The following is a 72,089-nucleotide window of genomic DNA, read 5'->3' as shown; positions in this document are numbered from 1 at the left end:
AAGGTAGAGAACATTTGAAATCCATTTGATATAGATGTCAACGTTTTGGCTAGATTTTAATACATTTAAAATGTTTTTGATGTAAATGTAGAGCAATTTACTAGAATTTAATACATTTGTCAGTCCTCTCATTTTCTTTTTTGATCATTCAACCAAAAATTAGAGAGGGGAGAGGCAAAGGCAAAATATGGTTTTGGTTCTAATTAAAAGTAAATTTTCAAAATATTTGATTAAATCTACAAAATATGTAACATTAAATCTAAGTAATGTTACATCACTCAATATTTTTTTATTAGATGTGAATTTTGAAAAATCCACTGTTGAATTACATTATATTCATATATTTTTCAAGCTTGCAAAATTTCAAGGTGATCAAAGATCAACAGTTATGTCATCAATTAATTGTTTAAATTAAAGTTTTTGTAGTTTAAAATAATGCATAAAAAATGAGTTTATAGGTTGAATAGTAAATAACATTTGACTACTACGAAAATTGACATGCACGTTAAGAACGTATAAAACATATAATTCAACGATATGATTTTTAAAATATAAATTTAATAACAAGTTATTGGAAAGTATAATGTTGCTTAAAGTTACTCTTTTTTATTTTATAATATTATTAAAACTATCATTGGGTATGGTTTTTCGTTTAAAAAATAATAATAAATCAAATTGTAAAGAAAAAACCCATGCCATCTAGCATGCAAGTGGTGTCTTCCCCTTGTGATGTTACGGTGATATCTTTCAATGAAGAACTAATAATAATAAAAATATCCCATCCAATTTCTAAAAGCAAGTGCGTTCCTCCGAAACGAAGTCCGAAAAAATTAGCAGAGAAAGTGAAGCCACAAAGTTGAGAATGGCTATTGTGCGCGTGCCTTGGGGTTTTTAGGGATTCTCAATTCCATAGCTATTAAGCAGGTGATAATGTGATCGAAGAACAAAGTTTCTTTCCAAATTAATTTAGAGATTTTTTATATATTTTTATATTGGGTATGAATTTTGAAAATCTAACCATTAGATCATATGTTCTTATTATATCTTTTATGTTTGCAAAATTTTAAGAAGATCAAAAATCAATTGCTATGTCTTCAATTAAGTGTAAAAATTTCAAATTTTTGTGATATAAAACTGTGTATAAAAAATAAGTTTATTGATCAAATAGCAAATAACATCCGATTTGAACGAAACTTGATATGTATGTTAAGAACATAAGGAACATGAACTTCAATAGTTAGATTTTCAAAATTCACACCTAATATATATATATATATAAAGTTTGGAGAGTTTCTCTTCAAACTAGTTTAAGAAAAACTTTGTTCATGATAGAATATTTATTATGGCCATTTTAGAGAATAACTTACATAATAAAAACATAGCCAAACAATTGAATTATTACATTATAGAGTCTATTAATGTATTATCAAACCTTGAGCTTTTAAAATCATATTAATTTAAATTGATACAATAAGACACTCACATTTGATTTGAAACTAGTGAAACCATAAAATATATAGATTCAAAACAAATAAAAAAACCTATAAAACTTATTGTAAATTAACAGTTTTAAATTTCATAATTTAATTTGAAAAAATTGTTAAGACTATAAAATTGTCATTTGCAACCAACCCTAAAATACAAGGTTCAAAAGATAATTTAGCAAATACAATATGGGTAAATAGTGGTTATGATTGTCGAATGCAACAAACAAAGGTGCAGACAAACAGAGACGTTAATGTCACACCTTTGAAGCCATTATTTGCAATATAAAGTGGAGTTTGTGATAGATTTTGTCAATCTCTAGGATGTATCTATGCACATCACAGCTAAATCCCACACTCTAAAAAAGGATCGAATTCCTGTCATTGTAGAAACTACAGAATAGAGACATACATAATAATGTCATAAACTGAGTGGGTCATATTTGACCTGGCATTTTTGGAACATCAGAGTTGGGAACACCATATATTTTACTAAAATAGAAAAGATGGTTGCACATCAAAAGCATAATTTAAGTTGGTATGAACTTTAACACTAGACTTCCAACAGTTCAACGTAAGATTCAACTATAAAAGAAAAGATAACTTAGTTAAAAGCAAATCCAATTATTAAACTTTTCTACACAATGATAACATTTTCCATTTTTCTTTTTTTCATTTTTTTGCCTTAGTTACTGACACTTGATATAACTTTCCTTCAAAGCATCGTTATTTCAAATTTATGGCTAACAATGTAACACAAATAAACAATAAATTATTTCAGAGTTAGAATTTAAGGGGAAATAAAAATAAAAATAAAACAACAACCGGTGTTCATTGACTAAAGCAGTCCTGACTCCTGAATTAGAAGACTCCCTTTTTTTTTTTCGGTTCTTTTCCGCAATGTCAATAAAACATAGGTGAGCCTAGGCCATCATGTTATGACCATAGTGATGTATGAAGAATTAGGGAAAGAGTTGGAGATTCACATCTTAACCAAAATTTAAGCACTGTCAAGCTACGATTTGATACAAGAATCACCCGCTCTTGCCCCAACCTGCCCCCCGTCTCCAGCCAACCAACAAACTAATATTCTCGTCCTTTGTACTGCATTTCCTGTAAAAATGAATTAATTAGCTTTCTAATATCAATCCTATTTTACAAGGCAAAGAAGTGTCCCAGATGTTTATAGAACAAAAAAGCTGCTCCAACACTTGTGTTACTCATGTATGGAAACATTAGACAAAATACTAAATGAATTTAAAATTTTAAAAAACCTGAATAATTCTAGTAGTATCACTCCAAAAGTAAATCGGCATCAGTTTTTCTGCTTTTTAATTTTTTAGTTGACTGTTTCATTCTACACTAGTTTGTAAGAGTTACAAATCACTAGGTGGCAAGGTTTTATAGTCCACATGTTCCTGTTAATGTTTTTTTTTTTTAATAATTAAATAAGCATTTAAAAAAAAAATTTATTTCATGTTTATTAGAAGTAAGTGATTAAATGATTATATTTACTATATCTCAATACCTTAAGCTTTTGGGATAATCGGTAATTTAACATAATATCAGAGCAAGAGGTCCTAAGTTTAATTCATGTCCTCCTCCACTCTACCTCCCATTTAAGTTCCCATAATTTCTCACCTATTAAAAGTGCTCATAGGTGAGGGGGGAGTGTTAGAAGTATGTGGTTAAACGATTAAATTTACCATATTACAATAGTTTAAGTTTTTAGGAAAATCAGTAATTTAATAGCATAAATGAAAGTGAACACACAGAATTACAAAAGATTATGTACAGAAAGATACAACTCTAAAAACTCAGGAATGGAATTACAATCAGCAAAACCCCTTGTCAGACACCAATCAAACAATCTAGCAAACAGCTCTATCAATTGTATCCATGAAATTACCAAATCCTCAAATGTACCACAAATTACGTTCCTGCCATAAAGTCCACATCAAAAATAATGAGACCAAGTTCTAGATATCCAAAGACTGCTTGCCTACCCAATTCTGCCAACCAAACAACGTGAACACAACACTACTACAGTTTAACAGAAGATGCTCCATTATCTCCCTACTATAGCAACACATACAACACTACCCTACCAGCGTGTATCTTCTCTAAATGAGATTATCTCTTAGGTTGTGTTTGGAAACAGATTTGGATTTGGATTTTAAATTAAAATATTTTAAATGCCTTGATTTCAAATCCAATGATTTTAGGAGTTATTTCAAATCCAAGCATTTTAAAGGTTTAAAATCCTTGGTAGATTTGTTAAATCCAAATCCTTGACATTTTTTAAACTGTCCAAACAAGATATTTGGATTTCCATCACCCAAATCCAAAACCAAATACCCAAATCATGTCATCCAAACACACCATTAATTAGATCATCACAAGCGAGGATCTTCCCCCATGCCCCCTGTTCAATTGGAGACAGTCATTTTAAAACTCAATATCTATTTAATGTTATTCTGAGATTATTTCTAAGGTGTTAGCCAATCGTCTTAGAAGGGTGGCTCATGGGCTTATTTCAGATTCTCAGAATGCATTTGTGAAAGGTAGACAGATATTGGACTCTTTTTTAATTGCCTCAGAATGTATTGATGGTAGGTTGAAGTCAGGTGTTCCAGGAGTGTTGTGTAAGTTGGATGTGGAGAAGGCTTATGATCATGTGAGTTGGGTTTTTTTAATGTATATGCTTCAGCGATGTGGGTTTTCAGAGAAATGGAGAAAATGGATAATGTGTTGCATCTCTACTGTTAAATTTTCCATCCTGATCAATGGTAGTCCTTTTGATTTCTTTGGTAATTCTAGGGAGATTCGGCAAGGGGACCCCCTGTCTCCGTTGCTTTTTGATATTGTTATGGAGGGTTTGAGTCATATGTTGGATGTGGCTGCTACCTCTAGTCAATTCTCAGGCTTCTCTGTTGGTAATACGGCTGGTAACTCGGTGATGGTGTCTCATCTTTTATTTGCTGATGACACTCTTATTTTTTGTGATGCTGATCCTACGCAAATAGCTAGTTTGAGAGCAATTCTGGCTAGATTTGAGGAGGTTTCAGGTTTAAGGATTAATTTGGGGAAATCTGAGTTGGTTCCTATAGGGGTGGTGCATAATATGGATGTTTTGGTGGGGATGTTGGGTTGTCGGCAATCCTCTCTTCCATTGAGATATTTGGGGCTACCGTTAGGAGCTAAATTTAAGGAGTTGTCAATTTGGAATCCTGTTTTGGAGAAGATGGAAAGGAGATTAGCAGGTTGGAAGAGGTTGTATCTTTCTAAGGGGGGTAAGGTAACTCTTATTAAAAGTACTCTTTCCTCCTTACCTACATACTTCCTTTCCCTTTTGCCTTTACCTGGGAAGGTGGCTAATCGTATGGAGAAGCTACAACGAGATTTTCTATGGAGTGGCATTAATGGTGAACCTAAATTACACTTAGTCAGTTGGGCTCAGGTTTGTAAGCCACTGCAGGTTGGGGGGTTGGGTATTAGACGATTGAGGAGTTTTAATTTTGCCTTGTTAGGAAAATGGTTATGGAGGTATGGCATGGAGACCGAAGCTCTATGGAGGAGGGTTATTGAGGTGAAATATGGGAATGATTGGGGTGGTTGGTGCACGAAAAAGGTGACCAGTGCTTATGGTGTTAGTTTGTGGAGACATATTAGGAGTGGTTGGATGAGTTTTTCTAAACTCCTTTATGATGTGGGGGATGGTACTAGAGTGAAGTTTTGGAAGCATGTGTGGGGTGGTGATCGTACTCTCCAGGAGGCTTTTCCGGAACTTTATTGTATTAGTAGAACAAAGGATTCTTCAGTAGCGGAGGTTATGTGTTGGTCTGGTGGGAGAATTCATTGAGATGCTAAATTTCGTCGTCCTCCACAGGATTGGGAACAAGAATCCTTTGATTTGTTTATGGATATGGTCTACTCTACGACGGTACGGGGTTTGGGTCCAGATCGGGTTTGTTGGAAACCAGCAAGGAGTAGAGGGTTTGAGGTTCGAGGATTCTATCTTTCTTTCTACCCTCCTACCATCTTATCTTTTCCTTGGAAAATAATTTGGAAATCGAAGGTTCCTCCAAGGGTTGCTTTCTTTTCATGGTCTGCTTCCTTAGGTAAGATTTTAACAACAGATAACCTCCGCAAACGACGTGTGCTAGTTCTTGATTGGTGCTATATGTGTAAGAAGTGTGGGGAGTCAGTTGATCATCTTCTTCTTCATTGCCCCATTGCTTGTGAGATGTGGTCGTTGGTGTTTTGTTTGTTTGGAATTCATTGGGTTATGCCTCAGAAGGTTATTGAGTTGTTTGAATCTTGGCAGGGTAAGTTTGGACGGCATAGAAATATAGAGTTGTGGAGAATTGTGCCTCATTGCCTGTTATGGTGTATTTGGTGCGAAAGGAATGCTAGAAGTTTTGAGGGATGTGAACGCTCTATGTTAGAGTTTAAGTCTTTTTTTTTACACTCTCCTGGATTGGAGTGTGGTATTTTGTCATTTTTCTTGTTCTTCCCTTCCTGTTTTATTTGATCGTTGTAACCTTGGTTATTGATTTATGCCCCCATAGTACATCCCCAATGTACTCGGGTTGGCTGTTTTCTTTTGTTTAATAAAATTTTCGTTACTTATCAAAAAAAAAAAAAAAATGTTATTCTGATCTGATGACCAATTCATGATGCCCCACTTACAACACTAGCACCCTACTCCCTTTGCTTATCTTTGCAACTCAATCGCTATATTGTCCATAGTTCTTTTTCCTTTTCTGGAGAAAAAAAGTCCACAAAAAACTCGACCAAATTTACAACAAAGCCATAGTCCCAAAATTTTGGGGTTGGTTATGGATATTCAACATATTATTTTCTTTTATATTATTCAACATATTATATTCAACTTAACCAAACTTAACCACGTGTATTATTTTCTTTTAATCTGTTTTGTTCTATTTGAAGTTATATTCTTTGTTACTTTCTTAATTGATGTCCTTTAATATTACTTCTACTAATGCTATTTTTTTTCTTCCTCTACCATTTTTTGTTCTCTCAACTTAAATTTTTTTTTTTTTTTTTAATAAGAAATCAAAGATTTATTTCATAAAAATGACATCATGTTCACAATGGTGAACACTCTGAACTTAAAACAAATACAAGTACCTCAAGAAGAGATACAAACAAAAAGAAGAAATTAAAAAATGGAAATACATTGTGTAAAACCCCAAGTTCTACCCCACTGAAATAAGGTCCCAACTAGTATAGGCTTCAAAAGATCAATTGATCTCACAATATCTTCAAAAGTATGATTATTACACTCCCACCAAATTAACTACGTCAAACAAGTTGGAACCATATTCCAAATATTAGAGGAATGCTTCCCCAGCCAATTCCACCAGCCAAAAAGAAGGGAGGTTACTATCTTCGGCATTACCCACTGGATCCCAAATATCAAAAAAACTTCACCCCACAAGACATAAACAAACTTACAATGGAGTAGAAGATGATCTACAGTTTCCTCATCACACTGGCACATGCAACACCAATTAACCAGTGGTAAACGCCTAAGAACCAGATTATCAATGGTAAGAATACTGCCCCTAGCTGCTGTCCATAAAAAGAAAGACACCCTTTAGGTACCTTTGTACTCCAAATACACTTCTAGGGTAAAGAGATAGAAGGAGAGCCATCCGGAACAACTAACAAATTATAATAAAATTGAACATCAAAGACACCAGAACGATTCAACTTCCAAGTCAAAGTATCATCTCCCTCGCCCCTTGGCATATTGGAGTAAGATGCTTAAGCAGAAAACATGCTCTCTCTACCTCCCTTTCATGAAAAGCTCGACAGAATATAAATTCCAGCTTCTATCATCCCCTTCTAAATTAGAAACAACCAAATCAAAAATCCAAGCTTCTTTGGAAACAACACGAGCAAAAGATCTGGATAAAGATCCTTTAGAGGAATAGGCCCACACCAAGGTTTGTACCAAAAACGAACTCAATGGCCTTCGCCCACAGCATACTCCACCTATCTAAAGAAACTCTCAACTCCTGCTCTAATATTCTTCCACATTCCACAGCCATGAGCCCCTCGAACATCCCTAGTACACCAGCCCCCACGATCCACTCCATATTTGGTTGCCATAACCTGACACCATAACCTGTGAACTTCTTTCCCAAACCGCCATCACCACTTATCAAGCAAGGCTTGATTAAACAACCCCACCCTCCTTATCCCCAAACCACCTTCCTCCATCGGTAAACAAATATTATCGCATGCAACTAAAGAATATTTAAAGACTTCATCAGTAGTCCCCCAAAGGAAATTCCTTTGTATCTTTTCCAATCTGGCCGCTACAACTTGACGAATAGTGAACAATGATAAAAAAGTAGGAAGGCTCGAAAGAGTACTCTTTAACAAAGTAAGTCTACCACCCTTGGACAAATATAATTGTTTCCACCCAGAAAGTCTCCTTTCCATTTTTTTCTAGAATTGAATTCCATATCGAGGGATCCTTGTAACGTGCCCCAAGAGGATACCCAAGTAATTCATAGGTAGATTTCCCACCCTACAACATAACACACGAGCTAGAGTGTGTAAATTACCTACCTCACCTACTGGCACAATCTCACTCTTACCGACATTGACTTTCAATCCTGCGATAGCTTCAAAGAAAATCAAAACCATTCTTACATATAATAATTGTTCCCTGGAAGCATCACAGAATAAGATAGTGTCATCAGCATAGGGGCTACCCCCATCTTTAAGCAAATTTCCTAATTTAGAATCCTAACTTTCCGTGTATTTCCACCTTCAATCTCTTCATCTTTATGAATTATTGATCCAAGATATCAAAAGCTATCGCTCTTTAGTATCTCTTGACCATCAAGTCTAATCGTCTCTCTCTCTATTTCTACATTTACTAAGCTTACATTCCATGTACTCTGTTTTAGTCCCACTTAATCAAAAGCCTTCTAGAGTGTCTCACCAAAATTATAACTTGGCATTAACTCCACAAAAACTAAACCAAATTTAAATATATAAAAAAATAGGCCAAATACTCCTTACATGCTAAATCTATGATTTATTCAAAATTCTCCAAGGGAATTTCCTTCTAAAACTCTAGACTGAAATACGCAGCTACAGTCTCCTTGGCACAGTGTTGTCTAATGTGATGACTACATTATCGTCCTCACCTAGGTTTCAAATGGTGACAACCAAAATGACACAAAAATAAAATTGAGAAATATAAAATAAAGGATAGATAAACTAGGAGTTAGCACCTACACTTGGAGTCAACATCAATCAAGAGAAAACAAACCTAGGAGTCAACACCAAGCAAGAGAGAATAGATGTAGGAGTCAATTAGCAGCACCAGATCATTGAGAAATTCCAAGAGAGATGTTATTAATCAATCAAACTGTAAACGGAGTCCATATGAGTACAACATTGCTGCTGACGTGCAACACAGTTGGGCTCTGTTTACAGAGTTCTCATCTCAGAATTTAATGGGACTTAGCTTATTGATAAATTACCAACTATCCCCAAAGCTTAAGCTGTTAATAAATGGTGAAGTTAATCATTTAACCATTATTCTAACACTCCTCCAAACTTGTGGACTTAAAAGACTCCTTAAATGGGACCCAACACATAGGATTTTTAATTTTTAAAAGGAAGGTAACAGGATACAAACTTAAGACCACCTGCACTTATACCATGATAGAATACCAATTCTCCCAAAAGCTTAGTGTTGGGAAATGGTGATTTCGATCATTTAACAATTAATCTAAAACTTGATCAACATGGGTATTTGGGAAAATATTTTTGGTATCCTGGTAGTGCTTTTGTGAGAGAGAGAGAGAGAGAGAGAGAGACAGTGGGTTCACCAAGGGAGCAAGTGACATAACTGCTGTAAGTGATGTGAAAAATTATGTGACCTTAAGCATGAGAGATGTGGTCTATTTTAAAACCTAACAGATTATAGGAGCTTTTTACAAACCAATTTTGAGGAAACTTTGTTCTTTTTTTTATAAAAAAAAAAAAAACGGAAAATCCAGTGCTTCCAATTAGAGAACAATGCAAGTGGACTGATAATGCATGTTCCTTTTCCAAAAGCATTGTTGCTTCAGGAAACAAATAAGAAATAGGAGCAGCTTCTTTATACACAAAGAAATATTTAAAATTAGCACTCAACAAGAAAATATAAATTCTTAAACAATATAGATTACAATAGTTCAGAATATGATTAGAATGACTTACATGTTGATAGTTTTGCATGTACAAGACTTGCCTAGGGTGACCGCCAAGAAGCATCTGCGGATACTGCATATAGATAGATAGATACAGGTCATCAATATCAAGTAGTTACATTTGTGTCCTAATATATAACACAAAAACAAGAATCCCTGTGCAGAATCCCACAAGAACTTATAGACAATGTCGCACCTGAGGGCCATTAGCATGAAAATATGGCTGTGGTGTTGGTGGAACCTGTGGATATATAACAGGCTGGTGTCCGGGAAATGAGGGTCCAATCTGTTAAAACCATGGAAAGTAACCATAAGAATAAACAAGTGGAACTAAATGTATAGAACAAATTTACAATTAATACCGATCCTAATGTATTTCACAAATCATTCTTTTGTGACACTTACTCCAATGCCCACAGGCATGCCAGGCATATGTGGTACAGCAGAGACATTTGGTTGAAAATAGAATGAACCATCAGAGACTGGGGACTGAGGCCTAACAGGAATTTGAGACGGTATGAAACTCTTTGCATTAGGATTGAGTTTGAATTCCTGATATCAAAATTGAAAAAACAGTGGAAAACAACGTAATTAGGAAGAGAGCAAAATAAATTTTAAGAGGAAGAGAGGATCCTAACAATCTTATATATCTCTTAATAATGATGTATGTTTTTACCCTACTGCATTTCCTAATATCAACTGTGCAATAAAAACATACAAGGTCTAATCAATAATACCTTAGCATGAGGATTCAAAGTTGACTTTTCAGAGGATAACGAACCCATTGATGAGCTTGGTGATAAACCAGGTCCACTAGAAGCCGAGACACCACCTGCATAATCTGAACTGGATGATGCAGAACTACCAGGTCGTCCACGAGAGTGTAAAGATTGGGGTTCTCCATGCACTTTGCTAGATGCCACACCATCAGATGGCTCACCATAACTTGTCTTTTCATGACTCTTAGATAGAACACCACATGATGTAGCATAAGAGGTGGCATTAGCAAATATTCCCCCTTTATCAGAGCTGTCTTTCTTCTCATTAAGCGATGACTGTGAATCTACATTAGACAATATGCAATAGTAAACAGAATATTTAAAATTGCATAAGCAACAATCATGCAGTATGCAGAAGAATAATATAGCTGACAGGGGCACAAAGGTCAGCAAGCAAAAGAAATAAATATTAAAGTAGGCTCCCTCTTAAAAAAGCAATTCAGTGAAAGGAAAATCAAGACTGCAAGTCATGTAAATAGTAGTTATAAATATCCTGTGGACATTATTTTCATGCTTTAACCATGGATCTACATCATTAAACAATGTACAATAGTTTTTCTTTTTTCTTTTTCTTTTTTTTGTTTTTTTCATTTTATTTTATAAGTAAAGAAAATTTTATTCAAAATCATAAAAAGGAGTCACCCAAGTATACACAATAGGGGACCAGAACAATCAAATACACAAATTACAAGCATCCATCAAATCATAAACCAAAAAATTAGAATGACTTCCTATGATAGACATCCAATCCGATATTGTTTTAAAGAAGAAAAGTTTTAAGTCGCCTATTGTCCTTTCATAATCTTCAAAACACCGGTTGTTTCCCTCCTACCAAATGCACCACATCAAACAATGAGGGACAGCCATCCACATAACTCTATTACGATGGTGACCAAATTTTCCTTGGCAACATGCTAGGAGCTCAACCACAATCTTTGGCATTGCCCAGTGTAACAATGTACCATAGTTTACAGGCTATGCTTGAAACCACAGAAGCCACAATTATGCAGAAGGTATTACAAGAGAAAGAATTTTAGCAAGTGCAGGACACCCCCCCACACCCCCGCCACCCCCCCAAAAAAAAAACCTACACACAAAAACCAAGTAAAATGGGAATCCATACAGTGAAAGTTAGACTAACATGCAAATTACACCCTCAATGTATGGGGTGTTTTTTATTTTAGTCCCAAATGTTTTAAGATTTTGATTTTAAAACTAACTGTTGACACCGTTTCGAATTTCATCCATCCATATATTTATGTTAATGATGTGGCAGTTAAGTTCCACCTATGCTTGCATTGTGCGTTACTTGGTCCAATTAAAGTTAAACCAGGCCAATTCAACTAACTGAGCCATTTATGATTTCCTATCTATTGTTTGCAGATGATAATTTGATTCGGTCAGGGAATGATCCAGACCAAATTGGATATTTGAAATGTGTTCCAAAAAAAAAAAAATTTACATCAACTGAAGAAAAAACCTAAACTCAATTGATATATATATATATATATATATATACATGCAAACAAGGCAAACGGGAGGGGGAAAAAAAGATGAAGAAGACCAAGAGAACAATAAACTCAAAAGAAAAATCACAAAAAAATACAATAAACCTAAAAAACAGTAGTCTTCCTCATTTTGTTTCAGAAAACAAAGGCAAACAAAAATTTTCAAAACATGATCTAAAACAATAATTGAAATTCAGAGTTACCTTTACAAACTCCATCACATAATACAAAGCCAAAAACCCAAACACCAACAAAAAACCCAACAAATGAAAACTCAATAAAAATTTCATTTCCTTGCTTTTTGCAGCAACCAAACAAACTCCACAAGAAAGAAGGAAACAGTTTCACAATCATTATCAGAATCCCAAAAATAACCAGAAAAGGCAGTTCTGGACACACGGATAATTAGCTTTGGGGTTTTTATCAGGACAGTCAGATCGTACAGCACATCTTTCTTCGAGATTTTCTACACGGAAGGCAATTCTAAGGAGCTCAAGTACTCCAAAGTCACTTTACTCTTCAGCCAAACAAGAAGTTGAAGCCCACGATTTCACTCACCAGAGGTCGTGGCTCGACAAGAAGCCTGAAAGGCAGCATCGTATCAAGTGGAAGCGAGAGAGAGAGAGATGTGACAAGCAACAAGGCAGAAGAGAGAGAGGGCATTGATGCCAAAGAAAACAAAGTTGGACTGGTTAGCATGATCATGAGAAGCAGAGCAGTATAAATCAGGTAGAGTGGAGAAGAGAAAGGACAAGAGGAGGTGCAAGGAGAGAGAAGGGAGAATAACTTTGTTTTTTAGAATTTTTTTAGTTTCTCTACTTTTTTGGGTAATTAGCGAATTTTTTTAATTTAGTGATGTGCATTTTTAAATGAAATGACATGTTTTAATTGGATCAATCATGGAGAAACCATCCCAAACATAGATGGTGTAACTTGCATTTTAGTTGTGTAAGTCATTTAAAAAATAAACATAAATATCTCATGGATATAGTTCCATGCGTAACTATATGCTGGTATTTTCTTCTTAAAGTTAAGTAGCCAGATAAGAATTAATGGTATTTGGAATCAACAGTTGGCATGCATACAGACAAGAAATTTCACTCACCCTCAGGCTTTGACAATTGAGCATCTTCAGCTGACTGCATTAGAATAAACAGAAACACAAAACACGTATGTTAAAAGCAATCAAATGAGGCACTCTTAAGTTACCATGAGAAAAAGCATATTAAGGAATTTCAGTTCACCGTCTTCTTCTCTGCCAATTCCTTGGCATTATTATTGAGTCCATGTTGATCACTGATTGAATTTTCCTGGATCCTGCAATTTTTAAATATAGAATTTGATTAATTAAGGAAATGCATTCTAGGAAAAGCAAAGCCACATGGCATTAATTTCTCAAGGAAACAAGTAAATAACAATTAACTAGCAAAATCAACAAAAACCTGTTTTCACTATCTGAAGCAGGGACGCTTTTAGAAAGAAATTCGGATGCCAGCTGTTTAGCATGATCATAAGAACCAGTGCGGCTTAAATCCAAGCCAGTACTTGACTGGGAAGACTGTGCTTGATCCTGCATGCCCAAAACACATTTTCCTTAAAGACGTTATGGGTAGCCAAACACCACAAATACATTTGGTAACTCTTTGAAACAATGACAAAACAGACAAACGTAAGCTATATACGTATTGAATTAAGATTTCAAACACCATAATGAAGATTTGAAGATATTGATTTCAAGATAAGATAGACTCAGAATACAAGATGATAAAAGCATGTTTCAGGATAAACTATACAATGGTTTGAGAAAAAGAAATTCATTGGATTGCAATCACTTCTATTAAAAATAAAACCCAACACCAGGCAATACGTATTCCTCTAAGTAATGATGATTTATGCAAAATCATAGTACTACCCAGCCTCTAAAGAACCTTCCAAATAGAATAAGCATACAGGATGATAGAAGCATGTTTCAGGGTAAACCATCCCATTTTTTCAGCAAATACATTCATTCAATTGCAATCACTTCTATAGGAAACCAAAAACCAGTCACTATGCGTTCTTCAAAGTAATGGTTATTTAAGCAAAATTAAGTACTGCCTCGCCATTGTAATTAACTTCCAGATATACAAAAGAGACAGAGCTCATATATTCTCAAACCCCCCCCCCCCCACCTTTTTTTAATTTTCTAATGGTAAGTTGCATCTCACATCCTGTGAGTCTTGAATTCACAACCTTGCCCTCGACCCTATACCATAAGAAGAGGATAAGCCATTTGTACTAGAGCTCATTGGATGTTCTCCATTACAACTTACAAGCGTTAGTTGCCATATGCAGCCAAACACTTGTCTAAACAAAGCAAACTAGAGACCACATGTAGCACAGTGATCAAGATAATATTGAAGAATCATTCTCTCTCAACTCGGTATCAACTGCACAAAATCTATCCATAAGTTATAACTTGATCAAGAAAGTCAAACCTATCATGCTACCTATCATCCTGCTGCTTCCCTTGAATCCTTTCCGAAGGACAGATCTGTAAGCTACATGCATAAGACTCCCATTATAGCCATCAAGGCTTCAATTTCACCAAGCACACTTGTCCTTACACTTGATAACACCAAGAGTCCAAGACAGCACCAAGCCAATAATATGGCAAGCTTCATAAGAGGATTGGCCATTATCTAAAGAATTTTTTTTTTTTTTTTTTTTTTTCAAAACTGAATGATGCACCTAAGATTTGAACTTGTTTCAGTAAGTACTGTCCATCAGTTTGAGATCCACCTAAGATGTAATTCTTTAGGAGTACTTTGCACATGCACCCCATGTACTTGAGGTCTCTCCATTTCGATAAAATTTATCATTTATCCCAAGGAAAAAGATAAACTAAGTTTTAAGAGTCCAGGAAATTTTATTACTTTCTAAAACTGCTAGGCATGGGCTATAGTAACCAGTCCTTGAGGCTTCTGTCTCTAGTACTCATGTCATTGGGTGTTTACATTTGGTCTTTAACAGTTCAACGATCAGGTTTAGGAGTCCAAATCACATTTGAGAGTATGTGTTCATGTTTAGTGGAGGTTGAGTTATCATGACATGGATTCTCAAAAGTCATAACCCGCCCCATAAAATAAACAGGCAGCATATAAGCAGTTTGATAACATCCCAATGAAATCACCTAACCAACAAGAAGTCCATAGTTGATCTAATATTATCAGATTAAGTATAAATGAGCAAAAAACTTAGTCATATTACAACAGCAAGTAAAATAGCTTATATTTAATAGAGAATAACAAGGAACCACCTTAGAGCAAAAGCTTGATGACAACCGAGCTCCATCATTGTTTTTCTCAATGGATAAACTACCAAAAGTTTCAGTGTTATGTGAATCCGATAATATATTCTCAATATCTCCATACCCACTATCATCAACCCCCTTACCCCTATAGACAGAAGAGAATTTAGTCTCCTCATCAATATCAAAATCTTCATGAAAGTGACTGCCTCTCTCCTGTTGGAACAAATCAACATGAAATATTTAAGGAATTTGGAGAGACCGATTAACAAAGGAAAAAGTTTTAAAACAAAGAAATTTATGCTAGATTAACCTCACCTCCGCTAAATGAAGATCTTGGGTTTCCTCACCCTCAATTTCTCTAGCAATTCTTGAGGCTTTCTTTTCCAACTCTTCCATCTTAGGACCTCTCTCAAGTTTTGTTGTATAAAGTTCCTCATCAAAGGTGCTTTTTACTCCAAATAATGTTTCATTGGTTTCAAACTGGTTCCAGTCCCTAGGAAGAAAATAATACAAAAATTATCAGTCACCGCAAATATAAGTGATAGAAAGATCACACTCAATAATCATATAAGTATGTACATCTATATAACACACACACACGTGCATTCGTGTGCACACACATTGGTACTTGTAGCGCCAAGAGCCTATAGCTACCTCCAACAAGGGCATGGCTAACCAATTAGTTTCATTTTAAATCATTAAGTAACAATTTAATACGAGTGATAGGAACAAATGGAGGAAGATAGATAAATGAAAACATGTATGTATTAAGAGTGTGAAAGGTGCTTTTTACTCCAAATAATGTCTCATTGATTTCAAACTGATCCCAGCCCCTAGGAAAAAAATAATACAAAAATTATCAGTCACACAAACATAAGTTTTAGAAAGACTACAATCAATATATGTACGTATAATATAATATAATATATATACGCACACACAAATTGGTCCTTGAAGCACCTAGAGCCTATTGCTCCCTCCAACAAGGGCATGGCTAACCAATTAGTTTTGCTTTACATCGTTAAGTAACGATTTTATATGAGTGATGGGAACAAATGGAGGAGGATTGATGAATGTTTTTCTGTGTGTGAGAGAGAGGGAGAGAGAGATCGTATGAATGTGTGCTGTACATCTGATATTATTTAAATGGGTGCACTTCATTCCACCAAATGAATGTTTAAAGAATAATATCAAGGTACAATTGTACTTTTCCACGGCTAATTTTTAACCAAAGTAAGTCAATGAAAAAAAGATATACCAAACCAACATTTAGAAATTAAATGGAAGAGGTTCAAGGGCCAGAAACAAATGAAGAAATGCTGCTAATAAAAATTTAAAAGTTCTCACAGGTGATCCTACTCAAGTAGAGAAGTTATTAGAACTGTAGAACTTTGGGTAAAGAAATATTTCTTATAACAACCTATTCCATTGGCCATCAAATATATTGTCCAGTTCAGGACACTGTGGATAATTTTCATCAGGAACCCAGGGTTTCAGTTCTCTCTCCAACTCAACATGTCGAGATTGTGATATGTTGGAGTCCAGCATAAGCTCCTGCTGTCTTTCACGTTGGAATTCTTGTGATAACTCTTCCTTGGTTACTGCCACCCCCTGGCAACATCAACAAACAACCCAGTTAAATATTAATGGCTAAAGATAAATAAAAACTTAGCCACTGATCTAACGCAAGACAGATATTTCTCTTTTACTGCAACAAGACCATATCCTTGCTGTCATTGTAACAAATTATTAAGTATTTTAACAAAAACAACTACACATCAACTTATTGAATCATTTAGTAGAAACCACATTTAAGGCTGCAGAGTTTCAAGTACAAGAATGCAGCAGAACCTTTGCAGAAACTTGTACAAAATCCTCGGACTGTATAATTAAAGTCTTTATAGGAGCCTTGCTAACAGACTCTGCAGCAGCCCTCTGTCCCCGTAAAGAACCATCCTTTATCAAGTGTGCCATTTTCAAGACAATTCCTGAAAGTTAAAAGCAAGTAAATGTTAAAAGAAGACACTTGCCAAAGCAAATTGCAAGAGTTTTAGAAAAGAATTAATGGAATCTACAAACTACATCTGGTATACAACACTACAAGTCAAACACATAATCTCTTTAACAAAATCAAATCCAAAAAAGCATACCAAAATCTTTTTCAGCAGCATGAAATATTCCAGAGTATATAGACCCATCTTTCACCTGAACTTCCACATGATGCCCAATGAAACAAGTTGTTACATATACTACCCGGTCACGTGAAGGACTCCCATTACTGCCGATTTTGTAGCCAGCCATTGCCCCTATACCATCCACTATGAGAAAGGAGAATGTAATGTACTACTGAATGCACTCCAGGTCTAAAAAGTTTACCTGTATTTGTTGATCTGCTGGGATTTGATTTTCCAAACTGCGATTTACTCACCGTCCTAGTCCCTACTTCTCTCTCACCTCTTCGCCGGCCAAATCCATTAGTAGCTAATTTAGGCTGTACAGCTTGTTGCAGATTCATTGCCAGCAACAACCTTTGACCTAGACACACACACACACACAAAAGGTCTGAAATCAGTTAAAGTCTTTCTGCTGCAATGTCAATTAAAAATTGTGCACAAAAAGAAACAGAATAATAGTGAAACATGTGGTTAGCTGTTTCATGAAAAATAGATGAACAAGGACTGCCAGACCAAATTGATGTGATTAAAATACAGGGAAAAATACAATAAGTAAACTCTCCAACTAAGGACTCCTAAATCACGAAATCTGAGAAAATATCTTTCAACTAAATAATACTGGCCAAAAGGGGATTCTCCTACAAAATGGGAAGAATGGACAGAAATATTATATGAGGCAGCTACCCACCCAACATATACCTTACTCTTGGATGAAGCTATAAAATTCCCTTATTATAGACCAATGTACATCCCTGTATGTTATCTAAGATCATTAAGACAAAAAAAGAAACCTTATAGATCTTGTTAACACATATTTCATAATACCAGTTCCCATCACCAATTTAATTTAAGCCCAAACTCTTTTTACCAAAACTTTAAATCTTCAGTTGAATATAAATTCCTACTTCTGGGACATCTGACTCATTCAAGCAAAAACATCCTGCTTCTGTCAAACCTGACTGCATGAATTACGTCACTGAGCAAAGCTTTTGGCTTGAATGACTTCATGATTCTGTATGCACGTGACATGGTTAAGCCTAAACTGGTCTTTTATGTAGCTCTGCCATCCTTCAATGTCAGTTGTGGGAGCCTTGGTTTAGTTTTTATTGTTAATGACACTGTCTTGTCCTGCTTTATTTGGTTCAATACCTTGAAATTGTACCCTTATATATATTCGAATGTGGCATAGATGATTTTGTGTCATATAAAACATCTCCAACTTACACCTTCACCACAAAAATTTCCAAAATAAAATGCAATAAATGGTGAAACACTCCAGCCTGTATCCAAGAGTTCGGATTTTCACCAAAAAAAAGTTTCTATTGGCTCAAAACCTGCAGGCAGCTTATCATAAACAACCATTACTTTACTGATCTTCAGTGAAACATCCTCATTAAAACCAGGACTTCTCCTCCACCATTCTCCCCACCCCCAACCCCATCCCTCTTTCTTCTCACATACTCAAAGATTCCCACACCAACTAAGCTTTTCTTCAACTGCTTGTATGTTTGAACATACACTTGCTTCTAAAAGTTTCAAACTTGTATGTATGTATGTATATGAAAGCCCCTGCACACACCCAGGCACCCTCTCACACACACAGATGGAGTAGAATGATGTCTGGCCGAAGCCAAAGCAGAACCACTTATTGCATAACAACATCACATCCAACGATTAAAAAATCACCACTCCTCAATGTCCTTCTCTACACCTGCTAGCTCTTTTTTTTTTTTTTTTTTTTTTGATAAGTAAAATAGTGACATAAACCTCCTACCAAAACTTCAAAAACTCAAAAACACACAACATTAGAGTTTGCTAAAGAATACAAGACATTACCTTTCTATGATGGGAGCTACCCACAAAAAGACCCTTCAAAGTTCCAATAAAAACCTACATCATGAAGAGAAACAAACAAACCATTACCAGTCTAACAAAACCACAAACCCTCCAAATTCTCCAAATTATTACAAAGGTAATTATCACAAGTGATTTGCGGGTTCAAGCTTGGAAATTAGACTCTCCAAAAATGATATTACAGGTAAGATTGCCTACCAATCAACTCTCCAAACTCTGCAAAAGTGAGAGCTTTGTACACTAGGTACGACCTTTTTGGTTTCAGCTCAAGCATTATCAAAAGACCCTAACAACCAACAATTACGTAAACAAATAGAAACCTAAAAGCAATTCACACAGTCAACGTACAGCAAAAAGCAACACACTCAAAAGAAAAACACATCGAATATGACCTCCTAACCACAAATGATTACAACATAATTATAGAATCTCCAATACACTATAAGCAATTAGAAATCAAATGCACAGCAAAAGCAAAATAGTTCTACAATAAATAAATAAATAAAAACCTAAATTTGTATATATATATATATGCGTGATACATTTTCCGGATTTAGCAGATGAATGGCCGAAAATAGAAACTGGAATCAGTAATTAAAGCAAGTGAAGTGAAATTGTGTTTACTACTTAATTGCTTTACCGAAACCAACCAGGTTTGATTTTCCTTCAGATTTTCTCGGGAACCAAACAGAGGGCAAAGTTAAAAAAAAAAAAATTTAAATTAAAACAAATTGTAATTCGGATCGCGAAGCCAATTGAGAAGTAATAAAAATAAATAAAAAAGAGCGTGAATTCAAAGTACGATCTTATCGTTACCTTAAATAGCTGAAGGTTGAAGCTCAATGAATCCGTGAAATTCTCTCTCTTTACTTCGATTTTCGGCGGTGGTGGTACTTCTCCGAGTTGACAGACTCAGTGAGTTAGGGTTAGGAATATAGGGAGAGCGAAGAGAGAGAGTTGGAGAAGATCGGAGATAGGAACGAATCGCCGAAACGATACTAATTTTTTTAGAGAGAGAGAGTCAGAGTCTGAGTCTGTGTGTCGTTGTGATCGATGTAGAGAGAGAGAGAGAAATTTGGAGAATAGCAAAAGAGGAAATAGGAATGCGAGTTGTGAGTGTTTTGAAGGTTGTGAAAAGAAACGAGCGAGGAGTGGAGGGATTTGGTGCGGTGGGGTGTAGTGTAGGATAACGTTCAATGCATGTTGTATATTGTTTGATTGACTTTTACTACTTTTTTTCTTTTTTGTTGTTCACTTGTTCTTGTCTTTTCTATTATCGGGGGGAATTTTGATTGATCTTATTACTTCTTTTTCTTTTTTCCTCTTATGGAAATAGGAAATAACAAGGATGATGGTGAAGAAATTTGGTGGAAATTGCTATGTACTTGCTACTAGGATTCCTATGGGTTTCTTTTTTCTTTTCTTTTTTAATGCTACAAGTTTAAATGGGTAATTTTATAACTTTATATTGATTTTAGAATTATGTGTATCTGAATTATTTATAATTGTTTGTTTTAAGATACATTTTGGGGGACTTAATTTGAATTTTTTTCCAATTTAATTTACCTATTGAATAAAATAATCTTGTACACTTTTATTTAAGCTAAGTCTATAAGGATATTATCTACCTTTTTTAGAATTAATTCAATCTCGATTTTGATTCACTTGTTATCATGAAAATCAAAATTTGTATCATTCTATATAATTAAAAAATTGATGTAATAACTGTCAATTTGATAGCATTAATGGTGTGGCAGATTCATGATCAGTTGACCAAGCGTTATTTCCACATATCTTCTTAGTATGACTTGCGTTTCATCGATTCAATAACTAGTGTGTACCGAATGTTGTTTCTTGCATACATGTTGCATTATCCAAATTATTTATATTCTTCATTTTGAGATGATTTTTGGGGGCTTAATTTGAAATTTTTCTAATTTAACTCAACTATTGAGTATGATAAACTTGTACAATTTTATTTAAGTCGGGTTTTTAAATCTAATTTTTCAAAATAAGTCACCTTGAAAATACAAATTGTATCATTTATATAATTAAAAAATTGAAATGGTGTGACATTTTCAATATTTTATCAATTGACCATATGTAATTTCCACATGTCTTCTTGTATGACTTACATTTCATTGATTCATTAATAAGTATGTACCTGATGTTATTTTCTTGCATAAATGTTGTGTTATCCAAATTATTTATATTCTTCACTTTGAGATAATTTTTAGGAACTTAATTTAAAATTTTCTAATTTAATTTAGCTATTTAGTAGAATAAACTTGCACAGTTCTATTTTAAGCCAAGTTTTTAAGGATATTATCTAACTTTTTATAATAAATTTAATCTCAATTTTGATTTACTTGTCATCTCAAAAACTAGAATTGTATCATTATATAAAATTAAAAAAAAAAAATGATGTAATAATTGTCAATTTGATAACATCAATCGTGCAACAATTTCAAGATTTTATTAGTTGACCAAGCGTGATTTCCACATGTCTTCTTATTATGACTTGCATCTTGTCGATTCAATAATAAGTGTGTACCAGATGTTGTTTCTTGCATAAATGTTGTGTTATCTAAATTATTCACATTATTCGTTTTGAGGTGATTTTAGGGGACTTTAATTTGAAAATTTTCCATTTTAATTAAGCTATTTAGTAAAACAAACTTGTACAGTTTTATTTGAAACAAGTTTTTTAGTATATTGTCTAATTTTTTCAAAATAAGTCACCTTGAAAATCATAATTGTATCATTTTATATAATTAAAAAAATTGATGTAATAATTGTAAATTTGATAGCATTAATGGTTTGATAGTTTCAAGATTTTATTAGTTGACCAAGCGTTATTTCTTTAGCATGACTCACATTTCGTCGATTAAATAAAAAGTGTGTATCAAATGTTGTTTCTTGCATATTGTGTTATATAAATTATTTATATTCTTCATTTTAAGATGATTTTTAGGAACTTAATTTAAAATTTTTAAACTTGTTCATTTTTAATTAAGCTATTTTTATAAGGATATTATCTACTTATTTTTAGAATAAATTTAATCACGATTTTGATTCACTCATGATCTCAAAAATCACAATTGTATCATTATATAATTAAAAAGTAATGATGTCACAATTTCAATATTTTATTAATTGACCAAGCCGGTCCAAGCGGCTTTTCACATGTCTTCTTAGTATGACTCGTGTTTCGTGATTAAATAACAAGTGTATACCGAATGTTGTTTCTTACATAAATGTTGTGTTATCCAAATTATTTATATTATTAATTTTTTAGATTATTTTTGGGGACTTCATTTCAAAATTTTCCAATTTAATTCAATTATTTACTAGAATAAACTTGTTCATTTTTAATTTAGTTAATTTTAGGAAATTATAATTTTTTTAAGAATAAATTTAATCTTGATTTTGATTCACTCATCATCTTGAAAATCATAATTGTATCATTCTATATAATTAAAAAAATATGTAGTAACAACCAATTTGATAGTTGTAGGGACACGATTATTAAACGACCCATGAAAGACATTGGGCTCGTAAGTAAAGGGCCCTTACAATATGATTTGTAGAGAGTGGGCTTGAAAGGCAAGACCTTGGTCACAGGTGAGCGATTTGGTCGTCGTTTTTATAGAAGCTTACACATTGGAGGACTTGGCTTAACTAGCTAAGCCTTCCACTGGTGTGGGTAGTAAGATTTAAGTCCTCGGACAGCATCCGAGGAGCATCGTCTTCTTCCCCTTCTCCCCCCTTAGGACTTTATCCTCCTTCCCCTTTTATACTAGTGTTCACTTTCCTTTTAGTGTCCACGTGTAAGTTTCACTTTTTGGGGTGCAGACCTGTCCTGTCAATCCATACCTAGAGTGGTTGGGGGGTGGTTGGAAAAGTTAAATAGCATAGTTTGGAGTATGGGCCTGTCAGATGCAGGATTCTGTACTACAATGTTGGCAGCTTTATCCCTTGTCTTGCCCCTGTACTGAGTTTGTCATTTTCTTCAGGCGTTTTGTGAGGTGCTGAGCATAAGATCATCCTCGACCATATCCTTGGGCCTTTTTTAGGTTTTCGTTATGCGTACTCGGCAATAGCTCTCCTCGGCTTAGGCCTTGGGCCCTAATGTAGAGTGGACCTAGGCCACGAATTCTCTGGCCCCACAATAGCCTCTCAAAATCCTACTGCCTGACTTTTTAGTTGGGGAGGAGGGTTTTGATGATGTTGGGCCCACATCATGGCTTGCTCAAATTCTGTACTTTATTGATGCTGGTGTTTTTCCATTTGCTCGGGAGATGTGCCGAACTAAGAGGCATTCCTTTAGTTTTACTCACGCGGTGTCCTTGACGTTTCAGTGCTCGAGGCGTTGCAGATGGTGTTGAAAATCGAGCCAAAACCGTCTTGTCCGTAGCATTCCTTGGAACCCTACATAAATTAAATGCCACCAACCTGCCCTTTATATAAGTAGGATAGGAGGTTATTCCCCTTACATATAAACCCTTCAGCTCCTTCAAATTCATAATCCTTCATCCATAATCACAGTCTCCATATCCAGTGCAATCCACCCTTAGTGTAATATGTTTGAGGCACGGGTGGGGGTGAAGGAATCATACCCGCCACAGAGGCACCGGATCCTTTCGAGACTCAAGGTGGTGCGGTCTGGACAGGGGAGACACAGACTCAAGATAATCTTCCGTTTTGAAAAGGTGGAGATGATATCTCCACCTCTTTCAGTCAAAATCCGAAGCAGGTACTGGTCGCATCAGATCCTTGGTGCGTCAGAAGTAAGGTTTTCCGCCATCAGCACCGTCTGCTCTATCGCAGGCGTCGCTAACATGGAGGCTCATCAACTTCCTATGTGGCCATCGGCGTGCACCCCGCTCCCTGCACCTTTTCTTCAAAGGTGCTAGCTCCATGTTAGGTTCTTTTGCTGCCTGAGTTATAGGCATATAAAAGTATTGAAGAATGGTTTCCGTAGACAACGTTCTGGAACTACTACATCTCCCTTCTCTACGCCTCTTCTTCTGTTTTTTTTTTTTTTTTCATTTCCTTGTATCTTTTCTTTTTGCTTATGTAGTTAGTTTTCAGTATGAGCTTATTCAAGCTCTTTCATTGTACGCTGTACTATTTCTTTGTCTTAATAAGAGATGGATCTGTTTCCTTTTAAATACTTTTCTTTTCTGCAGCAATTACTTTGTGAATGGGATACTACATGTGTATTTTCCTTTAATGATACTTAGAGCAGGAAACCTTGAAATAGAAAGCTACTAATTTGAACTTATCGACATTATCAAGTATAATAATGCTAATTCACAGTAGATTAAACTTATGAGACTAACCGAGGTAACAGCTGAGTGCTCCGTAATGCATGTGAGGCAACCGTCCGAGAACAATAAACTCAAAATAAACCATCCGAGAGGGTTGCCGAGTAGTGAGGGACTTTGGCCGTGTTTTTTATAACACCTGACCCTATCACAATCGCATCAATTCCCTTGGTATTGAGGATCCAAGGGTAGACTGGGGATTCCATTCAGTCTAGGGATTAACCCAACTATTAATGGGTAACTCCTCTCCGGGGTAGATTTTAAGGGCCATATAACATCCAGGTTGTGTCCAAAACTTGTATTTTTTCTCTTAAGTAGTTGGTTTCCCCATAGGCTTGAGTCCGAGGACTATACAAGGCCTTGGTTTTGTCAAAAACTTGTGTTTTTTTTTTCCTCTTAAGTAGTTGGTTTCCCCATAGGCTTGAGTCCGAGTACCATACAAGGCCTTGGTTCTGTCCAAAACTTGTATTTTCTCTGTTAAGTAGTTGGTTTCCCCATAGGCTTGAGTCCGAGTACCATACAAGGCCTTGGTTCTGTCCAAAACTTGTATTTTTTCTCTTAAGTAGTTGGCTTCCCCATAGGCTTGAGTCCGAGGACCATACAAGGTCTTGGTTTTGTCCAAAACTTGTGTTTTTTTTCACTTAAGTAGTTGGTTTCCCCATAGGTTTGAGTCCGAGGACCATACAAGGCCTTGGTTCTGTCCAAAACTTGTGTCTTTTCTGTTAAGTAATTGGTTTCCCCATAGGCTTGAGTCCGAGGACCATACAAAGCCTTGGTTCTGTCCAAAACTTGTATGTTTTCTGTTAAGTAGTTGGTTTCCCCATAGGCTTGAGTCCGAGGACCATACAAGGCCTTGGTTCTGTCCAAAACTTGTGTTTTTTCTCTTAAGTAGTTGGTTTCCCCATAGGCTTGAGTCCGAGGACCATACAAGGCCTTAGTTCTGTCCAAAACTTGTGTTTTTTCTCTTAAGTAGTTGGTTTTCCTATAGGCTTGAGCCCGAGGACCATACAAGGCCTTGGTTCTGTCCAAAACTTGTATGTTTTCTGTTAAGTAGTTGGTTTCCCCATAAGCTTGAGTCCGAGGACCATACAAGGCCTTGGTTCTGTCCAAAACTTGTATTTTTTTTTCTTTTAAGTAGTTGGTTTCCCCATAAGCTTGAGTCCGAGGACCATACAAGGCCTTGGTTCTGTCCAAAACTTGTATTTTTTCTCTTAAGTAGTTGGTTTCCCCATAGGCTTGAGTCCGAGGACCATACAAGGCCTTGGTTCTGTCCAAAACTTGTATTTTTTTCTTTTAAGTAGTTGGTTTCCCCATAGGCTTGAGTCCGAGGACCATACAAGGCCTTAATTTTGTCCAAAACTTGTGTTTTTTCTCTTAAGTAGTTGATTTCCCCATAGGCTTGAGTCTGAGGACCATACAAGGCCTTGGTTCTATCCAAAACTTGTATGTTTTCTGTTAAGTAGTTGGTTTCCCCATAGGCTTGAGTCCGAAGACTATACAAAGCCTTGGTTCTGTCCAAAACTTGTATTTTTTCTCTTAAGTAGTTGGTTTCCCCATAGGCTTGAGTCCTCGGACCATACAAGGCCTTGGTTCTGTCCAACACTTGTAGTTTTTTTTTTTTTTTTTTTTTTTTTTTTTTTTTTTTTTAAGATTAGCCCCTCGGCCAAGGTGGGGGGGGTGGGTGTTAGCTTGACGTTGGAAGCCCCTAAAACTGCCCGTGCCATTGACACTGTGAGGCGTAGCCCCTAGCGGAGATTTATGTCGGGACAATAACAGCGTATTGCAGGAAACGGAGGAGCTTTCACAGATCCTTATTTGATAGAGGCTTGACTCCGCAACCACCTGGGCCAACGCGCAAGCCTTCCCACAGACAGCGCCAATTGTAGGGACACGAGTATTAAACGACCCATGAAAGACATTGGGCTCGTAAGTAAAGGGCCCTTACAATATGATTTGTAGAGAGTGGGCTTGAAAGGCAAGACCTTGGTCACAAGTGAGCGGTTTGGTCGTCGTTTTTATAGAAGCTTACACATTGGAGGACTTGGCTTAACTAGCTAAGCCTTCCACTGGTGTGGGTAGTAAGATTTAAGTCCTCGGACAGCATCCGAGGAGCATCATCTTCTTCCCCTTCTCCCCCCTCAGAACTTTATCCTCATTTCCCTTTTATACTAGTATTCACTTCCCTTTTAGTGTCCATGAGTAAGTTTCACTTTTTGGGGTGCAGACCTGTCCTGTCAATCCATACCTAGAGTGGTTGGGGGGTGGTTGGAAAAGTTAAATAGCATAGTTTGGAGTATGGGCCTGTCAGATGCAGGATTCTGTACTACGATGCTAGCAGCTTTATCCCTTGTCCTGCCCCTGTACTAAGTTTGTCATTTTCTTCAGGCGTTTTGTGAGGTGTTGAGCATAAGATTGTCCTCGGCCATATCCTTGGGCCTTTTTTGGGCTTTCGTTATGCGTCCTCGGCAATAGCTCTCCTCGGCTTAGGCCTTGGGCCCTAATGTAGAGTGGACCTAGGCCACGAATTCTCTGGCTCCACAATAGTATTAATAGTGTGATAGTTTCAAGATTTTATCATTTTACCAAGCATTATTTCTACATGTCTTCTTAGTATGATTCGTGTCTCGTTGATTCAATAAAAAGTATGTACCAGATGTTGTTTATTTTATAAATGTCATTATCCAAATTATTTATATTCTTTGTTTTGAGATTATTTTTGGGGACTTAATTTGAAAATTTTCCAATCTAATTCAACTATTTAGTAGAATAGATTGGTACAATTTTATTTAAGTCAGGTTTTTAAGTATATTATCTAAATTTTCAAAATAAGTCACCTCGAAAATCATAACTGTATCATTTTATATAATTAAAAAATTGATCTAATAACTGTCCAGCTGATAGTATTAATGTTGTGATAGTTTCTTGATTTTGGGGCCTCTTCTTAATGCTAATAATTTAGTCAATACTCTTTAAGCCTCTCCGAGGCATAGGAAGTTCTAGAATAACTAAGAAGTAACTTCTTTCTGACTCCCTGATATATTCGACTTCACCATTCATGAGCCCTACAATCTTTCTGCACATCCTCAACCCTAGGCCTTCTTCAGTCAACCATCCACTGCTATGAAACATGTCCTGAACCGATTCAGGAGGAAGACCTTCACCAGGGCTTACCATCCTTCATAAATAAGATCAATATTAGTTGAATCAATATCAAAGAAATTAATAATGAGATCCATCTCCACACACACACATATATACCTAAAATAAGTTGCAACTTGCAAGTGATCAAAAATTACTTCCATATAATCTTTTTTTACAAAAGAAGTTGGCTAACAAGGAATCCATAATTGAAATTAATTCAAAAGCACATATCAGTAACACCATGCCAACATAATGCACATGGGAATCATAAGTATGGTACCACAAGTTTATTCACCAAATATCAAGCAACTAACTTGCTTAAAGTGCATGCTTGTAAAATTGCTGCTCTAAGAGATTTACATAATAAATTCTACCCCAAAAAAATAAATTATCATATATTAGGGATGCAACTCTGACTAGTTAGTCTAACCCTAACTTTTTTAATTATTAAAAATAAAATAATAAAAATAAAAATAAAAATAAAAACCCAAACATTTATCAGTATTTTGCAGGATTTTAGTGTTGGCGAGCATATCAACAAGGTGTTGATGGATTAACATAAATTTAAAAAATTGATGATGCAAGCAAGTCTAAGAGGGCATCTAAGTTTCATAGGACCTCAAGATTATGTTAGAGAACCTCCCATGACAGCTCAAAGTGTAGTCAACCTTCCAGACCTCAAGAATACTGTAAGGATATGTCATATATCTACAGAACCCAAGTCACAAGCCTCTTTGGCACGGATAAGGACAACTAAGGAAAAGCCTCAGCATGTTATAGGTAAGAGGCATACTAAAAACTTTAAACCATCAACGGATAGAAGGTTGCTTCTAAACTCGGATACTAATCAATATATTGTAAACCAATAGTAAGAATAAGATTCTAACATTCCAACCCCTAAAACATGGAGATTAATGGTTTTCTCTTTCTCTTCTTGGCACAAGAATCCATTTTTTAACACCAACATCATGTTCAGGTCTATTTTAGTTTCGTCACTGTGTTGGCATTTCTTATGTATATTGGACATCATGCCACTCTCCATGTCAGGATGCTAGCAACATGATCAGCATCCACATGATAGGGCATCCATTAGGTTTTTTAGGGAGAACATAGTGGAAACTTCAACTTCTTAGTAAAACCTACTTATAGTAAAGGATGGTTTCAAATGTCCTAATATCTTGCAGATATAATGCAAATATATTGACGTAGCACAAGCAACAGCTAAACTTTTGGCAAATTACAAATTTACTCTCTCAAATGGGAAGAATAATTAAAGACGCAAGCTAACACATATACTGGTCAACTGATGAGATTTAGGACATCCCATTCAAACGAAGTCATCACATCATACGTAGAGAAAGTGAGCAACTTCTTGCTTTAAATCTAATCCGCACCATGCACTTCAGATTTAAAAAAAAAAAAATCAAAATTAATGCAACATACTTGCAGCTTTTATTGTCAGCAAAGAACTCATTTTTTTTAATTATTTTAAGATCAATGGATTTCTTTGTGCCTTTTGATGCAATACAGAATGAACTGGACCAAAACATTTCTATAGGATGCCAATACAACCCCCTTATTAAACTTTTAATATTGGCAGGAACAAAGACAGTATGTATTAATCGACTACCTCTTAAAGCTCGAGAAAGAAGCTTGTCTACTGTTTCTTCGTATTCTTTATAAATAAGATCACGAACCAAAGACTTCCCCATAGCTTCTTCAACTGAGAGCCCTGTCAACTCTGCAACCTTTGCATTCCACCCATTTATACAGCCATCAACATCTACAGCAAATATAGGAGCAGTTGCAGTCTCTATCAACCTGACCATTTCTCTTGCAACCGAACTGAGTTCATCCATACCTTGCAACTCCATGTCCCCAAGCTGGGCATGTACAACAGCCTTAGGATTGCTTGGCTCAGCATCTCTAAATGAGTCTCGCAGAAGAAGCTGCAGAGAATGGATTGCACCGATTTCTGCTTTCTCCCATGGCAAGCTGCGGCTTTTTACCACTTCCATAAATGCCTTGAAAGAAGAGCGTGGCTGCATCCTCTGCCCATCATCCTTATCCTCAGGGTGATGCTTTGCGCCACCCCATTTGATCTCTTTTGCAGTGTGGGACCGGAACCAGAACAGGAAATCCCTTTTTGTGATATAAGCAACAGCCATTCCACAAACTGCATCTCCAAGTGAGGCTGCTCCATCGTACCCAGCAACACCCAAACTGTCTGTGCCGAAACATGTGGAATCTCCGTGGAAAGCCAACAACCACTCTACTATGTCCTTTATCTGGGCCTCAGTTGGGGTCACACCCAGAGGGTAGTACTTCCCTTGATGGTAGAGGGCTGCCCCATCACAATTCACAAGGTCCATAATACCAGCCATTTTAGTAACGATCCCCGTAGGTGAGTCACGAAGAAGCATACCACACAACAGGGTCTTCATCATTAAAACACGTTTCTCCAACATCTGTGATGACAATTGCAACTCCATATTCAATCGGAGTCCAAAAGCCTGCATTAAGAACTCACAAGCATTGTGAAGAGGGAATGGAATGCACCTAGCAGAAGTGTGATGACAAACCACCAAACCCCATAACCTCATTGAACTCCGCCCACAAACTCCTTCCTCATCATTTCCTTTGATAATAACCGACATTGCCAATGAGGCAGTCGAGCCCATATTAGCCATATACTGAGCATCACAGCCATGAGGAGCAAGAAGCGTTGAACCAACCAAGCACAAAGGCTGCTCAATCCTATCATGCTGAATCACCCTAACCGGCATGGCATGACAATCCCCAATCATCCTAACCCTGCTCTGCTTAAATAAAAACCTCGAGGCCTGAGGTATATCCGCGGCCGGATAATGCAACCCAATATATGGCTCCAAATTCGGCCTCTTACTCTCTGCCACAACCTCACCATGCTCGTCCTCATGAAACTTATACACCATAGCCCTATCATACCCAGTAAGCTCCCTCACTCTCTCCACCATAGTATCACACAATAACTTAATATCCCCACCAGGTAATGACTGCAATGAAGAGATCGCCCGGGCAGCCAGCTTCTGTGGTTAAACCGCCCCGGCAATCAACAGAGCTGGGTCCTCAGTCCTTGCAAGTTCCAAATCAATTACAATCCCAACATCTATCCTATGAAAATCGCGTAAAAGGGCTTCCCACAATTCTTGGAATCAATCCTAACTGGGTTCCACAACGTGATTTCCTTAGCTCTAAACGCCTTCTCAAGCAAAACAGAGTTGGAGTTCGTGAAGAGCGTCCTCACATCAGTCCCAATTGTCAAAATCTCAGGCTTTTCTAAACTGGGAACTGACTGAGGCAAAAGAGCAAGCATGTCGCGTGCGTTTTCACTATAACCAATTACACTGAAAGAAGCTGCGTCTACAGCAATCATACATTTGAGCCAAGTTTTTAAAACATTCTCTAAAACTTCAAACTAAATTTAACATCAATTTAAAATCATCTTTTCACTTGATGAAGAAAATTGATGGAAAATGCAATGCCTTTATTACTAGGATTCCTAGTGTTCTTTTATTGCTATAAAGTTTAAATGGGTTTTATAACTCTAAGCTTGATCTCATGCTATGTTTTCCAAATTATTTATATTCTTTTATATATATATATATATATATATATATATATATATTTCGGAGACTTAGTTTGAAAGGTTTCCAATTGAATTCAGCTATATTGGGTAGAATAAACATGTGCAAATTTACATAGGCCAAGCTTATGAGGATGAAATATAAATTTTCAGAATAAATTTAATCTCTAATTTGATTCACTTGCCACCTTCAAAACAAAATTGTATTATTTTATATCATTAAAAAAATTGATGTAATAAATGTCGATCTAATAGCATTAATGGTGTGATAGTTTCAAGATTTTATTAGTTGGCCAAACGTTATTTACACATGTCTTCTTAATATAACTCTCATCTTGTCCATTCAATAACAAGTACGTATCAAATGTTGTTTTTTGCAAAAATGTTATGACGCATATTTAAAATATCTTATTGTGTTTATTTAAAAAATAATGTGTTACTTTTTTTTTTATTATTAAAATATGAATAGTTCTAACTTCTAAGAGTCATGACCATGTGTGTTCTTAGTGTGACTTGCATCTCATCAACTCAATAACAATCACTTACCATAAGTTACTTTCTTGAGACTTACCATGACAAATAGTAGAAAATACATTAATGCATCCATTTCCAAATATCCATACTTTTGTTGGGTCCTAAATATGAGTTTGGCTCCTAAATTATATGAAAAAAATTTGAGTTTCATCCCATGATTTTGGGGTCTTCAATCGAAGTATACAAAATTTGATCAATTATTAAAAATAAAAATTATAGCTTTCTTTAAGCCAAGTTTAAACATTCTATAAAACTTCGAACTAATTTATCTTCAATCTTAAATAATCATTCCATTGACAACAAAAAATTGATGGAAATTGTAATGTCCTTGATATTAGGATTCATAAGGTTTTTTATTACTATAAAGTTTAACCGAGTTTTGTAACTTTAAGCTTGATTTCAATGTTGTCTTATCGTAGGATATCACTCAATACATTGATTGACTTCCCTGAATATGCCCACCAATTTCGCCCTATTAGTTTGTGTAACGTGTTGTATAAAATTTTTTCTAAAGTTTTAGCCAACCATTTAAAAAAAGTCTTACCTTCAATTATCACAGAACACCAATCTGCCTTTACCAAAGATAGACTTATTTCTGATAATATTATGGTGGCTTTTGAGACGTTACATTGTTTACAACGTTATAATTCTGGATTGCATGGGTATATGGCAGTTAAACTTGACATGAGTAAGGCCTATGATAGGGTGAAATGGCCTTTTTTGGAGGGTATGATGAGGAGGATGGGTTTCAATGAAGGATGGATAAATCTGATTATGTTGTGTGTTAAAACTGTTACATACTCGGTGTTGGTGAATGGAGAACCTCGTGGAATGATTCACCCTACAAGGGGCATTAGGCAAGGTGACCCTATTTCCCCTTTCCTCTTTTTGCTATGCACTGAAGGGTTGAACGAGTTGCTCAAAAAAGCAGAAGGGAATGGGGATATTCATGGTTTTTCTCTCTGTAGAAGAGGCCCAAAACTAACACATTTGCTTTTTGCAGATGATAGTCTTCTTTTTTGCAGGGCAACAATGGAGGAGTGTGGCAAAGTTTTGGAGATTTTAAATGCCTATGAAGTTGCTTCTGGCCAAAAAATAAATAGAAGCAAGACAACATTGTTTTTCAGCAAATCAACCAATGAAGTTTTAAAGGAGCAAATTAAAGAGGCGTGGGGTGTACCAGAAATTATGCAATATGAGAAGTACTTGGGTCTACCATCCTTTGTGGGAAAAGGAAAAAAGCAAGTTTCAATTACATTAAGGAGCGTGTGTGGAGAAAACTTCAAGGATGGGAAGGGAAGTTACTTTCACAGGCCGGTAGGGAGGTATTGATAAAATTCGTTATCCAAGCCATCCCCACATACACCATGGAATGTTTCAAAATTCCAATCGGTCTATGCAATGAAATTGAGACCATGATTAAAAATTTTTGGTGGGGACAACGAGGAGATCGAAGGAAGATACATTGGGTCAAGTGGGATGAGTTGACTAAAGCCAAAGGAGTGGGTGGCATGGGCTTTAGAGACTTAGCAAAATTCAATGACTCTCTATTAGCAAAGCAAGCTTGGAGGCTCTTGCATAATCATAACTCCCTTTTCTACAAAGTGTTCAAGGCGCGGTTTTTTCCAAATTCAACCATTATGGAGGCCAAGGAGTCAAGGATGGGGTCTTATGCTTGGAGGAGTATACTTGTAGGGAGGGATGTCATTCGAAGGGGAGCTAGATGGAGAGTCGGTGATGGAAAAAAAATCCGAATTTGGCAAGATCATTGGCTGCCAAGAAAACATCCACCACAAGTACTTTCTTCTCCTTTGACAAATTTTGAAAACTCTAGAGTGGATATTCTTATAGACCCAAGTAGGAGGAGGTGGGATGATGAGATGCTACACGGTCTGTTCTGTACAGAGGAGGCAGAGCTAATCAAGACAATTCCCTTAAGTAGTGGAGCTTCCGAAGATATCCTATATTGGCCTCACTCAAGCAATGGTCATTATAGTTGCAAGACCGGTTACAAATTCTTAAAAATGGAAGAGGAGCTGCCTGCTGAACCACAAGTATCCATAAATGAAGAGAAGAAGCTGTGGAACGGAATATGGTCACTCCGAGTTCCCCCCAAGGTGAAAACACTGCTTTGGCGTGCATGCCGTGAAGCTATGCCGACAAAGAAGGCACTATTCCGTCGAACTATTACAACGGACTCCGTCTGTGTCAGATGTCACGACCATGATGAAGATTCATTGCATGCTATGTGGTCCTGCCCAGAACTAGATACGGTGTGGTCGGACTTGGAGCTTTGGACGTTCAGGTGTGATGTTCAGTTCGTGACCTTCAAGGAGCTGTTGTCGTGGTTAATTGCAAACAACCATCAAACAGAGGTCTTTGCTGTAACGGCTTAGACAATCTGGAACCAGCGGAATCGGGTTCGTCTCAACCAACCGGCGGACTCACTTCACCAAATTCCTCAGATTTCAAAGTCTTGGCTAGCTGAATATCATGCTCGGCAACTTCCTGTGACTACTCTAGTGCAGCAGAACCGCAATACCAGAACTCTTTGGAGGCCACCACCATCGGAGCTTTTCAAAATAAATTTCGATGGCGCCGTCTTCAAACATGAAAAGAAGTCTGGCATTGAAGTAGTTATAAGAGATCACAAGGGCTCTATTATTGCCTCATGCTCAAAACCGGTACACCAGAAGCTAGGCAGTGAGGATGTTGAGGCAACGACAGCGGCATGGGCTCTGTTTTTTGCTTTGGACGTGGGGGTGAAAAGGGTAGTACTTGAGGGTGACTCTTTGTCTGTTATCAAAGGGTTAATGGGGGAAGAAAGGTTGCTAACACCAATGGGATTGCTCATTGAGGAGGCCAAACATTTATCTAGACATTTTGAAGAATTACATTACTCTCATGTTAAGAGGGATTGTAATGTTTTAGCTCATAATCTGGCTAGACATGCCGCTGGCATTCCGGATTTGTTAGTTTGGATGGAGGATATTCCTTCACATTTTCATGATGTATTTCAAGCCGATTTATTAGGCTTATCTGAATAAAAGTATGTTACGTGTCTTCCTCAAAAAAAAAAAAAAAAAAAGACTTTACTTTTCTTTTCTATTGATGGGCAAATGTTGATTGATTTTATTACTTATTTATTTTTCTTTTACCGTTTTTGGAAAAGGAAAATAGTAAGTATGATGAAGAAAGTTGGTGAAAATTGCAATGTCCCTACTACATGGATTCCTATGTTTGTTTGTTTGATTGTTTTGTTCTGTTTTTTGTTTTTTGTTTTTGTTTTTTTTTTTAAATGGGGAATTGTATAACAATGATATTAATTTTCTTCTGAAAAAAATTGAGTATTAATTTGGTGCTATCTGAATTATTTATATTCTTCTTTGTCATGAAATAATTTTGGAAAATTTGACGATTTAATTCAACTATAAAATAAATATATAGAGTTTGATTTAAGTCAAAATTTTAAGGATATTATCTAATCTATATATTATTAATATATATATATATATATATATATATATATTAATAATCAAAGCTAAGAGAAAATTCAATTAGATTTCAAATTGAAATTTAATTAAAGTCTAATTTTGCGTCATTTGTCTCATCTAATCTAAAGTTTTAAATTAGTGTAAAAATTGGATTTCAATTAGAGTTTAATTTTGCACCATGTGTCCCATCTAATTTAATTTTTTTAATTTTTGTGCCAAGTGAATTAATTTAGTATAGAAAACGAAGAGTCCAATATATAAAATAAAATAAAATAAAAAACCATAAAAAAAACCTAATCATATATCTAAATCTATGTATAAAAGAGTAATGTTAGAAATATAAACTTTTTTACAAATTTTTTTACAAATTGTTGATATAGTGAGTGGTTATTAGTAAATGAAAAAATAATGTTAAAGGTGGGCCTAGATGAAAACTAATGAGAAGTTGGCCACATCAATAGTTTGTAAAAATGTTGTAAAATAGTTTGTGGTTGTAGCATTATTTGTATAAAATTAGAGTGGAATTCAATTAGAGTTTAATTTTGCGTCATGTGTTTTATCTAATCTAAACTTTTAAATTTTGTGCCAAGTGAGTTAATTTAATGTAAAAATTGGATTTCAATTAGAATTTAATTATGCACCACTTGTCCCATCTAATTTAAGTTTTTTAATTTTTATACCAAGTGAATTAATTCAGTGTAGAAAACAAGGAGTTCAATATAAATAAATCATAAAAAAACCTTATCATATATCTAAATCTATATATAAAATTAGAGGAAAAAAGAGTTTGAATGAATTTATATTTATGAGCCATTTTTTTTGTGTAATTAAAAATAATTCAAATTTATAAGTTATTTATGAAATATACCATGACTATATACAGTCCATTACTAACTAGGCAATATATATATATATATATATATTAAACCAAAGCTTAGAAAAAATTCAATTAAAATAAAATTTGGATTTTGCTTTTGTTAGCTTTCCATAAAAATTAAATTGTTTAGATTTTTGTTATTATTTTTTCTCTAAACTAATGAACATATTTTTTTATACTGTTTCTATTTAGATATTTTGTATGCGAAGATCTTGAATCTAAAAAATTGTAATTGAGCTAAATGATCACATACACTTATCCCCATTCAATTTAGGAAATACTATTGGAACAATCTATTCTTTTTATTTTGTGTTGTATTTGGTAGAATTTCACGTACAATGATTGTGACTTGATATTGTATATGTAGTATCTAATAGTTATTTTCAAAATTATATACATAACAGCAATGTAATGAGAAACTTGACATAATTAATATCATAAAAATTGTAAGAAAAAACCATTTTAGTACCTCTAAATGTTCTAGTCGAACTAATGTCCTATATAAATTTAATAACACAAACTAACATCAGTAAAACCACTTCAATTTATCATTCTCGTATGTAAGCACAAGTTACATACTAGTTTTCATAATAGACTTTAGTTTTAAACTTTTAATCATCAACTTCTCATCTTAAAAACCAGAAACTGTATATTTTTACATAATAAAAAATAGATGTAATAACGACTGATCCAATCTCTCTCTCTCTCTCTCTCTCTCTCTCTCTCTCTCTATATATATATATATATATATTAGGCCAAAACTGAGAGAAAATCCAATTAGATTTCAAATTGGAATTCGATTAGAGTTTACTTTTGCACCACGTGTCCCATCTAATCTAAGTTTTTAAATTTTTGTGCCAAGTTAGTTAATTCAGTGTAAAAATTGGAATTTAATTAGAGTATAATTTTGCATCACATGTCTCATTTAATCAAAGTTTTTAAAATTTTGTGTCAAGTGAGTTAATTCAGTGTAGAAAACGATGAGTGAAATATAAATAAACTATAAAAAACCTAATCATATATCTAACTCTATATATAAAATTAGAGAAAGAGAGAGCTTGAATGATTTTATATTTATGAGCCATTTTTTTTATGTAACTAAAAATAATTCAAATCTATAAGTCATTTATGTAATATATCATGACTATATATGGTCCATTATTAAGTAGATAATATATAATTGGATTACAATCAAAATTGGATTTTGCTTTTGTTAGTTCTTTATACAAGTTAAATTGTTTAGATTTTTATTGTGATTTTTTATTTGAACTAATAAGTAAATTTTTGTACCGTTTCTCTTCAAATATTTTGTTTGCTAGGATATTGAATGTAACATATTGTAATTGAATTGAATGATCCCATGCACCTATCTCCATTCAATTTAGGAGATACTATTAGACCAATTTATTCTTTTATTTTGTGTTGTATTTAGTAGAATTTCATGGACAATGATTGTGAATTGATATTGTATATGTAGTATCCAATAGTGATTTTCAAAATTATATACATAATAGTAGGGTAATGAGAAACTTGACGTAACCAATTTCATGAAAGTTGTAAAGAAAAACTATTTTAGTACCTCAAAATGTCCAGGTCGAACTAATATCTTATATGTTTTATAATCCAAGCTAACATCAATAGTACCACTACAATTCATTATTTCCATGCGTAAGCATGGGTTACATATTAGTAGCATTAATAGTGTGACACTTTCGTAGCATTAATAGTGTGACACTTTCAATTTTATCAGTTGAACAAATATTATCCCCACAAAAAAAAAAAAAAAAAAAATTCTATGCCCATAACATTTTTATAACACTTTAACAACAAATCTTAAGTTGCAAGATTTTATTGGATGTTACTGGTTGGTAAAAAAAAGTAATTTAAGTGGTAAATTCAAATTATAACTAATTACAACTTACCACTTTAAATTTGTTGTGAAAATATTATGAACGTAACACTTCTCTATTCTCACTTGCTATCATTTTAGTAGTACGACCCACATCTCCTCAAATCAATAACAAATATGTACCAAATGCTATTTCTTAAAGAAATCACAATGAATATAAAAAAATAATCAAAATATCTTATGATTTCATTTTTAAAAAGATAACATGCAACATTTTTATATATTAAAATATGATATAATTTAAAAACCTGTGTGTCTTCTTAGTGTGTGACTCATGTCTCATCAATTAATTAATACTAGTCGCTAACCCGTGTGATGCACGGAAGTTAAGCCATTATGAAATTTTCAATCAATTTTATGTTTAAAACATAATGATTAACATAATGCCTCTAGCATAATTCTCCCAAACATGCAATTTTAAGTACCAAGTAGCAATTGCTCGATTTATATATTCAGTATCACCTTTAAGATCATGAGCAATCACATCCCCTGTCCTAAGATCCAATATCAAATAGCCATATCATATATATATAAAAGTTTAACATTGTCTAGAAAAAATGAAGTTATAAATATAGTGAAAATATATATGGATTCAATACTTCACTTAGTTTTGAATAGTAGGTTTACCTACTATCCATATGAAAGGAAGAAGTACATTTGAGTAAGAATTCATTGGCGTTACTAATAAGTCCATGAATGTTGGGAAGTCTTAATTGATACGGCATCGACACACTACCCATCAATCAAAAGTTGGGTACAATTTAATTTTAACGGGTGATTAATTGGATCCTTAACAGTAGCAACAATGTTGTATCTACATATTTCTTTGCTCAACTTAGGAGTCCTACGACTAAAACATAATATGCAAATGAAAAAAAGAAAAAAAAATTGAAATCTTCCACACACAAGATTTTTTAATAGTGTACCTCAATTGTAAACCCGATCAAAGAATAGGACCATGTGAATTGGTCCAAAACAGCAACAACACCACTTGATAAGAAAATAGCATTCAAGTAATAGAATAGTATTGAAAATTCTTGTAGACAAAAAGAGCATTAAATTTCCACAAATTATAATTCCCAGCTGAGAATCAAATCTTTGCTACAAAAACATAATACACAAATGAAAAAAAAAAAAAAATTGAAATCTTTTTACAAGATTTGTTAACAGTGTCCCCAATAAGAGTACCAAGAGTCATGAAAATATCCTCAATAATAATTCACATAAACCTTCATAATATGATTCAAACATATATAAGAATAGAAATTAATTCGAAACAATTAAAAACCTTAGAAGAAACGACAAAATAGAAAAACAAGGAAAAAATTAAAATATTTTGAAAAGAGAGGGCCAACCGAATTTTTAATAGCATCATCTTGGTGTTTGTATTTCTTGTAGCAAGGAGTTGAAGACTTTTTTTCAAGACGTCGTTCAGGTATTATAAGGAACATCTTTCCTTTTCATACAACAGTTAAAACAAATAAATATTATATAATCCATAGAACTTCAGAAAACCATGAAAAATACAAACCTCTCTTGTAAGGTCAAATTCACATAATTAAGCCTATCATTGTCTAATTTTTACAATAAAAATATCCAATTAGAATGGTTACAAAGTGTCTCCCATATGCCACGCACAAAAACCTAATCGAAAAAGCAATTTAACACTTTCTAAGATATCAAAAGGTCAGAAAATTGATGAATTATAGTCCACACGAAACACTAAACCTAACAATATACGCTAAAGAAGAAAGTGGACTTACTATGTTGCATGCGTTTGGGGTTTGTGAAACACCTACCTCCAGGGTTTGTGGAGGAAGATTTTAAAACCCAAATAATAAACCAAAAAACCTATAATGGAATATAGCGTTAAAACCTCCCAAAAATATATTTGTGATAACCAAAGGTTCTCCACCGTACATAGAGGGAGAGGGTGAAGAATCATAATTAACTTGAAGTTTTTGAGTTTTGTCTCAAGAAATATAAACTAAAATTTCTTAGGAAATATGTAAAATTTATAACTACCTGCTGGAACAATGCAACTGAACACCAACATTAGCAAAAAATTGTACTGAAATGGTTTGTATAAGCACCAAATGAAAAGATACATTGTTCTATGTTTTTAATGGTAGATGTGGCATTAATTTATGTAGTCATGTGGCGTAATGAGAAATGGTCAATAAAAAGTCAAACGTTTTAGCTATTGGTTATTATTATATAAATATAGATAAGTATGTACTGGATATTATTTTTTGAGACATGTCATAACAAATATTAGAAACTACATTGATGCGTCCATTTCCTAAAATCCATACGTTTTTTTTCTTCAAAATATGAGTTTGGATCCTAAATTATATGACACATTTGAATTTCATCCCATAATTTTGGGGTCTTCAGTTGAAATTTTACAAATTCAATTTAATTATTAAATTGAAAAAAATTCACAGATTTCTTTAAGCCAAGTTTAAAAAATTATCTAAAATTCAACTTAAATTTAACGTTAATTTTAACTCATAGTTCATCCGATGAAGAAATTTAATAGAAATTGTAATGTCCTTAATACTAGAATTCCTAAGGTGTATTAGTACGATAAAGTTTAAATGTGTTTTACAACTTTAAGCTCCATTTCCATGTATTGTTATCCTAATTAATTATTTTCTTTGTCTTGAGATAAATTTTGAGGAGTTGATTTGAAATTTTGTCAAGTTAATTAAACTGTTGAATAAAATAAGCATCTAAAGTTGTATTTAATTCGAGTTTTTAAGGATATAATCTAAAGTTTCAATGTAAATTTAACCCCAATTCTAATTTATACGTCATCCCAAAACTAGAACTGTATAGTATTTTTTTTTATATAATTATTTTATAATAAAACAGTTTTTTTTTTAAAATTATTATCAGGGAAATTATAATAATACAATAAAACAGTTTTAAGATATCACTAGTTGACTTGAATCCAGTGATTCCTGTCTATTCAAGCACAAATGCGTACCAAATGTTATGCATTGCAGAAATATTGTTAAGCATATTATAAAATAGCTTAATGGGTTTATTTTAAAATTTGCACAAGATTTTAAAATTTAAATAGCAAGTGTTACTTTTTGGAGATGTGCCATGACACATTAGAAAATTCGTTCATGAGTTTATTTTAAAAACATTATACATTTTTTTAATGCAAAATACGAGTTTGCCCCTAAATCAAAAAAAAAAAAAAAAAAAAAAAAAACTTTGAGTTTCACCCTTGAATTGTAGGGACCTCAATTTAAAATTTATAATTATTCAATTGACAAAATTATAGTTTTCATTAAGCCAAATTTAAGAACATTCTCTAAAACTTCAAACTAAACTTAATCACATCAATATTAATTCATCTTTCCTAACCAATCAAAATAACATCCATTTATTTTACGAAACAACCAAAATAAAAACAATGGATTTGATGGCATCAATGGTATGACTTGGTTCTAATGGTCATTTTAACATGTCTTCTAATGGTAATTTTCACATTTCTTCTTTAGTACGAATCACGTCTCATAAAAAAAAGTATAGAAATTGATTGATTTTATTACTCATTTCTTACCAAATATTTCAAAAGTCTATACTTTTTTCAACAAAATATTAGAATTGATGTGTCCATGTCTAAAAATCCATACTTTTTGGAACAAAATTTCTCTTCAAACTAATTTGGAAATAAATCCTTCAAACTTATCATATATTTTTTTATATTGAATGTGAATTTTGAAAATTTAATAACATGCTACCTAAGATTTGTTAGGAAATTATTGTGAAAATTAATTGGACTTAGCATTACACTAAGAGGGCCTTTGGTTCGTTGTGTGTGTTCTTGATGTGATGCACATTATGATGATGTAACATTAATATTTTTGGTTTATTTTATTTTTCTAACATTACTATAATTTAAAATTACAAAATATATCACATTATATTTTTAAACAATAAAATATTTTATTTTTATATTAAGATTATATTAATATAAAATTACAATAATGTAATAATTACGGGATAATGTAATATAACGCCCTAATTAAATTACAATGTGCGGACCTCATCTACACCACAGACTATTCATACCACGCAATTCAAACAAACCAACAAAAACGGAGCATGGCCTATGATGTGAAGGCCACGTAGTACGTAGTACTGGCGGTAGTACTAGTAGTCTAGTACATAATATATTGGAGGCTCATGTATATTTATATCAATATCATTTTTTTTTTTTTTGGTGAAATATCAATATCATATCAATACTATAAAAAATGAGAGTTGGCATTGTTTGTCAGTGAGAGAGATGGCCTATGCTTATGACTTTGTGTTGTGTTTGTGGTATAATAAAACGGCGTTGAAGAGGAAGGACAAAAAAAAATTGCTAAAAGAGTACCCACTAGTGACTGCCTTTGAACCCTGTCGAATAATAATTTGATGATCTTTAGCTCTCATTCGGATATAGACTTTTTCCCTTGACCTGTGTATGTCTGTTTCACATTGCTGCCCCTTGGCATATAACTTTTTTTTTGTTGGGAAACTTCCTCGTCTTCACCGAGTTGTTGTTGTATTCTATTTTATTAGTATTATTTTTTTACTGGTGAAGGGGTTATTGAGTTAGTTTAAGCTGTTTTAATAATTTATTTATTTTTATGAATGTACGAGTGCTAAAGTATACTTGTATTTATAAAAAAAAAAATGTGATGTTTTAAAAATTTGTACATATAAACTAAATTTATAAACGGATGCCAAATAGACAGCCATTCACCATGCTAAATCATTTAACTAATTAGTAACTTACACGTGACTATATATTGTCAGTGGCGGAGCTAGGAATTTTAGCTTGGGGGGCCAAATTATGGTATTCATGAATCAGTTTAGATAAATTCAAAACATATTCATATAGAATTAGATTAGCAAGAACTCAGTATTTTTCTAATTTTTTTTTTCTAATGAACATAATCTTTCTAAACTTTAATGAGTACACACAAATTGTCTACTTTACTCTATAAACATGTACGGAAAATAATCCAAAGAGAAAAATAATTAAATTTTTAAATATAATGGTATCAGAAGCCTTGTAACTCAATTGATTGGATGTATAAATGAAAAGATAAAAAAAGGAAAAAAAATAATAATGGATGATTCTTGTGTAACTTTTTTTTTAATAAATTTGTTTTGGAAAGATTAAGTTATTTATTTTTGTTTTTTCTTGGGGGAAGCCAATTTTTTTTTTTTTTTTTTTCTAATGTTATTGGAGAGCAACTCAAATTTGGGGGGGGCCAAATCTCCTTTTTCTTTGGCCCCACCCTAACCGAATTATAGCATATATATATATATATATATATATATAGGATATTAAAATATTTCAAAATTTTGGGGGGAAGGGGGGTGGGGGTAAACCTATAATGCGGCTCCGCCACTGTATATTGTATACTAATGTATCTATTGCATATCATGCATAATATTTTAAATTAATTTAGGAGTGTGCTCTATTTAAGGTTGGGTAGTAAGGGTTGGAGAAAGGCAATCAATTGTTAAGTACATGTACCAAACATACTCAAACATATGTTTTCAGTTTTTAAATAATATTACACGTATTTCTATATATTTTTTCACTTACACATATTTTCACACATATTTTCAGTTTTTAAGTGCATGTACCAAACACTCTCTAACATTCTTGAGGCAAAGGGAGGGAGGGAGGGAGGGAGTTTCTGTTCCTAGTTCTCCGGTGGCATTATGATAGGACTTGTTGGTGACTGCTCTCATTTATCAGTGACTAAACAATTGAAACCTACTAACTTCTAATGACTAACTGCAACCATTTACAAAGCCTCCCTATCCTTTAAAACCAAACCAAAAAAAAAAAAAATGATCTTAACCAAACCAAGCTTGTGATTCAAGTGCAGCACATCCCATGTCTCCATTAGTGACCCTCTCCCTTCTGTCGTTGCCTATTTAAGTTAAGACTTTAACGACACTTCTTGTTCAACCCTTCTCTCTGAGGGTTAGGCAGGCGTATCCTCACAGAGGCCAACCAAACCACACACGTATGATGTCTATAAGGTCCTAAAACAAGAGTTTCAAGACCAACCCCCCCCCCCCCCCCCCCCAGTAGGACTCCCTATGTCTGAGTACAATTTCTGACATAAAAAAAAAGTTTCAAGTACAATTTCCATGTGTCTTCGAGTCTCACCAAATAATAATATCTGGGAAAAAAGGGGAGAAGAAATTATAATCAAGATCACAGAATGTGATTTTAATTAACATGCGTATGAGATGTATAGGTTTGATTTTTTTTTTTAATAATCATTGAAAGGCTAAGAGTATACACCAGTTGCAATTACAGTTGCAAGTTGATCTTCTCAGACCATTTGAAGATGTCAGAGTAAACCCGATCACCCCCCAAGTCTTCCCCTGTAGCTCCAGCAGCCACCCTTAAAATGTCCTCAATCAAAGCAAAATTTCCCATTATATCAACATGAGCTCCACTTTGGGTGCCCCTGCCCTCTAGCAGATTGGCTGGAGGAGAATGATCATACTCCCTAACGTATGTTCGGCTTCCTGAAGGATTAAATCTTGTTTTCCCACGCCATCCTTTCGCGCACATGAAGCCTGCACTTAAAACAGGCACAGTCTCATCACCATCCACATGATAGACTCCATCTTTCAGACAGCCATCTTCATCTTCACTATCAGCTGAAGTATCAATCTGAAATGGAATGTTGCATTCAGCAGTGGGGGATAACTTGTAAACATAAGATCTTTCAGTTGGTAAGCCAACTCCATACATAGAATATATTTCCATGTCAGGAGCATTGGGCAATCTGCAAAACCAATGGGGGAGATTAAACATTAGCAGAAATTACTTTAATGGTTGGTGAATACTAATTGGACAACCATTAAGAACTTTTTTTCCCTATGAGCAGCCAGAGTTGGCTAAATCGATCAAGCAAGCAAAAAATGATCAGCCAGGGAACAATGGACTCCTAAATATGAATAATGTCATAGCTGTATGGAAAGGGAAAAAGAACAAGAATATGCAAGTACAATTAACTATTAATAACATCAGGGCACATTTCATTGTGATTACAACATGCCTGTATCATTTTCCTAGGACAGCATGTAGAAGGGTTGTATATCCAGAGTCCAGGCTATTAACAAAAAACCTTAATGAACCACTTTCTTTACAAAACATAATAGCATATTAGAATATGAAATTAATAAAGAATCAATCTTGTGTAGGAACTACTATAGTAACTTTGAATTCTTCAAATCCATTTATATAAGATCTATTTCTCTCTAGAACCAAATTCTCTCAAAATCCTTTTAGTTAATTAACAAAGAAATAAATGAACCAGTATTACTCATGGTTTATTTAAGATTTAAGCTACTTTTTAACATCAACTTCAAACTTTTAGCTACTAAATAAGCATGCAATCAAAAGCGTATTTATGCACCAAATAATTCAGGCTATTCAGCATTCAATTGACAACTATATTCTGAAATATTTAACCAATGAAATCATTTAAATATGAGGTGACAAGAAAAAATTGAAGTAGAGTACAAAGATTCTCACCTTGTCTCCAAGGGATTTGACCAATATTTATAGTGTTTGTACTTTGGATCATCCAAATTGTCAGCAATTCCATAAGAGAAATGAGCGCTGCCACGTGCCATCATTTTTGGAGCAACAAAATTAAGCAGATCTAAAACTGATCCCGCAGTGTAAACTTTATGATCCGCAACAGCTCTGATACCCTCAATTCCCATGTCATGGTATTCAGTCCACACATCATGACAGGAATTATTTACAACATTATTACCCTTAATGGCATCCTGCACATTTACAAATAGGCTAAGAACATAAAGATACCATGTGTGTCCCTATCTGTACACGAACAAACCAGCAAAGACACATGATGAGTTATTTCACCATCTTCTTTGAGTATTCATCTCATACACAGTTTTTTGATATATCCATGTATATGCAACCAACATAACCCATAAATCATCAAACTGCTTGTTGGTATCAATTTTGTAGTACCTTTTAAAATCTAATTACTCATAATCAATTTAAAAGCCTTCCAATCTCCAGTTTCCAACCCGCAGTACGTCATACATCATTATGCACTGATGAATTAAAATGGAAAAGAAAAAGAATATGGGATTTCACTGGATTCTAGTGGAATATATAGTCTTACCAGAAAGTCAATCCTCTCAATCTCAGATAAGGGTGCCTCTGCCACGTCTTTCCCAAATGATATAATCCTTCCATATTTAACACTTTTAGTTTGAGAACCCGGATTTCCGGTTGCACTATGCCTTTCTGACTGTGTATCATTATCTCTTTGCCTTCTCTTGCTAGTAACATAGCCTTCCTCTGGTGACCAGTCAAGATCACCCCATATCGTGTCCCCACCTTTTGGTATCATTGACATTGTTGAGTCCCATGAGCGACTTGTCCTCATTACATGTTGCAATGTTTGAAAACGAAACAGATCACTGTCCAAGAAACCTGGTGCAATGGCCCTGCATTTTTGAAATACAAAGAGATTAATTATTTATTTAAAAAAGAAAACAAAGAAATGAGAAGAAGCAAAACAAATTAATATCCTAAGGAAAGTAATCCAAGTAGATTCATTGTTACAATATACTGTAATATCAGGAAAATAATCAGACAAATAAATTACATGAGGCATAGAAATTTCCTACTCACTATGCAAAGATTGTAATGCTGTCAAACTAAACTTGTATCAACAGGCCATCAAAAAGCATATTCCAAGTATATACACTACTAAGGAGGGAAACCAGAGAAAAAAACCTGGCAACTGCAATATCCTTAGCTTCAGCAGAGAAAAGCCCAGAAACAGCTTTTGGAACACCCAAAAATGGTCCACCAATGTTCATCACCGCCTTTATATGCTTAGAACACCAGTCTGGCCCCCCCCCTCCACCCTTTGGTGCTGGCTCCTCAACCCACTTCATAAAATGCAGAAAATACAGTACACCCATTGAATGTGGAAGTATAACTGCCTTTTCCCCACTGGTAGCAACCATCGATTCTATGTTACTTTTTATCCGGCTTAAAGTTTGGTCCCGCACCTGATAAATTGAGTTTCACAAAATTGTCAAAATCAGTGCAAGTAATTTAAAGAAGATTGGAACAAAAAGAAAGGTGCATGATCAATAAAACTCTGCACCAAAACACCAAACGACAGCTAGTTCAAGTTTAAGTACCTCAGTATTCTGAAATGAGATTCTCCAATCATATGCAGCCATATACATGTTCTTCTCTTCATAACCAATGCGAGCCAAGTTAGCAATTAAAACTGCCCACACAAAATAGCCTGGAGCAAAGTAATCAGCAGCCACAAGTCCAGTTACAGGTCGGATCCTTATGCCGGGAGGATCTAATCCAGTTTCATTGTCCAGTGATATGTGCTCTACCCAGCATAGAGGTCTGCAGCAGGCCCAACAGAACAATGAGATTTCATTTGCCAATTGTCATGGAAGTTCACAAGTTAAATGAGTGATAAACTCTGAGAAAGCTGGATATGATATCAAGTGGGAACTAGCAATTCCTATAGACCCCATTTTCAGTTTAAGAGCAATTAGTGTTGGAAATGTTTAGTGCAAACCTACCAACCTACTATTGCCCAGCCCCAATCTGAACAAGTTTGACTCTAGAAGACTATTAAACAAGCTGAGATTTTTGTTTACTTTCTCTTCTAAATGGTCACAGCTAAACCTATGACATTGTGAATTTTACCCAAATAATCGTGCCTAAATAGGAGGTGATATTAATCCTCTAAATGATTTTAATTTTAGGCATCACCAAGTGCACAACATTCTGCAAAATAATTCACTCAGGTAACAAGCTCCCAACCAAAGTCGGTCAGAAAAAGTTTTTCTTTTTGCCTTTTTAATAATCAACTGAAGTACAAGCATCTCGGCTCTAATGACTTATTGCTTCAAAGAAATGATTTGTGAACATCGCTTACATGTAATGGCATTTGAATATTTCCTCCCATCCTCAGCATCAACCAGACACCATTACCAGACCAAGCAAGTTGTTAATAATCAACTGTTTGTTTTGACTAAACTGGATGCCAAAAAAGGAAAACAATCCAAAATAACAATACCAAAGAAAGAAACAGATGAATCAAAAAGGTGGAAAACAATCACAACCAAAGCCTACCGACCAGCCATATTCAAACAATTCTACACACCATAACTAAACAAGGCAACTTCCATATTAATCCTCAATCTGTTAATCACTTATACTAACAAGAAGTCATTCAGTCACTGCCAAGAATAAACCAGTTGACTCAACTAATTATAAATAATTAAGATTATCGCATACCCCATTAATCACTACACAAATAAGCTCCAATCCACACCAATCACATTCCTCACCAGTCCCCCCAACTGCACTCAACCTATGAACATTAAAAAATAATCCAATACTCCAACTTCTCACACTTGAATGGCACATCTTAGCCCAAATTTTATCCATGGAATCCCTTATTCTATATAAGTGAATTCCCATAGTACAGAGTAATTTCTCCTAAATATTCAATCACACATGCATTAATACCCTCAAAATTAACACCTTATATACTACTAATAATAAAAAAAAGGTTTTGTTAATGAGAACCCTAATGACTCATGTTCAAAACTGTTAATCAAATAAAATCCATTTGAATTTATCTTAAAAATATAAAATATTATTAAGTACACTTTAGTCCATGCCTAGCAGACTTGTTAGCATAAGTTTAATACAATGTCAATGCACGTTGCATCAAGGAAAAATTCTAAAATAACCATATTTTTTCAATTGTTTCAATCTCCAACATTGATTCATGACACTATATATACATATATGGCAAATTAAACAAACATTTATGGGGAAGATTAAAACATCAGAGATGGTACTAATAAATTTGCCATAAATTTATTAAATAACTACACCATAAAGTTTCTAAAATCCTATCCATCATTTTGAAATGATAATAGTCTCAATATTTAAATGTCGATGACATGCCAAAATCTACAATCAAATCATCCTAAAAACAGAGATTTTAAAATTACTAGATAAGATTTTTTAAGAATTCCACAATCAAATTATCCTAAAAAAATTATAAAAGATGCTAATCTTGAGCTACCATATAAAAGTATTCTTGCATCAAACACAATGTCACACTACACCATTCACTTTCACATACAAAAAACTCACAAACTCACACACACAACCAATTACTATGACAGCACATAGTGGCATAGAACATATATACTTCTTACACACTTCTCCAGCATATATTATTTATATATGCAAAATTCAACAAATATATAAGAGTAAGATTGAAACATAGAGGGTACTAACGGATAACGATATTCTAGAGTAACACCAATATGAGTGAAATAAAATCCCCATTCAAATTGTCTTAAAAAAGTAAAAACTACAAAATATGCTAACCTAGAGTTACCATAAAAAGAATTCTTGCATCAAACACAATGCCACATAACCCCAAAAAACTCACAAACTCACACATGCACACACAACCAAATACTATGATATTACATAGTGGCATAGTACTCCATACCTCTCATACTCTTCGCCAAAGGTACCACCCCACAACTCAAATTATCCTAATCTTGAGCTACCATATAAAAGTATTCTTGCATCAAACACAATGTCACATTCCACCATTCACTTTCAAATAACCCCAAAAAACTCACACACATACACAAACAAATACTATGATAGTACATAGTGGCATTGTCCATACCTCTTATACAATTCTCCAAAGGTACCACCCCACAGCCTTTTCCTGAACAACCCTTCAGCACACTGATGCCCTTCCCACAATTCAAGCCCGCCGGTCACAATTCCCGGCACGAAAACCACCGGGTGCTTCGCTATCAGCCCTTCCTTCTTCAGCTTCAAACCCGGGGGGTCCGGCATCGGCCCGGTGATCTTCTCAGTCACGTATTGAGGCAATGATGAAGGCATAGCATTGTAAAGCAACACCACCACCCACCATACTGTGCACACGAACCCTATCAACCAATAACAGCTGTCCACGCAAGACCACCCCCTCTTCTTCTTCCTAATATTTTCCTTCACTCTTCCATTCTTCTTGTCAATGGTTTCTTCTTCTCTTTCCTTTTCGGGCTTTACGTGTTGGTTTATATTGGATTCGGATTCCGACCCAGAATTCTTCTCTGTTTCGGCAGGCTTTTTTCGCCGAACCAAAGGCATTTTGGGATGTAATAGTAATTAACGTGGACTGTTTGGTTCACGAGAAAAGCATATGGAGCTGAAATTATCTCGAGAAAATTTCAGTTTTTTTTTTTTTTTTTAAATGTTTCTATTAAAAGAAACGGAGCAATAGCTAAGCTATAGGTAACTGAACGTATCAACTGAAAGAAGACGAAATTTCAATTTTTTTAATAAAATTTTAAGTAAGAGTGAAAATTTAAATTCCCAATAAAAATTGAAACAAAAAGAAGGGAGAGAAAAATCAGTTTTTCGACATGGGCTTAGTGCAAAGAGAATAGCATAATTCATAAATGGTTAAATTTTCAAACAAAAATTTAATAAATAATTAAATATTCTAAATTTGGAAGGGAAAAAAAAAAAATTGCTAGAGGTAACTGAAGAAACAAAGAAAGAGCTACAATTCTAGAAGCAGAGAGAGAGAGAGAGAGCGAGAGAGATTCGCTTTGGAGGAGTAGAGAATTTTCCAGCGAAACAAACAAGGGCTTAATGGAGATCTTAATTTTTTTTGACTATTTGGTGGAATTGGATTGGTTGGTGTAGCCCAGAGATGTGTGTTTTTTTAATGGGTCCCAGTTTAAGATAATTGGTTGATTACGTGGCATAGTTTTATTGGTGCGTCTGATTTTAAGAGTTTATGTCTGATAAAAGGACAAGATTTTCCTTAGTTTATACGAAAAAAAATGCAGTTGGTGTGATCGACATTGGTCTAACCGTAAACGAATGACTTTTGCTAAAATTAGTAAATTATAGGAAACCTGTGTAAGCATACCTATTATTATTAGTAGGTCTCGTTTATGGATTTAATTAGTAAGGTACACTATCAACAGCCTTGAAATTCAACAGGGTTATCTATATATAAAATAATAGGTGAAGCAGAGAGAGTCTGAAATTGAATTCCTAAAATAATAGGTGAAACAGAGAGAGTGTGAAATTGAATTCCAAATTAGAACTCTAATTTTATGCCATGTGTCTAAAATCTGAAATTGAAATTGAATTTTGCATCATGTGACTAAATGTATGTGGGTTCATTCTCATTAAAACCACTTCTATGTATCGGGTCAAGTGAGTTACTGTACTAATTAAGTTTTTTCTTGATTTTGTAGTCAAACGTGAAAACTAAAGAGATTAATATAGGTGATGAGAACTTGGTTTGGGTACATTGCATAATTTCCAAAAAGATAGCAAAGCCAGAGTTTGCATCTTTGTTATAAATTGCTTACAAAGTTTGCATCTTTATATTTGCACTGAGTTTCGGATTAAACTACTTTCTTCTTGGTTCTGACACTGAGTTTTGTTTACTATTCACTTACAAAGTTTGCATTTTTATATTTGTTATAAATTGCTAATATGTGATTAGATGCACATTATGGCTAAAATTCACTATCCTTATATTTGGCTTTTGTTCAGGTTTGACACCTATAACAATGAAGAAAGCATTGCTGTGGATCGATGGATGATACTTTTTACAGGCTACAAAGGAACTTAGTGATCAATGGAATCTCACGCGAATTGGAGAGGACCCAGCTGTAGATGTCTGGATGGCAGATGTGAGTCACTATGTTTTAAAAATGTTCAGTGAAGGCAAAGGCTATGAACAATGTAAATTTCCAAAGAGAGATTTATTATTCTATAGTTACGCAAGTTTGGTCACTTTCTTGGAGTGGATCACTCTACCCTGTCTTTCTACTGGAATTTTTTATTCAGATTGTTACAATTTAATTCGAAATTTTATTTGAATTTTCCTATTGTTGTTACTATCATATATTATCATTCCAATTGTTCAATTAGAATCTGAAATTGGAGTCCAATTTTACCATACACGTGTATAATCTAATTATTTTTAATTTTGCTATCATGTGCAGAAGCCAATGAGATGAAATTAATAACACATTAAACACTCATGCTTTGGGAATCGGTAGTATCAATCTAAATCCATTGGACCTGCTTCGTGATAATACAACTATGAAGGATGTATAAAAACACGCACAAACCCCTCTCTCTATAAAAAGAGATTGGAGAGAATTTCTTTTATCAGCTATGGAACTTCAAAGGTTTTTTCTTCACACAAATGCCCATCATGTTACAAAATGACCCATCGTAAAACTACAAAATGAGTACAACTCTGAGGGTTTTTTTTTTTTTTTTTAATTTTAAATTTTTTAAGCTGCGAAAATTTCAATCACCAATAGAGATTGAAGATTCAAAAGCGTGAATGGATCTTTTGGATAAACATTGTCACCAAGGTTCATCTTTCTGTGTAAAATATATATACTGCTAAGTTTTGTTAATGAAATTTTCTGGTTAATAATATGAATTTAGACTTAACTGAACCTTTTAAACATGAATAAACTCATGATTAATAATATATCCATTCCCGTGCGGTAGCACGGGGCTACATACTAGTTTCCATAATATTTAGATTCAAATCTATCATTCTTATTGTATAAGGAAATTAGAAAGACAAGTAAGGCGGCTAGACCCAAGTGAAAAAAAAAAACAAAAATCCCAAATTCTAATCAATAGAGATATTGCTTTGCTTGTGAAAATATTAATTATGCCTTAAATATTAATGTACAAATAATTTTTTTTTTTTTTTGTTAAAGAAAAAATAAATTTTTTCATTGAAGGTGTGCGATTCTTATTCTATTTGGGAGTTCCACACATAGAAGCTGAAAAATCTCTCTCCCTCTCTCAACGGAACAAAACGAAAATCAAAATACAAAAAAAAAAAAAAAAAAAAAAAAAAAAAAAAAAAAATCTTATACCTCAATCTTCTCTGTATAGATGGATGGATGGAATCATGGAAAGTGCTTCTTTATATAAAAAACATTAACTTCCTAAGCTGCGGTCGTTGAGGCTAAGCTTAACACTAAGTCCGCTCCTTCAGGTTTCTTCTTTAAAATCTCTATGGGTCTGTTTGGATAGAACTTATTTTGCTGAAACTGAAAACTAAAAACTGAAAATACTGTAGTAAAATAATTTTTAAATGTGTGAATAGTATCGTGAGACCCATTTTTAATGAAAAAGTTGTTAAAAAGTGAAATTTATAGGTCCGTAAACAGTGCACAGATGCACGGTTCACGGACAAAAAGTCAACAAGTGCGGCTACCCAAAAAAAAAAAAAAAAAACAAAGAGCTAAAACGCATTGAAAGCTAAACGTGGATGCAAGAGGCCGAATTCAAACAGTCACTATTTCTCTTGTTCTACTTTGCTTTGTTCACTTTCTCTGAGCTTTTTCTTTGTACTTGCTTTGCGGTAAGGTACTCTTCATATTCTTACATTTCATACTTATCTATTACATTTTTTTTTTTTAAGATAAAATTCCAACTTCAATTTCTTTGTTTCTTTATGAGATGATCCACGTCCAAAAATTCTATAGAGTATATGTTAACAAAAATATTAATTTTCAAATTATAATTTTCATTAAAATTTTCAATCACATAATTTTTAGTAGATTAGTCATAAAATTAATTGAAAAGGAAATGTTAGTGAAACTTAAAAACATTTAGAAGAAAATGAAGAAAATAATAAAGTAGATGAAAGAATTAGTTGATTAGCCATAAAATTAATTGAAAAGAAAATATTAGCGAAACTTGAAAACAAAAACTTAATTTAGTAGTTTTAGTGTTTTACATCTCTAAAAGTAAGAAAAATAGATATAAATGAAATAAAAATTATATCAAAATTTAAATAAAAATTTTAAATTAATATTTAAATATACTAGCCTTATCACATGTGCTTCGTGTGTGCAATGAGGCTTTTTTTTTAATAATAATTTTATTATGTCATAATATTAAGTATTTAGAACTATTAATACAACTAGGAGTGTCATGAGGTTAGTTTCAAAAAATGAACAAATATTATACGTTTATTTTGTAGCAAAAAAAAAAGTGTTTTTATTTTATATATATAATTTTTATTTTGAAAATCTAATTTATAAGTGAATAAAACAATTTGAAAATCAACAAGAGAATGACCCTATTTTTTAGGCAATATTTTAGTGGGAGTTAGAGTTGTATTTTTACTGTATTGTTCTTTAGTTTTGTCTCTACTTAAATATAAGAGTGTAGGAGCATTTTTGAACAAAAAAAATGAGGATCCCAAATAAGAGAAGCCCCTTAAATAGTAGTATAGAAAAAAAAATGTCCCACTTAGTGTTATCGCCTTAAGTCCTCTAAGACATTGAGTCAGCCCTTGGTATTAAACTTAGATATAGCATTAGATTAAGGACGGACCCAGGATTTCAAGTTAAGGGGGGCCGAAGATAAGCGAAAAAAAATAATAAAAAAATCCAAATACACATCCGTATAGTATTAAGAAACTTTCAACCAAGACAAATATGCAAAAATTGTTGTTTCTTATATATTAAGATGTAATCATCTACCAACAAAAACAAAAGACACAAAACACTATTATTTCTTAATACACAGAACACTATTATTTTTTTACATTTTTTTTTAAAGATTTACATGAGCTGGGTTGATGATTCATGATTTTGGAGGGGGCCCAAGCTACAAAGTAAGGGGGCCATAGTCTAAATTTTTTTTTTTTTTTTTTTACTGAAAATTAAACAACTAATTTTTTTTTTTTGGGCCTGGGGCCTAGGCCTCCATGGGCCCCACCTGGGTCCATCCTTGCATTAGGTGTTTGAATTCAATTAAGAAACTTAAAGTATATAATTTATCCTTTATATAACTTAATGTATCTGAGTTTTATCCATTGTATCTAGCCAAAATTATACGTGGAGGTAGTTTCAAGGTTATGTCTCGTTTTAAGGATGTAGATTTTTTATTATTTTTTCTTGATACAAGATAGAAATTTTACTCTAATCTAATCTAAGTGTATATATGTGTAGAACTCTCTTCTGGAAACTTGAACCCCGACCCTTACCTTCCTATATTCCATAATCGCTTATACTTGTAGAGTGATCATCACACCAAAGGTGTGTGGTGGTATAAATTTTTTATTATTGAAAACTCCATGGTTCTAACAACGGGTTAAAGATATGATTTGACTTCATTTTTTTATTTTTTATTTTATGGTATTAAATTTGGAATTGGCTTAACGAAGAAGTATCAGGTGGGTTCTATTATAGAACTTGTACACAAAATTTCACTTATGAGGACATGGCTCATTAGGCACAAAAAATTCGAAGTCCTAGCCTCCACAATGACCACATAGTCTATCGAAGATCTCTAATCTATATATATATATAAAATCAAAGCTTTTGAAGCTCCCATAATTTTCCACATCAGTATTAATTAAATTTTAAAAAAAATTAATTAAATTATAAAAAATAACAATAAGAAGCCCAAAATATTTTTCCAAAATCATAGAAAGCAAACCCGATACCCAGTACCCACAAACCCTTCGCTGACTCCTCTCTCTCTCTCTCTCTCTTTCTCTACCTTTCTCCCCAAAACCCAACTCTGAATTTAAATCCCAAACGCCATCGGTCTTTATCTCTCACCTTTCTCTGAATCTAACCAGGGTTGTTGACATCGCCACCGTTGAAGGCGAAAGTGGCCTCCACAATCGCCTCCTAGCTCGTCCATTAGTCCGACCCAGCTGACTGAACCGTCCTTCAGAAAACCAGATCGTTGCTTTGTGGTGTGCTTCTTTTCCTTTTTCTCTTTCCTCTTAATTGATTTTTTGTTTTTTGCGGAGTTTCTACATCTTCTTCTTCCTTTGTTGTCAGAGTTATACCAAAGAAGAATCATTAAAATCCTGGTATTGAATTTTTTTTTAATGCAATTTTTATTGGATTTTTATTTTCCTAGGATTCTTTAATTTGGTTTTGATTGTGGGTTTGTTTTGGTTTGATGTATGGTATTTTTTGTTGTATTTATCTTACATTGGTTTTCCTTTTCTATAATTTATTATACGGGCATTGTAAACATAATGGGTAATATAATCTTTCGGTTTTTTATATGCTAGACTGTGGAATGTTATGTTGGGGCTACTGCTATTTTGCATTTTGTGGCGATTTTATTTCTGTTTTGAAGGTTTGGGTAGGTTAGTCTCAAGAAATTCTTTCTCTATGATTTTCTCTAAATCTTATTTTTTGAGTTTCAGTTTCAGGTAATGATGATGATGCCAATTACTCAGTCCCAATGCCAACTGAATCCTAGCAGAGGTGTGGTTGCCTTTTTGGTTGTCACCGTTGGCATCACAAGGTCTATCTCTATCTCTATCTCTCTTTTTCTAATTTTGGATTGTTTAATAAATAATGGAAACCCGTAGTTCTAATAGTTCTTCACTGCATGAGAAGAGAAAAGAGGCCAACCCCATCATCCTCAAAGTGTTCGACAAAATGCCTGGCTTGGAGGCATGGCTTATAAAGATAGCTTTTGACCTTAACATAGTCCAAGTTTGTTTTGGATTGTGTTTATCAGTGAATAACTAATGGACTAAGAAAGCTTAGTTATAATCTATAATCAATTCAATTTAGTAGATTCTTTTTTAATTCTCAAATATAAAATTGTTTGCTTATTGTCTTCCTTGATTTTGTACTCAACCGTATATCATGGTTTAGATTGATTTTATTAGGTATGCATTTATTTGTTTAATTGATTGAAAAAAAAAATTAAAAGTCTTTGTTTCTCAATAATTTATAAGATCCTTCTATAGTGGTGGCTATTTCAAGAGATGCTTTAAGTTCAAATCAATATGTGTCAAATTACCTAGCCAAAGCATCCGACAACTATAATTATGAAAAACAATAACTCAGCCCTCAAAAAATGTTTGAATTTTGGTAGTGTTTAAATTTTCAATGTAGATTTAACAATGTTTCTTTCTCATTGTAATTTGTGATATATGTTAATGATGATTTTAGGGTCCTCCAACTCATGAAAGTATGCAAGATTTATGTTTCTTTCTCATTGTGTTTCTTCCAACCCAGATGGATACAAGAAGAGAGAAGTTTTGATGCTAAGGTTGACAGTCATAAGTGGAGAGATTCCTAATCCAATTAAGTTTCCAATATATATTCTCTTTGGATCTGCTGATTTTTCATACTTTACATTGTTTTTGGGCAGTACTGGTAACTGGTAAGTTCAAAATGCTCATTTTCTTTTGTAGTAGCTTTAATCTTGTGCTTTCTCTGTCATATGTCTCTTCTGTTGTTGACCATTTAGCGAGGCCATTTATAAGTGAAATGAACCTTCTGTGTATTCTTGCATTGTCATCACTATGTTAGTTCTATTTTTTTTAGTGTATTACATCAATGTTGGTGTGTATCATATTTCTATGTTTCTTATTTTACTCATTGATTGTTTAGTGAAATATGATACCGAAACATTGAGCATGTGTGTGAATTTAATTAGTAATGTATATATGAAAAGTTAATTGTGTAATTTTCTTTTAGTGTTATTAGTGTGTGGTTGATGCATTGCTGCCTATATAAAAGGTTTTAATTCTGCATTGTTTTGGTTTGTGACTTTTAATATCTCCCCCAAATTATTTCTCCCCCAAATTCCGATACTTCCTACCCATGGACCTCTACATTTTTCAAGTATGTTGGCAAATACAGAACCCTATATTATAAATAGTGTTTTTTTAGAAATTATTTGTTACAATCGCAATTCACGGCTTAAAATTTGTATAGTTTGATAGGTGATTTTACTAATAGGCTTTGGCTTTAGGATTTATTTTATTTTATTTATGTTAAGTTCTATAAAAGGAGCACTGTTATTTGTTCCTATGATTTAATTTGTTGTATTGGTTGGTATGTGATTTTACTAATAGGTTTTGGCTTTGGGATTTTTGTTTCTAACATGTATTCGAATCTAAATAAATTAGGTTTCATATGTCAAGTGCTATAAAAGGAGTAATGTGGGTTTGAAGGTTTTGTCTTGGTTATCTTTGTGTTTGTTCTCTATGTGTAAAATTTGGTCTATGGATCCAATTTTTTAAAAAGTTTTCTTCTTCAAAACGTTATTTTTTTGCACTATTTTTCTACATAAAATCTGCACTATTTTACATCTAAAATCTGCATTTTTTTTTACAACCAAAATTTACACTGCACTGTTTCATAAAAATCTGCACTGTACTGCACTGCACTGCACTATTTCATAAAATCTGCATTTTTTTGAATAATTTTCTGCATTGTTTTTAAATAACTGTCTGTATTAAGTACTGTTTAGCACCTATGATATAACCAATTTTCTGTTTTGTATGTCAAGTTCTATAAAAGGAACAATGTGGGTTTGAGGGTTTTGTCTTGGTTATCTTTGTGTTTGTTCTTTATGTGTTTGTTTCTAATAGATTTCTCAACCTATTCTATTGACAGGCTTACATCAGTGGTATTTCAAATGAATGTGACAATAAGATGATGATTCTACAAAGTTTCAAAAAGTTGATGTTGAAAGCAATGTACAACTCACACCAACATCTGTAATCAAGGAAAATAAAAGGAGTTATTCAGTGGCTACTGTGAAGCAACAAAGGAAGAAAATACAATTAATACTTTAAAGTTGGCTTTCAATTTATTTCAAATATTAATTAAGTAGTTCTTTAAATTTGTGTTTCATATATTTATTGGATAATTAAGGATGTTAAGGATTGGAATTTAAATTTAAATTTAAATTTAAGTTTGATTTATATTTTTCATTATGTAATTTAATGTTTTATATCAAGGATAGAAAATTTTGAGGCTGGAATCTTAATAAACAATCAAAGAGGAAGAGACAAATAATTGTTAACTTCTACATACATAATAGTTTTCCCGTGCATCGCACGGGTTAGCGACTAGTAATAAAACAAAGACTAATATTATTAATATTATTATGGCAATGATAGGAGGCAACTTAGTCAATTATAATCAATGACTTTCTCCAAAAAAAAAAAAAAATCATTTAGTTACCTCAAAAATAAATTATTAAATAAAAAAGAGTTGAATCTTTTAATTAAAAATAAAATTTCCTTCTCAAAAAAAAAAAAAATTATAAGGATATTTTATAATTGAATCATTTATCTATTTGAGATTAAAATGGTTCCTTAAATTGTTTTTCACTCATTGTTGCAGGGTAAAAAAAAAATCTAAAAATAAAAAATTCTGTTTGGACTTTGGGCCAAGTAACTGTCTTGCCCATAGTATTGAAAGCACAAAATATTGGCCCAATCCTCTGAAAACGTTTAGCCGCATGGTGTTCCTTTTACGCTGCAACTTTCCCCTCTCAAACTATATATGGTGGTTCTCAGACAAATGGTAAATGAGGTTTTGTACTAGTGCTAGCAAATTCGATCATGGCTAAGTTGGTAGCACTGTGAAGGCGTGAAGCCGAGAAACAAGAACATAACCTACCTCCATTGAACACCTCAAAGGTTCTAGGACTCACTTTAATTTGATAGAAATCCTCAAAAACTTGGTTGGCTCTCTGATCTCTAACCTTACTTCGTTCATTGCTTTCTTTGTTATGTACAACTATGACAACGAAACCAATAAATGTTGTTTGTTTGTAAATTTAAATTCCTCTTGCCCTATGCCTTTCTTTCTTTGCCATAATCCAACAAACTTTCTGGACTCTCATTTCACACAATATAGGACAAATTTACAATGGACTTCATATATTTTGAATCGCTTCATAAACCCTGGAGACTCTTAGTTTTCCGACTCTTAAGAGAAGCAGCCAGTTATTGTTGTAGCCTCGTTCAATGGCTTGCTTTTGTGCTGTGATAGCAAGCTGTATCAATGTGTTTTGTACATATGCAATCCACTTGACCAAGTGTGATGCCCCGAATTATATAATTGGATCGGATGAGTGTGTGTTTTGCAAACATGAGTGGAGTCCTAAACTGGTATTTACATGGTAGAACTAGACAATATAGATGATCACAACGAACACCCAAATATAACTTATTTAGTGGAACTATTCGTTCCTCATGTCATGATTCTTGAGTCCTCTTACCCCTACTTGTTACAAAGAGAGATTCATGTTGGGGTTGTAACTTTGTATGCGAGCCCTACTATGGAGAGGATGAGAGAAATCCTAGAATTAACCTTCCAAGAAAGCTAGCAACAAGCGGCACATGTACAGGTGTAAGATTATCTACATTATGAGACTTATTATCCCAAATTCACAATGTGGCTCACATAAAACTTATTTTAATTATTTAATTATTGTATATTTAAATTTATTTCAAAATAAGTGTGATAAATTTATCGTATTAAAAATCTATTTGTGAACAGGAATGACAACAAACTTATAGATCGATGAACAGTCACTTAAAATGTTATTTGTTGAACAATCACTTTACAATAAATTGTCAATGAAATTCTTTGATGGAAGGAGTATTAAATAAAACCATAGTCAAAATCAAAGTAATCAAAATCATATTGGAGGTCACTTTGGTTTGGACAGAAAAACAAAATATTTTGGTAGTAGTTAATACTGATGGACCGTATGTATATTTGTATATTTATAAACCCAAGTTCACTAATCCAATGTCTTAGCTCAAATAACTTGTTTTTATAACCTCTTTTATTATTTTTTAATTATTTTATTTTGTATTGGTCAGAACATCTAGAAAATCCTTGATACAACTAAAATAAATCTATACTTTATTCGGTACATTTTATGGGGATATTTTTACCAATATAGTGGCTGGTAAGGTACATACTAATGGGCATGTCATTGAACACTTTGGTTTGAAGGTTTATCACACAATTTTTAATCATTTGAAATTTAAATAAAGTTCATTATGTGCTAACAATTTTTTTCTGCAACTTGTTAAGGTTGTCAAATAAGAGATTTGGGATTCAAACTCCCACTAAAAAAAAAAAAAAAAACCTATTGCGGCGGGCTAAAAGTGCCGCTGAAGCCCCAAAAACCGCAACTAAAGGTACATTTGACCTTTAGCAGCGGGTGCTATTGCGGCAGTTCTTCCTACCATTGTTGCGGTGCCACTAAAGATCTATTGTGGCGGTAACAAAAAATGCCACTGTAGATACACCTTTTAGCGGCAGTTTTGGTTTATTGCGGCGGGCATAAAACTGCTGCCATACGATATTCGAATTCATGTTAGTTTACTTTTAGTGGTGGGTTATGTACGCTGCTACAGGCAATCAATTAAAATGGACTAATTGCACTTTTAGCAGCGGGTGGAAATGCTGCTATATGTGTGTACATTTAGTGGCGGGGAGAAATGCTGTTATATGTGTGAACCTTTAGAGGCGGGGAGAAATGCTGTTATATGTGTGAACCTTTAGAGACGAGGAGACACGTTGCTATATGTTTGAACCTATAGTGGCGGGCTATAAGCATTGCTATAGGGAACATAAAATGTGCACATTTAGCGGTGCTTTTTGAACGCCGTTATAGGTTCTTCATTTTTTTTTTTTTTTTTTTTTTTCCAGGGGCTTTAAAACCATTGTTTGCTGATAAATAAATTATTCGCAGACCTGTTACAAAGAACCTGTAATAATTTTAGCTCTACTAACACAATATTACAAATGTAATTAATTAACAACACCACAAATGTCTCCAAACTAACATAGTATTAACATAGAAATATATTATCAAATACATAACGTTGTCTATAACCACCATCATAAGATTAACAAAAAGAGATGTGGTCCTCTAAATAAAACAACCGCTCAAATTAAGCTAATACTATAATCAAAGTTCCAAAGTGTTTAAAAATATCCTTCAACACTTGCAAAAAATGCGGTTGTTCTTCCGTAGTTCTTTGTACACAAAAAAGTCCTTGAACACGAAGATAAAACTTATAAGCTGCTTGGTTGATGGGATGTGGCTAACGATTTTTGGAGAGTTGGAGATTGTTGGACTGAAGGAACATCCTACATACAAAGTATGATTACTCAATAAGTGCGTATAAATGGAATAGAATGACAAGAAAATACTACCAAGGCAAAAAATGGGAACAAGTTAAATGAAGACATGTCTCTTATGTTTTAAACCTCTAAAGACTTACTCTTTTTTGATTAATATAACTAATTCACTTAATGATAATTGGGATGAATTTATATTAATTCACAGGCCTTCTTATAAGTGGAGGGAAAAATTAGTACAGTTCATATATGTTTTTCTAAATAATAAAAAAAATCACTTATTTCTCCCACATTTGGGAGCCTTTCTCCATAGGTCCTTGGATTATGGCCTAAGTGGCCTATAGGCCTAGGATTGGCTCTCCCCAAAAATAAATAAATAAATAAATAACAAGTAGCCAAAAAAAATATGGCAAAAGAATATGTTGAGCGAAAATTCTTATTTGATGTCAATTTGTCAATTTATATTTTTAAATTAGCTCCATTAATTAAAAAAAAAAAAAAAATCAAATGGTAATACTATTAGTCTACATAATTATGTAGAGTCTTCTCAATCCTAAACTCTCTCCCTTTAATAAAGTAGGGCCCTAGTTAAGAAAAAGAGTCACTACACAAAACTATTACTTTAAACCCCAAATTTTATGGCTTATTCAATTTTAAGCTATAAGTCCAGTTGTTAATATACTTGATCAATAATTGACATAAGTAAAAATAGATAAACATAATAGCAATCCCAATCACAAAAGAAATCAAGCACTCACAACAACAATGAAGTGCTTACAAAGAGAAAAACATTGACTAAATCTTTGTTAATATACCTGATTGCATTGGGAAGAAATTTGTTGCATTTGTAGAAGCATGCGAGCCATTCTTTGCTCCATTTCTTCGAATTGACTAAGTCTTTCCTTTATTTCGTCAAAACTTGCTAGTTTCTCCTCCATAGTAGCCAAGGAAGCCTTTAGTTGTACAATTTCGTCATCCCTTGCTTGACTTGAGTGTATTTCAATGTTCGTGAGAGCACTCTTGCTTCTTCAACCACTTGGGCTTGGACCAAACCCTATCCCACGAATACGACCTTTGCGCTCCTTACCCAGCACTTTGGCAAACACATCATCTAACCATGCAATATTGCCACTTATGTCAGATGACTGTAATTGATTCGAAGGCTCAACCAACAATTCCTTCATTTTGTCTTGATATTTGGGTTTGAACAAAACAAAAAAAGGTTAGAAATCATATAGTTAAAATGACCCTACAACATATATATACATATATATAGGATGGGACAAGCAAGCACCAATATGTACCAGTAAACCTCAAGAGAAAATTGACAATCTACAGGCAACTCAACACATCAACCTCTCCAAAAAAAAGAAAAGAAAAGGAAGTCATATAAATCCACTGGGTATGCTGTAATATAACAAATGAACTAAACATATAGGCCTCAACTCAGTAAGAATAACATTTCCACAATGAAATGGAGCTTGCTATGTAATCCAACATTCAAATGACCCCACAATAAAAAGGAATGCATATTAGCTAACATCAAATTGAAATATATCAATTTAAAAATTAAAAGAATCATTAATAACAATTATCATTGATTCAAAATAGTTAGACAAGTGTTCAAACCTATGAAGCACGGGTGCGTTTCGGGACTCGGGTGCGGGTGCGGGTGCGGGTGCGGGACTCGGCAATTTTTAAAAAAGGTGGGTGCGGGTGCGGCAGGACTCGGCGATTAAAAAATTATTAAAAATATTTTTATAATATATGTTTAATATATTGCTAAGCATACTTTTACTTTTTCACATTATATAAACAGATATTTTACTAATAATTTATAAAAAAATATTTTACTAATATTTATAAACAAATATTTATAAACAAATATTTTACTAATATTTAACCAAATATTTATAAACAAATATTTAACCAAATATTTAACCAAATATTTATAAACAAATATAAATATTTATAAACAAATATTTTACTAATATTTATAAACAAATATTTTACTAATAATTTATAAACGGTGCGTTTGCACCTTCTTTTTTTTTTTTTTTTTTTTTTTTTTTTTTTGAATTTCGGCCTGACTCGGCCGTTTCGGCCGTTTCGGCCGATACAGGCCGATACGGCCGATACAGGCCGAGTCGGCCCGATTTCGGCCGCGTCGGCGCCGATTTCGGCCGTATCGGCGCCGAACTGAGCCGCGTCGGCCCGCGTCGGGCCGAATCGGTAAATGCCACGTGGCGGGACGCGGCACGACGCGGCACCGACGCGCGGTCTGCGGCGTCCCTCCCGCGTCGCCGCGTCCCGCCGCGTCGGACGCGGGTGCGCGCCCCTGGGAGCCGCGTCCGTGCATCCCAGGTTCAAACAACCACATGTGATTTCATCTTATGCTTGATTTTTGTCAAAAAAGACATGCTGGTTCAAAAGTTATATACAATATTTTGTAAGACTTCTAAGACTTGAATTATTTGAACAAAGCTCATCTTTGAGACAACTTTGTAGGAAAAAACTATAATATTGTTTCTTGAATTCCTATTTTGTTTACCCCTAACTACAATGGAGAAATTACTCACCATTTTTGCTTTCACTACAGGATTAATTGCAGATCCATCTTTACGAGTATGTAGTATTTGATATAATATTGCATGCTCTATAGGACTTCCATTCGTTTTTTCCTACATTATGAACAACATATTTATGTAGTGATGAATATTGGTTTCACATAAACTTTAGAAGAAGTCAAAATCATTTAAAAAATAGTCACAATACTTATTACCTTTTTTGTAGCATGCACAGCATAGCTATAAGAACCAACAGTATTTAAATCATCCTGTTTAGAATGACGGTTCTTATTCTTCTCTGACTCTATCTACTTTCAACAAAATTACATGTTTATATACAGTATGCTTTAAGTAACAAATCCCACATAAAACTAATAAATCCTATGTGAAAACAATCCAATATGTATTCTCTCAGTTTCTCAATAATCATTCTCCTTTTGGTATGATCCCTGATGGAAAAGAGAGAGAAAACAAACATACAACTGCATCATCAGTATACCAATGATTAACAAGTATATCCCAATCTTTTAGCATGCATCCCTTGGGTTAGTTGTTCTTTACTCGTGCTTTATTTCTTGAATGAGGTATATAATGCTTAGTCTTTAGCCTAGACTTATGATCCCTCCAAGCTTTCCCAATTTTTTGTAAGGTAAATGTCTTCAGAGCCGCATATGCAATAGGATTAACATGGACACAGTATTTTCTCTACAATTAAATAGTTGAGTTATCAAATTACAAATGTTTTCATGCTAAAATACTAATGGAAAACCTAGTACAAAATGTCATAATTACAAGTATTATAACTTCTTTAATACCTCTACAACACGCCAACACTCTTCTTTAAGTTCTTCTAGCATGTCCTTCCAATTAACATATCTAATTGGGTACATGTGGGGTTTCTGCGCAATTGTACCCAAGAAACCAATGAAAGTCCTCACCCTATCATCAACCGGCTGATGCATACTATTTAGTGGCAATTCAATTTCTTGGTCATCAAGAAGATCCCAAATATCCAAGTACTTGCTTGGCCTGCAAGTGACACGTACAGCTAGCTGCACATCTGAATTTTGAAGGAGACAATATCAACCAATGTCAAACAACTGTTCTAAAATGCCCTAAATTGTCTAACACTCATACTACAGTTCTGCTCTTTGACATACTGTGGCGACCCCTACTACAATGAAATAAACCCATTAATCAATGAAAACATGCAACCCAACCACACCCAACCTAGTAAAGCATTTAAGTCTAAACTAGTTCAACTGTTAATTAAGAGAGCTACAAGGCAAAGAATAATACTGCCAAAACCCATGAAAAAATGAAATACATGGGGAATATAAATTTCTCTCCTCTGTTGAAAAGACATAAATCACAAATGCAACTAATCTATTGAAAGTTAAACCCTAAACTGGCTTCTTTTTTAAAAAGAGAGAATTCACAAGCATTGCATAAAAAAAGAGAGAGGACCTTGAGGATGTGGATCACGTTGTCAAGGAGAAGAAAGGCTCAGTGTGAGTAAAGTCTCACATTAAATAATAATAATAAGAGCGAATAATTAATATAACATATTTGGGCCTAAACTCATGAGTTTATGCTTTTGGGTTAAATGGTATCCCAACACATTTCGATTGGAGTCACCAAGGTATTATATTATGTAATTGCTTCTTAAATTTTAAGATTGGGCATTGGGTTAAATTTCATGCATATAAGCAAACAACTTTATTTACTAATGGTAGTATTCTAGAGACAGCAAGGAAGTCTTAAGCTAGGAACTCATGGGTTCAGCCAGACAGAGTCAGATCCTTGGAGATATATATATATATATATATATATATAAAACTGTTATGGGTCAAGTCAACAAATTTTATTATTATTTTAAACTCAAAACTCAAAAGTAAGATTGGAGGCCATCAAATTTATTTATAAGAATACAAAATAAAGAAAGAACCAAGACCCAAGAAAATATTTATTCTTTCGGCGAAACAAAGTAGGTGTGCAAGAGGTCATTTCTCTCTTCTTGACATCTTCTAGGAATAAGAGTAGTAGATTTATAGTTTTTGGCTTATGTACATTTTTATAAAGCCTCACTTGCATTTTATGGCTATCTGGTAGAAGAATTATGTGGGATTGTAGGGTTTTGATAGGAAAAAGAAAGGTGTTGTAAGAAAGAAGCAAAGAGAAAATTTTATGGCATCGAGGGACTATATGCACAATACTTGTGAACAATCATTACCACAAGAAAGAGAAGAAGAAGAAAAGAGAGAAGAGAGAGGGAGAAAAGAAACACACGAAGGCCGACATGCCTCAATGCTCAAAACACTCAATGTTATCATTAATCAACTCCACTTATTTGAGTACAATAACACACTTATATAGACCCTAACCTTATCTTCTCCTAATAGAACTACGACCCATACTTAGACTATTAAACCAAACCCTAATTGAATGGACCCAATTCCACAAAAAAAAAAAAAAAGCCATTAACTAAATAAAACTACTTATTAACAAAAATAAAACCCGAGGCCCATATCTATGGTGCATCCCCAACAATTGTAGAATTACTAAAATACCATTGACTCTAGAATAACCAAATAAAAAATAATACCATAGGTAACTACTATGGACACTTATTCTTGGGCCTTGCCTTAATCTAGACTTCCAAAGAGGATATTGCTTCTTTAACCATGCTATGGATGCAACATCACTATGTGTGGCTTCTAATGCACAAAAAGCTTATGTTAAGAACTTAAGATAAATGGTGAGAAGTGAGAGTTTAATAATGAAATCATCCTTAATACTTAAAAGTAGAAGGGGCAGAAGCTGAAGGTGTCACATTCAAAAATCTTTTTTTTTTCCTTAAAAAAAATAATAATAAAAAAGAAGAAGGAAAGATTGTCCATATAGGATTTTTTTCATTGTAGATAAAAATTATAGTAAGCATGTCCCAAAGTACAGCAACCTTAAACTACACTCAGCAAATAGGCAAGGAGAATTGTTGAGGAATTTATCTTTAGATAGTATCTATATATTCTCTTGAAATTTGTAGACAGGGATGGAGATGCAGAACCTAGCATCCACCATTAATTATATAAGACTTTTTATTTTTATTTTTATTTTTTATTTTTTTTATAAATATATTTATAAAGGAGTGCTAGAGGGCTTAACCTACACACACAAGGGGTATGCAAAACGACACACCCTGAAAAAAGAGGATTTTGGGTCTTACTGCTACTGTATGTGTGTCAGCATGTGTGTAGCACAAAAGCATTGCGAGTGGCATTTGTGGTAAGACAAACAAGAAAGCATTCCAAATTCATAATGACATACAGGAGTTTAGCCATTCATAGAAAGAAATCATTCGTGACATAATTGTTAGGATTAAATCTTTACCAAAGATACTCTCAATTTTGATGTAGGATCAAACGATGCTCTAAGAAACATAAAGAGTTCTATATAGATCTCTATATCATTTCTACTTACCTCAATAACAAAGCTCACAGCCAGCCCTCCTTTGCCTGCTCTTGCCGTACGCCCCACATGATGAGTATAATCTCTAGCGTACCTACAGTGGGCTGGCAGTTAAATCCCAACGTATAGATGTCTTATAGGGAAATTAACAATAACTAAAATTGGTCAAGAGATGTAACCTAGGAATATCGTAATTTACAACAAGATCAACTGTAGGAATATCCAAAACACGGCTGGCAACATCAGTTGCGAGCAATACAGGAACTTGTCCAGATTTGAATTGATGTAGAGCAGCAAGCCTTAGAGACTGAGATTTAAAATAATGTAATGTTGCTACTTCCTGATCAAGCTATTCCAGTAATAAACTCAAAAGGTGACAGCTTCTGCATCCACAATGTTAACATGAGAAAATAAATGTCATACTATGGATGAGAAATCAATGCACATTTTTATATTATAACCTTTCTTCACTGACATGAACAACTAAGATAATGCTTAATTTTTTTATTTTTTTTATTTTTTATTTTTATTTTTTATAGTGAGTAATGAGTTTTACTAAAGATAAAAAGACTTCATTTTCACAATGATGAACACCAAATAATAAGATAATGCTTGAAATATCCATCTCATTACATCATTTTTTTAATAATAAGATAATGCATAATTTTTTTATTATAAGTAATTAGTTTTATTAATGATAAAAAATACTTTTTGTTCACAATTATGAACACCAAATACTAAGATAATGGTTGAAATATCCAACTCATTACATCATTTTTTTTTTAATAAGTAGACCAAATGTTGAAACTCGTTACATCATTTAGAAAAATACTAAGATAATGCTGGGTGGAATGAAGATGCTAGTGATTATGATCTAAAGAAGAAAAAACAAATGATAAAGCCAGAAAACCAAAGAGAAATATCTATAGCCATTGGGTGACATGACTCAGACTTTAATAAGGTTTGGTTACGATATTTTGAATAATTTTCTTGTTGAGAATGGGTAAGAAATTTATATGATCACACTTGAATGAGGATGCAATTTGGGGAAAAAAGAAATGTAACAAAATAAATTGTAATAAAAACCAGAAGTGCAAAATCAGCTAAAATTGTGCAGAGATGAATCAGAATGAGCCAATCCTAACTTATCCAAAAAAAAGAATTAGCCAATCCTAAATTGTAAATACTAGTGATAGACTTCTTATTTTGGCACAATGTTTTTGCAATCAAACTTGACCTAACTGGAAGTTCAAGCAATAGTTGACTGGCCAACACATATATCTAAAAAAGTAGGCAAGAAATTAGTGATAGTAGAGATAATATAATACAGCTAGCTATTAATGAATGATATGGGCCAAAGCAAACCAGGATGACTAGAAAACACACACCTATGTCCCACCTAATTTTATTGAAGTCTTTCAAAATGAAAACAGGTACGTATCAAGTTGTATGTTAAAAGATCATATTGCATAATTCAACAAGCCATCAAACTAAATGTCAAATAGGAAAATTGTTGCTAAATATCTCTAGCTACATGCTATAGACCAAACTTACAAGGTACAGGAGGCCCCGATTTTCCTCTTTTTTTAATTCATTTCTTCCCCCATTCTTTTTTTCTTCTTTTATTTTGTTAAGCAATGCTAACATCTGCATCCACAATGTTAACTATAAACAACTATAAAAATGTACATAAGCCAAACGCTGTTGTGGTTTATGCAAAAATTACACAGAAACAATAAAAACACAAAATCAAAATCACAACCCTTCATTTATCAACAGTGCTAAACACACTTCAGCAAACCCAAAATCTCAAATTCCCAATATCCGGGAAAAGAGGGGGGAAAATCCCAAATATGTAAGTTAACGTTTGAACCAAAATTAACTCATGCCCAAGCTAAGCATTTTCATTTCATAAACAAACAACCTAAAAAGTTTCAATTTTTATTATCTTGCCCTTAATTTTCTGAGCTACTAAACAAGACCGTGACTGAAACCTTAGAAATGAAACAGAGAAATAGAAACTCAAAACAAATCAAAATAGTTTCGAAAGAAACACACACAAATCTGAAGAAAAGGAAAGAGAAGACTGACCTCTGGAACTACGACTACCTTTTAAAAAACAGGAAGCCCACCGGATCGAGAGTGGTGATATCGTGTTGGACGTCAAGTAGCCCATTGGATCGAGAGTGGTACACGATTTCATCGACGGAGTAGGACTCATCGGAGGTTTGGTGAGATGGTTGAAAAGGACATATTTGGTGGAGAAGAGGTGGGAGTATGTTGGATTGTTGCGGCGGGGTTTGGAGACTGAGATGGGAGACAGTGAAGAGATTTTCGAAGTGTTTGAGAGAGAGAGAGAGAGTGTGTGTGTGGTAGACTAATGAAATGGCTAAAAACGAAAGGGCACTAAAAATGAAAAGGGACAAAAAAATAGAGGAAAAATTTAGGACTAGGTGGGGGCAATTTAAAGGTCTATTGCGGCGGGCCAATGAAATGCCGCAATAGATCTCATGTACAGCAATGGACCAAAAAAGCGCCGCAATATGTGACATATAGCGGCAGTTTTTGCACCCGCTGCAAAAAACCTGCTGTAATAGCTCATTTTTCTTATAGTGTCCGTCTACACTAAAAATTCAATTAGTGTCTTGGTCATAAAAACCAATCATCATGGAATGAATACTATAATTTAAATTCTATCATATTTATTCAAAAAAATTATTTTTCATTTGTTAGTATAACATTAATAGATAGAAAAAAGAAATATATTTATAAAGGTATTATTATAATGATTATCACTTCTTAAACTCTTTAAGTTATATAAATATGACGAAGGTGAAGTTGGAGAATGCAATATTATCTCCATTATGAGATTTGGAGAAGATTTTTTTTAAAAAAAAAATTTATTATTATTTTTTTTTAAAAAAAATTTTATTATTATTATTTTTTAACAATAATAAGGTACGGGGGATTTGAGTCCTAGCTAGTTCTCACAAGAAAGGAGAGCAGGATAAGCTAATAAATTACATGATCCTTGGTGTGACAAATCACCTAATAGCAACTGTCAATGATAATTGATCAATGAAAAACATTATAAAAAGTAAACCAGCATTGAATTAATTATTTGAGGTGCATATATAACCTAGCCTCTAAATAAGTTTCTTTTCCATCAAATGTTTTCTGAAAGTGTAGGCCATACTACCAAAAGTTAGAAGATCTGTCTCTCCTTTCAGGTTTTTCTCTACATAATACTTTTTTTTTTTGCTTTGATAAACTTTATCTAGATGGATCTACATAATACTAGAATAAGAATAGTAGAAGTTATGCATTCTATTTTATTCCATTCCTTTATGAATCCTCAAAGGAAGCCTTAAAGTCTTCTATATATTGTTTAAATTTCTTTAATTGTTTTATTTGAATCATAAAGGAATGATTCATTTGGATTTTAAGATTATGCATATAAAAGGGCTAACTTAACACTACAAACTTTACGATGAAAATGTCATAATTTTTAAAATTTCACTTCATTGGCAACATTACTCATCCTTTTGCAACTATAATGTGTTATGTATATAATTGGATGTGTTTTTATGGAATCGTTCTATTAACTTTAATTTTCCAAGCTTTATGTGAGTTATTTTGGGGAACCTTGACCTCAAGCCTTGAGGCCAAGGGTGATTGGGTAGACAGTAAATTAATTGTTTCTCAGTTTAATCGTTCAACTAC

General features: G+C 33.8%; 2 protein-coding genes, 3 long non-coding RNA genes and 1 pseudogene across 16 annotated transcripts; 2 read left to right on the top strand and 4 right to left on the bottom strand.

The window, feature by feature from the left end:
• Window positions 1-2,186: 2,186 nt before the first annotated feature.
• LOC115989198 (polyadenylate-binding protein-interacting protein 4-like) lies at window positions 2,187-20,483 on the bottom strand. Of its 5 annotated transcripts, XM_031112863.1 has the most exons (17): window positions 20,154-20,483; window positions 19,536-19,623; window positions 19,320-19,373; window positions 17,686-17,844; window positions 17,460-17,615; window positions 17,161-17,297; window positions 16,730-16,920; window positions 15,625-15,802; window positions 15,313-15,522; window positions 13,460-13,587; window positions 13,262-13,334; window positions 13,123-13,156; window positions 10,468-10,793; window positions 10,136-10,282; window positions 9,927-10,016; window positions 9,741-9,803; window positions 2,187-2,597 (listed from the first exon to the last, which is right to left on the bottom strand). In XM_031112863.1, the coding sequence occupies exons 4-17, from the start codon at window positions 17,822-17,824 to the stop codon at window positions 2,568-2,570; spliced, it is 1,902 nt and encodes a 633-aa protein (XP_030968723.1). In that variant the 5' UTR covers window positions 17,825-17,844; window positions 19,320-19,373; window positions 19,536-19,623; window positions 20,154-20,483; the 3' UTR covers window positions 2,187-2,567. The 5 variants fall into 5 exon arrangements, with proteins under 5 accessions (XP_030968723.1, XP_030968721.1, XP_030968725.1 ...); XM_031112861.1 differs by lacking the exon at window positions 19,536-19,623; XM_031112865.1 differs by lacking the exon at window positions 19,536-19,623 and having other exon boundaries at window positions 15,316-15,522; window positions 20,154-20,482.
• An 8,646-nt stretch (window positions 20,484-29,129) lies between these two features.
• Window positions 29,130-31,223, bottom strand: LOC115989271 (annotated as a pseudogene).
• Window positions 31,224-44,431: 13,208 nt separating this feature from the next.
• Window positions 44,432-50,895, bottom strand: LOC115989696 (phospholipid:diacylglycerol acyltransferase 1-like). The gene is made up of 6 exons (XM_031113513.1): window positions 50,046-50,895; window positions 47,494-47,716; window positions 47,078-47,358; window positions 46,458-46,785; window positions 45,833-46,092; window positions 44,432-45,080 (listed from the first exon to the last, which is right to left on the bottom strand). Exons 1-6 carry the CDS (start codon window positions 50,516-50,518, stop codon window positions 44,597-44,599), a joined length of 2,049 nt encoding a protein of 682 aa, XP_030969373.1. The 5' UTR covers window positions 50,519-50,895; the 3' UTR covers window positions 44,432-44,596.
• Window positions 50,896-55,932: 5,037 nt separating this feature from the next.
• LOC115988984 lies at window positions 55,933-59,095 on the top strand. Of its 2 annotated transcripts, none has more exons than XR_004091729.1 (4): window positions 55,933-56,150; window positions 56,616-56,716; window positions 57,442-57,589; window positions 58,831-59,095. It is a non-coding gene; the product is annotated as an uncharacterized LOC115988984 (long non-coding RNA). The 2 variants fall into 2 exon arrangements; XR_004091730.1 differs by lacking the exon at window positions 55,933-56,150 and adding an exon at window positions 56,178-56,270.
• Window positions 59,096-62,018: 2,923 nt separating this feature from the next.
• Window positions 62,019-70,773, bottom strand: LOC115991465. Of its 7 annotated transcripts, XR_004092196.1 has the most exons (8): window positions 70,458-70,773; window positions 68,546-68,749; window positions 68,379-68,460; window positions 65,714-65,958; window positions 65,114-65,603; window positions 64,911-65,012; window positions 63,147-63,520; window positions 62,019-62,340 (listed from the first exon to the last, which is right to left on the bottom strand). It is a non-coding gene; the product is annotated as an uncharacterized LOC115991465 (long non-coding RNA). The 7 variants fall into 7 exon arrangements; XR_004092194.1 differs by having other exon boundaries at window positions 64,911-65,603; XR_004092197.1 differs by lacking the exon at window positions 65,114-65,603.
• On the top strand, window positions 63,871-64,831 carry LOC115991466. The gene is made up of 2 exons (XR_004092201.1): window positions 63,871-63,952; window positions 64,696-64,831. It is a non-coding gene; the product is annotated as an uncharacterized LOC115991466 (long non-coding RNA).
• Window positions 70,774-72,089: the final 1,316 nt, after the last annotated feature.

The sequence above is a fragment of the Quercus lobata genome, chromosome 5 (genome assembly GCF_001633185.2).
Source record: "Quercus lobata isolate SW786 chromosome 5, ValleyOak3.0 Primary Assembly, whole genome shotgun sequence".
NCBI lineage: Eukaryota > Viridiplantae > Streptophyta > Magnoliopsida > Fagales > Fagaceae > Quercus > Quercus lobata.
Note: the sequence above shows the minus strand (reverse complement) of the source record. Positions and strands in the feature narration are given on the sequence as shown.

Excerpts from the sequence above, each read along its gene's own strand:
- LOC115989696 (XM_031113513.1), bottom strand. The coding sequence starts at position 50,518 with ATGCCTTTGGTTCGGCGAAAAAAGCCTGCCGAAACAGAGAAGAATTCT. Across the intron at positions 47,359-47,493 it reads TCTCATTTCAGAATACTGAG|GTGCGGGACCAAACTTTAAG; the intron begins GTACTTAAACTT and ends TCAATTTATCAG. Across the intron at positions 46,093-46,457 it reads TTGAGAGGATTGACTTTCTG|GATGCCATTAAGGGTAATAA; the intron begins GTAAGACTATAT and ends GTAAATGTGCAG.
- LOC115989198 (XM_031112863.1), bottom strand. The coding sequence starts at position 17,824 with ATGAATCTGCAACAAGCTGTACAGCCTAAATTAGCTACTAATGGATTT. Across the intron at positions 13,588-15,312 it reads CAAGCTTTTGCTCTAAGGTG|GATCAAGCACAGTCTTCCCA; the intron begins GTTCCTTGTTAT and ends TTGGGCATGCAG. Across the intron at positions 13,335-13,459 it reads GCTTCAGATAGTGAAAACAG|GATCCAGGAAAATTCAATCA; the intron begins GTTTTTGTTGAT and ends TAAAAATTGCAG.